The 63,369-nt window shown below is 42.2% G+C and overlaps 2 protein-coding genes and 1 long non-coding RNA gene across 7 annotated transcripts; 2 read left to right on the top strand and 1 right to left on the bottom strand.

Moving 5' to 3' along the window:
- The first annotated feature begins 6,400 nt into the window (after positions 1-6,400).
- LOC113921756 lies at positions 6,401-21,369 on the top strand. Its single transcript, XR_003519786.2, has 5 exons — positions 6,401-6,455; positions 7,471-7,618; positions 13,812-14,028; positions 19,836-19,979; positions 21,123-21,369. It is a non-coding gene; the product is annotated as an uncharacterized LOC113921756 (long non-coding RNA).
- MANSC4 (MANSC domain containing 4) lies at positions 8,456-15,563 on the bottom strand. Its single transcript, XM_027592941.2, has 3 exons — positions 15,303-15,563; positions 12,459-12,593; positions 8,456-9,829 (listed from the first exon to the last, which is right to left on the bottom strand). The coding sequence occupies exons 1-3, from the start codon at positions 15,529-15,531 to the stop codon at positions 9,156-9,158; spliced, it is 1,038 nt and encodes a 345-aa protein (XP_027448742.2). The 5' UTR covers positions 15,532-15,563; the 3' UTR covers positions 8,456-9,155.
- Positions 21,370-21,953: 584 nt separating the features above from the next.
- Positions 21,954-42,391, top strand: KLHL42 (kelch like family member 42). Of its 5 annotated transcripts, none has more exons than XR_003519783.2 (4): positions 21,954-22,977; positions 32,443-32,636; positions 37,053-37,606; positions 40,778-42,391. XR_003519783.2 is itself a non-coding variant. In XM_027592940.2 (3 exons), the coding sequence occupies exons 1-3, from the start codon at positions 22,106-22,108 to the stop codon at positions 37,502-37,504; spliced, it is 1,518 nt and encodes a 505-aa protein (XP_027448741.1). In that variant the 5' UTR covers positions 21,954-22,105; the 3' UTR covers positions 37,505-42,391. The 5 variants fall into 5 exon arrangements, 1 of the variants encoding a protein (XP_027448741.1); XR_003519785.2 differs by having other exon boundaries at positions 37,053-37,860; positions 41,002-42,391; XR_003519782.2 differs by having other exon boundaries at positions 37,053-37,860.
- Positions 42,392-63,369: the final 20,978 nt, after the last annotated feature.

Raw genomic sequence — 63,369 nt, 5'->3', positions numbered from 1 at the left:
GCCGTTTGTATGTCTTCTTTGGAGTAATGTCTGTTCATGTCTTCTGCCTATTTCTTGACAGATTTTTTGTTTTTTGGGTGTTGAGTTTAGTAAGTTCTTTATAGATTTTGAATACTAGCCCTTTATCTGATAAGACATTTGCAAATATCTTCTCCCATTCTGTCAGTTGTCTTGGCTTTGTCTACTGTTTCCTCTGCTGTGCAAAAGCTTTTTATCTTGATGAAGTCTCAATAGTACATTTTTGCTTTTGTTTCCCTTTCCTTTAGAGACGTGTCTAGCAGAAGTTGTTGCAGCTGAGGTGAAAGAGGTTGCTGCCTGTATTTTCCTCTAGGATTTTGATGGATTCCTATCTCACATTTAGGTCTTTCATCCTGTTTTGAGTCTATTTTTGTGAATGGTGTAAGGAAATGGTCCAGTTTCATTCTTCTGCATGTGGCTGTCCAGTTTTCCCAGCACCATTTGTTGAAGAGACGGTCTTTTTTCCATTGGATATTCTTTCCTGCTTTGTCAAAGATTAGTTGACCATAGAGTTGAGGGTCCATTTCTGGGTTCTCTATTCTGTTCTGTTGTTCTATGTGTCTATTTTTGTGCCAGTACCATACTGTCTTGATGATTACAGCTTTATAATAGAGCTTGAAGTCCGGAATTGTGATGCCTCCAGCTTTGGTTTTCTTTTTTCAGAATTATTTGGGTATTCAGCGTCTTTTCTGGTTCCATACAAATTTTAGGATTGTTTGTTCCAGCTTTGTGAAAAATGTTGATGGTATTTTGATAGGGATTGCACTGAATGTGTAGATTGCTCTGGGTAGCGTAGGCATTTTAACAGTATTTATTCTTCCAGTCCATGAGCATGGAATGTTTTTCCATTTCTTTGTGTCTTCCTCAGTTTTTTTCGTAAGTGCTCTGTCATTTTCAGAGTACAGATCCTTTACCTCTTTGGTTAGGCTTCTTCCTAGCTTTCTTCTGGGTTTTGGTGCAATTGTAAATGGGATCGATTCCTTGATTTCTCTTTCTTCAGCTTCATTGTTAGTGTATAGAAATGTAACTGACTTCTGTGCATTTATTTCATATCCTGCAACTTTGCTGAATTCCTGTATCAGTTCTGGCAATTTTGGGGTAGAGTCTTTTGGGTTTTCCACATAGAGTATCATGTCGTCTGTGAAGAGTGAAAGTTTGACTTCTTCCTTGACGATTCCAATGCCTTTTATTTCTTTTTGTTGTCTAATTGCTGAGACTAGGACTTCTAGTACTATGTTGAGCAATAGTGGTAAGAGTGGACATCCCTGCCATGTTCTGACCTTAGGGGAAAAGTTCTGTTTTTCCTCGTTGAGAATATTAGCTGTGGGTTTTTCATTTATGGCTTTTATGATGTTGAGGTACATTCCCTCTATCTCTACAGTGCAGAGAGTTTTTATCAAGAAAGGATGCTGTACTTTGTCCAATGCTTTTTCTGCATCTATGGAGAGGATCATATGGTTCTTGTCCTTTCTTTTATTTATGTAGTGTATCACATTGATTGACTGATGGATTTGTGGATGATTGAACCACCCTTGTGGTGAATAATCCTTTTAATGTACTGTTGGGTCCTCTTGGCTAGTATTTTGGTGAGAATTTTTGCATCCATGTTTATCAGGGATATTGGTCTGTAGTTCTCCTTTTTGGTGGGGTCTTTGTCTGATTTGGGGTTCGAGGTAATGCTGGCCTCATAGAACGAGTTTGGAAGTTTTCCTTCCATTTCTATTTTTTAAAACAGTTTCAGAAAAATAGGTATGAATTCTTCTTTAAGTGTTTGGTAGAATTCCCCTGGAAGCCATCTGGCCCTGGACTCTTGTTTGTTGGGAGATTTTTGATTACTGATTCAATTTCTTTACTGGTTATGGGTCTATTCAGGTTTTCTGTTTCTTCCTGTTTCAGCTTTGGTAGTTTATATGTTTCTAGGAATGCAGCCATTTTTTCCAGATTGCCTGGTTTGTTGGCATATAGTTGTTCATAATATTCTCTTATATTTCTTCAGTGTTGGTTGTGATCGCTCCTTTTTCATTCATGATTCTATTGGGTGCTTTCTCTTTTCTTTTTGATAAGTCTGGCTAGAGGGTTTATCGATCTTTTTAATTCAAAGTACCAGCTCCTAGTTTTGTTGATCTGTTTTTTTTTTATTTGTTTCATTGATTTCTGCTCTAATCTATATTATTTCTCTTCTCTCGCTGGATTTAGGCTTTATTTGCTGTTCTTTTTCCAGCTCCTTTAGTGTAGGGTTAGGTTGTGTACTTGGGACTTTTCTTGTTTCTTGAGAAAGGCTTGTGTTGCTATATGCTTCCATCTTAGGACCACCTTTGCTGCATCCCAAAGGTTCTGAACTGTCCTGTTTTCATTTGTTTCCATGTATTTTTTGAATTCTTCTTTAATTTCCTGATTGACCCTTTCATTCTTTAGTAGGATGCTCTTTAACCAACATGTATTTGTGTTCCTTCCAAATTTTCTCTTGTGATTGAGTTCCAAGTTTTAACACCTTGTGGTCTGAAAACATGCATGGTATGATCTCAGTCTTTCTGTACCAGTTGAGACCTGATTTTTGACACAGTATGTGATCTGTTCTGGAGAATGTTCCATGTGCACTCAAGAAGAATGTGTATTCTGTTGCTTTAAGATGAAATGCTCTGAATATATCTATTAAGTCCATCTGGTCTGGTGTGTTCAAAGACCTTGTTTCCTTGTTGATCTGCTTAGATGATCTGCCCATTGCAGTGAGGGGGGTGTTGAAGTCCCCTATTATTGTACTATTATCAATGTGTTTCTTTAATTTTGTTATTAATTGGTTTGTATACTTGGCCGCTCCCAAGTTAGGGGCATAAATATTTACAATTGTTAGATCTTCTTGTTGGGTAGACCCTTTTATTATGATATAGTGTCCTTTTTCATCTCTTATTACAGTCTTTGGTTTAAAATCTAGTTTGATATAAGGATGGCTACTCCAGCTTTCTTTTGATGTCCGTTATCATGATAAATGGGCTCCACCCCCTCACTCTCAATTTGGAGGTGTCTGGGTCTGAAATGAGTCTCTTGTAGACAGCATATCAATGGGTCTTTTTTTTTTTTTTATCCACTCTGATATCCTGTCTTTTGATGGGAACATTTAGTCCATTCACATTCAAAGTAATTAGTGAAAGATATGAAGTTAGTTACCATTGTATTATCTGTAAAGTCACTATTTCTGTAGATTGTCACTGTTCCTTTCTACTGTTTGTTACTTTTGGGCTCTCTCTTCCCTCGAAGGATTCCTTTTAATATTTCTTGCAGGGCTGGTGTAGTGATCACAAATTCCTTTAGATTTGTTTAACCTGGACACTCTTTATCTCGCCTATTCTGAATGACAGCCTTGCTGGATAAAGTATTCTTGGTTGCATATTTTTCTCATTTGTTACCCTGAATATATCATGCCAGTCCTTCCTGGCCTGCCAGGTGTCTGTGGACAGTTCTGCTGCCAGCTTATGTTTCTACCCTTGTAGGTTAGAGATCTCTTGTCCTGAGCTGCTTTCAGGTTTTTTCTTTGTCTCTGAAATTTGCAGGCTTCACTATTGTATGTCAAGGTGTTGACCTCTTTTTATTGATTTCGAGGGGGCATCTCTGTCCCTCCTGGACTTGAATGCCTGTTTCCTTCCCCAGATTAGAGAAGTTCTCGGCTGTGATGTGTTCAAATCTACATTCTGCACCCTCCTTCCCCTTAACCTTCTGGGACCCCCCCTATTATCTGGATATTATTTCACTTTATGGAATCACTGATTTCTGGAAGTCTTCCTTCGTGATCCAGTAGTTGTCTTTCTCTCTTCAGCTTCCTTATTTTCCATTATTTTGTCTTCTATGTCACTGACTCTCTCTTCTGCTTCGTTTATCATCTCTGTTAGAGCCTCCATTTTTTATTGCATCTCAGTAATAGCATTTTTAATTTTGGCCTGATTGTATTTTAGTTCTTTTGTTTCTACAGTAAGGGATTCTCTATTATCTTCCATGCTTTTTTCAAACCCAGCTTGTATCTTTATAATCATTTTAAGTTCTAGTTCAGACCTGTTACTTATATCCATATTGATTAAATCCCTGGCAGTGAGTGCTACCTCCTGTTAAGTTTCTCCGACTCATCATTATGTCCAGAAAAGAATAGAAGAGAGAGAAAAGACAACAATACTTCCAAAAAGTGGCTGCTTTTCTATTTGTAGCATTGCAGCATTTCTTTTATCACATCTCCAGTTGATATTGCAAGTGTTCAGAATGATTTGATAATTATCTAGCTGAATTCCAGGGACAAAACAAACATAGGGTCCTCTCCTCCTCTGCCATGTTAACTCCAGAAGCCACATCCCATTTAAAATATTTTTTCATATTAATGCATCATAGCAATGATTATTCAACAGTTTTCTTATTTGTACAATATGGCAGTAGAACTAATTAGAAGATCTGTGTGATTCCTTCTGGTTTGAAAGTTTTTATTTCTGCTGTCACTTTAATATTCATATATATATATTATTATTTTGTTTATTTCTTTCCCTACAAATTAACACCTATTGGTTGCCTCTGAATACAGATCTTCCTCAACTTATGATGTGATTATGTCCCAATAAGTCCATTTTAAGATGAAAATATTGTAAGTTGAAAATACATTTAATACACCTAACCTACCAAACATAGCTTAGCCCAGCCTACTTTAAACATACTTAGAACACTTCACATTAGCCTGCAGTTGGGCAGAATCATCTAACAAAAAGCCTATTTTATAATGAAGTGTTGAATATCTCATATAATTTACTGACTACTGTACTGAAAGTGAAAGAATGGTTTTATGGGTACAAAGTGGTTGTCAGTATACCGGTTGTTTACCTTTAGATCTCATGGCTGGATAGGAGCTTTGATTGCCGCTGCCCAGCATCATGAAAATGTATCATCACATATCACTAGTCTGGGAAAAGATAAAAATTCAAAATTTGAAGTGTGGTTTCCTTAGAATGTGTTATTGCTTTCACATCATTGTAAAGTCGAAAAATCATAAGTTGAGTCCTAAGTCGGGACCAGCTGTAATGACTTTGGTTATTTGGGAAGAATCCCCTGAATATAGTTCAGTGCTTTTTTACATAACTGCTGTCTACCCAATGCATTTTTCACAGATGCCAATTCTGATTAGAAACAGGTTCTTGGAAGTATTTTCTAACCTGAAAAGTTTGCTCCATTCCTCTCTTTTGGTTTCACTTTATGTTAATTCAACTCTGTTTAGCATCCTCCTTTCTGCTTTCTGGGGCTCATTTCTCCAAGCCCACACTTGCACAAAAGTGGAAATGGAGATTAACTGGTATTCATCTCTTTAGATTCCCCAGTTAGAGTTTCTGCAGCTCAGAAAAGAGATGAGGTATAAGGACCTTGAAATTAATTAGAGCAAATGACGAAAGAAGAACTGTTCTATGAAAGATTCCATTCAATTTAGCTGTCAATTCAGTATTTTTTTTTAAGATTTTATTTATTTGAGAAAGAAAGAATGAGAGACAGAGAGCACGAGAAGGAAGAAGGTCAGAGGGAGAAGCAGACTCCCCGCTGAGCAGGGAGCCGGACTGACGTGGGACTCAATCCCAGGACTCCAGGATCATGACCTGAGCCGAAGGCAGTCGCTTAACTGACTGAGCCACCCAGGTGCCCCTCAATTCAGTATTTTAAAGTATATGTTATTTCTTACCACTTCCAAAGTTGTGATTAAGTTAAATTAAAATAGAGGAATTATTGAGTTTGTTACTTGTCTCTTATTTTGCCTAACAGAGAACATAAAGCCAGAAAGAATTTGAAAACAGTTACCCAAAGGATTTACATTAAATGAAGGTATGATTTGGTATTAGCAAGGCCAAGAATCTGTATGTTATTAAGTACAATAATATGACCTTGATTGAAAAAAGATACATTGTAATCCACTGCATAGAAATAGTAAATGGAAAGCAAAGTTAAGTAACTTTTAGATCAGGTTTAAAGCATACTTTACGTGTGTTGAAATGTATTTTTTAGAAATTCATTGAGTTTAGGGAAATTCAGATGCAGAAACAGGATTGAAGACGGGAACGTTTTGAAAATAGAGGTTGAGGAGAAATGATCATTTAGGAACATGTAAATAGGTGGTAGATTAGTGTCTTCTGTCCTGTAGTAATATTACAGTGCAGATGAAAGCAGAGGAAGTAATGATATATAATAAAGAATCTGACCTGGCCCAAAGAGAGGTCTGGCCTTTGCCTGCAGCTTCTAGGAGGTAATCTATGTCATACCTCATAGGAATATCTTTGTTTAGGGTGAGAGCCAGTCACAATGGATTTTAGGGTGGGGCTGGCCACACCTGGCAGTCTTAGCCATGCCAGAAAAACCATATGATTTAGAGCAAGGGGCACTGAGTCAGCTGGGATCAGTCCACCTGGCAGCTGAGATCAACCACCCAGGTAATCACTCAGTCATACCCGTGTAATAGAGCCTCTATAAAATCTTTGAATGCTGAAGTTCGGGCGGGTTTCCCTGGTTGGCAATACTCGAGGCATATTATCATACACTGGTACAGGAAAAGTAACACATCTTGCCTCCAGGGGGAGAAGACACCAGAAGCTATGACTTTGGAACCCTCTGTGACTTCATCCTATGTGCTTCGCTTGGCTGATTTTAATCCATATTCTTTCCCTGTGATAAACCATAACCATGAGTATAACAGCTTTCCTTGAGTTCTGCGAATTATTCTAGTGAATTATCAGACCTGAGGGTGGTTTTCAGACAGACCTCCCCGCTCTAGATTTATACTCAGGGTCTTGTCTTGTAGAGCACTGTACCCTCTAGTCTTTGCAGTTTGGCTGTCTCCAGGCAACTGACCTGAAGACAGGCTGTAGCCCTGACACCTAGTGGCAAAATCTTAAGAGCTGTGAGATTAATACAGATCTGTCTCAAATGGAAAGCAGTTGCGATCATTGTAATTTTAGCAATAAACAGCCCTGGTTTTCATTAATCAGATCTTTATCCGTTAAACTATTAATTGAGCCAATATATACAATGAACATGATCATATTTATCCTTATAACGAGTCTAAGGGATATTTGCTGCTCTGATACAAATTCACTGCTGACGTCAAACTCTTAAAATTACAAAACTCAGAAGTTGCTTAAACACGTAGGCAACTAAGAAATAGGACAAGTCTGTTTCCTTAATTGTGGCATGCTTTATAGTTCTTTCTTTCTTTGCATATAGCCTTCCCAGCATTGGTAAGTATTTCATAATACTGGACAGTTACACTTTTTAAAAGAGGTCTGGCCAGTTACAATGTTGGGAAGATTTCAGTGTCATGGTTACTTTGCAATTGAGTGTAACAATTTTGGCCTTGGTTGTTGACTGGGCCTTGAGAATCTCTGATTGTTTCTTAAGAAAGTTTTAAATTCTATTCAGAAGTTCTCTTTTGGTCCTTATGGCTTCCAGGAAGAACATGGTTTCTAGGCTCAGCAGTTTTTGCTTCCTGGCTTACTCTGGTCTGGTTGTGTCTACAGTCAAATAAACGTCCTCAGTTTATCTGATGGTCACAGGTAGTGGCTGAAGAAGAGGAGTATGAGTTTGTTTTCTTACAAAGGTAAATATGTTTTCTCAAATTATGGTCATTTCTATAAAACTATCAATATTGGGAAATGAGCAAATTCTGAGAAACCCCAAGGAAGAAAAGCCTTTTTCTAGCAGCCCTGGTTTTTTGGGAAACCTTTAAGTAACTTGTATATATTTTAAAGAAAAATAATCTTTTAAAAGACTGTACAAATAATTTTTAAAGACTCCTTCCTGAATTATTTACTTAAATATAATTTTAGGGTAATTTAAATCTTTATATCCTCCCTACATAGTATGAGCATTTTCCCCCTAATGAATTAGGAAGGAAACTGATAAAATTTATGATACTTAATATTATGACTAGCAAATAAGGGTAAATTGATGAAATTTTTAAATTCAGACTTTTATTTGTGGCTAATATTCTACTGATATTTTGTGTATTTCTTTCTTATATTAAAAAAAGAAATTTCCCCCACACAGTATCAACACTAGGGAAAGAAACAGAAACAGCTCTTAAGCCACCGGACAATTTGTTTTAACATATGAGAGAACAGTCCTATTTTATTAATCCTATAACAGGATTTCCTCTTATCTGTTCTTCATGCTTATTTGCTGTCTTTTAATATCTGTCCTCACATTTAAAAAGTTTCAAGGATTAGATTAAGGGCCTAAAGTTTAAAATCACTGGAGACTTGACTGAATTAAAGTGTCTGCACTTCAGGGTGGGGGTGGACAGAGCTCAAATACCTACAACTAATATTTGCACTTAGGAAAACAATGCACACGCGTGAGGGATGTAAACTAAAACTCCCAAGCTTTATTCAACAGAGATAACACAAAATTCAAAGATTGCAGTACCAGAGTTATTTAAAGCCATGTCAGCTTTAAAAAAATGAAGATGGTTTCGGATTAAAAGGAATTAATCAATTGAACATTAAAACTGTATAAAAAAAAGGCAGCGTTTGCACATGGGTTAGTAACTGTAATAATATTGCTCTTCTGTCCAAACCACCAGAAGATTTTATTAACATACATGACAATAATTTGACCTTGACAGGAGATAAATATGATGTAATGGTGTTTTCCTCTCTGTATCTTTTTTCCATGCTTTTTGGGAAAATGAAAGCTTTTAATCTAACTGATTTCAAGCATGAACTTTTGAACCAGATTACCTATTAAGTCCTGCCTTCACTACTTATTAGCTGTGTGATTTTAGGGAAGATATTTAGCCTCTCCTCATTTTCCTCATCTGTACAATAAAAGTATACCTAATTCATAAAATTATATCCATGAGTGAATACATGTACAGCACTTAGAAGCATATCTCTCATGCAGTGCTAAATAACTGCAGGGGTCAGAATTTTGGAAATTTGGCAAAGGGTACACTGTTCAAAAAACAGAAATAATCCAAAAAAGCACTTAAGTTTATCAAGCATTTGGCCTTTTTTAAAGATTGGTAGGAGTGAGCATCCTGTGCAATTATTTTTTTTTAACCAAAGAGTCCTTGTCTTACAGAAAACTAAAAATGATACTCTTGAAAGCTTACCATCTCCCTGTAACTTTTACTATTAAGAGTTCTCCTTTAGAGTGTTAAATTTTTTAATATGCCTGGATCCTGACTTTCTCTGTCCTGGCTTATACTGGCCCTGCTGCTTTCTACAGCATCCAGACACCAGGATGATTATACAACAGCAAAGAAAGATGACAGAGGTACAGAGGGCCACTGGAGCCAGCCACATCTTTGAAGTCACAGATGCCCATTCAGGTGTCATGTCTTCATTCTCACATGTGTGGTTTCTGCTGTTGGACCCCTTGGTTTTGTTTAGTAATTGCTTGCTACTGTTGACTTGGGATGGAATAGGCCTATGAAAAAGTTTTGTGTCTATGGGAACAAAGAAAGGAGAAATAGTCTTGTTATCTGGGTTATTGATGAAATCAGTGCTGTGTGACACCATATTTAACTCTGTGGTAATGGAGTCATTCAGGGAAACGAGTCTTGCCCAGGAATCTGTGGTTAATTCCTTGGAATACCTGGTATTGTTTGTGTTGACAAACAAATCTTGATGTGGGGTTGATGATGGTGCCTCTGTTGATGGTAGCATTTGGTTTATCACAGTAGTTTGTTGTTTATCTAAATGTGTAGTTTTTAAAATCCTTAGTCTGTCCCATGTGTTAGATGAAGAACGGGTATTTAGATATGTGGGAGGTGATTGTTCAAAAATCAGCAAATCTGGATCTATACCTGAAAGATAAATAAGGCATCATTCATTTTATTTTTTATTTCAAGGAGAGAACTTAAAAGAACAGATTGGAGAAGTCTTGGGTTTGCCAGTGAGTTAGTGAAATAAGCTTAAGTTCAAATTCTATTGCATACTTCTAAAAAGGCTTAGAAACATACTGACCACATTTGAACTTACCTTAACTTTCTAGAACACTTTCTGTTATAAACAACTTTGGCTACAACATAGAGGATTCTTTGTGTCCGCTGGGCTTTTGGGTAACAATAGCCAATGTTAGTGCAAGAATTGCAAAAGATAGTAACCATTTGAGATATATAGCATCTTAAAGTTCTAAAAAATGAATAATACAGAAGTGTAACTGTATTCAAAATCATGAGCAAAGCCCTCCGTCTCCTCCCTTCCCAGTCCCTGGGGGTCCTGACTTTGTCTTCACTATTTTCTCTCTTGTAAAGGAACTCCTTTCCCTCTGACTTCAGACACGTGCAGATATTGCTCCATCTGTAAAGGGGAAGAAAAAACCTCTCAACAGCTTTTCAATTGTCTCTCCTGTCAGTTTCTGTCTCTCTCCCTCTCTCCTTCTAGACACACCAACATCCATTTCCTTTCTTTGTTGTTTGCCTTCTGCCATCTTGTTCCATCCTTGCTATATTCTGTCAGAATTATGTTTCTGAGGTAATCAGTAGTTTCCATATTTCCTGATCAGCCTCATTGCTTTGACTTCTCTTTTATCCTCAGTCCTGCTGGCCATCCTTTCCTTAAAATTCCCCCTCTGTAACTCCCTGGAACACAGACTCTCTTGGCACTTTACCTCAGACTGCCTGCTTCTCATTTTTTTCTTTCTTTAGCTCGTTCTCTCCTTGATCCAGACTGGTTGTGTGCTTTCCACAATCTTTAGTCCTTTGTCTTCTGCTGAATTTTCCCTTCATCTCACCCATTCACCACACACACATGAGTATCCTCATCAACTGTCACCACCTACATCGGTGACACTGAAATCCACATGACCAGTTATTTCCTCTTTCTTGGTCTCCGGTCTCATTTCTCCTGTGCTCTCCTGAGGGTCCTGACATCTCATGTCATCACTGAACATTCACAAAGCCAAAATCCTTTTGTCTGGCTCTCTGTCTCTTTCAGTGACCTCACCAATTTCCCTCATCCATGCTGGAATCTGTATGTGTGCAGAGGAATCGTTGACTCCTCTCTCTTCTTTTCCTTCATCCAAGAAGTAACTAGGTCCTATCCAGTTCCCTCCCAAAGTGCTGGTAGTCATCCCTCCTCTTCATTTGCAGTTATGGTCACCTTCTCCAGATCTAATGCCTCCCTGACTAGATATTCTAATTTGCATCCCACATATAATTTTCCTAGACTAAAGACAACCACACTCATCACTTTAATGATGGCATTTTCTCATTAAATGCCTTTGTTGGTTCTCTATTGCTGACAAAGTCAAACCAAAATACTGCTCTGTCCAAAGCCCTTTTGTAACCTGGCCTACCCTATCTTACCCAGATTTTCATTGCAACCCCAAAAGTGCCCCTTTTGTAGCCAGACCTGTTTTCTTACTTTCCAGCGGTGTGACACAGAACTCCTTATCTTGCCTCTGCCAGGCCTCTTCCACAAAGCTGCCTCTGAATTTTGCTTTCTTTAGTCTCCTCTTCTTTTGAGTGCTTGTACTTGAGGCAGTATCACACACTTTGGTATTCAATTACACATTCTACACTAATTGTGAGATTTGTCACAGCAACTAGATTGTAAGAAATTCGAGGGCAGAGATATGGCTGCCATCTTCTGCAGTGCTGCTCCCAGCCTGAATTAGATGTTCAGGAAGTACAAATCGATAACGAAATTTATCACCTTTGTATTTGGATGGCAAAAATCTATTCTTTCGGTGCGCCTGGGTGGCTCAGTTGGTTAAGCGACTGCCTTCGGCTGGGGTCATGGTCCCAGGGTCCTGGGATCGAGCCCTGCATCGGGCTCCCTGCTCGGCGGGAAGCCTGCTTCTCCCTTTCCCACTCACTCTTCTTGTTTTCGCTCTCTCACTGTCTCACTCTGTGTCAAATATATAAATAAAATCTTTAAAAAAAATCTATTCTTTCATGTTTACCAGTTTGCAGCCTGAGTTTATATACATGGGCAAGGGACACTTGAGTGTATTTATCTAAAATAATGGATATCTTGGTTATCTTGGGACCATTGGTATGCTAATGTATGTTTGTAAGTGCATTTCCTTGTCCTTGACATCCATCTTTGTAGAATCCTTGTATGCAGTGTCCATGGACCTCAAAACTTCCATTGAGCATTTTCTTTATTCCTGGTAGCACCCTTAGCCCCCGCAGTAGAAATGCCTTTTTTGGCTCTTGCTGGGGGCTCCTGGAATAAACGTAATGCTTAAGCTCTTCTTCAATCACATACGATTTGTTATCATCTGGAATGAACTCATCATTGCCGAGCATGCCAAACTAAAGCGAATTTACTTTTAGTTTTCTGCCCTGGATGCCCAAACCTTTTCCAGATAGAGATCGCTGGAAAATAATGATTCAGGTTGTTGCCAGCCAGTTTCTAGCGTTATACATCTCTACTAGAGCATTACCAACATTCTTCAACATAAGTACAAAATACTTAAATCATTACCTTCTGTTATGTTGTATAAAATGGCACTGGTTCCGGGCTCTAATATGCAGCTCTCCAGCGTGGGGCAGTGAATATGGAGGCAGTTGACATTGTCATGAATAGGATCATGGTAGAAGACAGCCACGTTACAGGAAACTAAAAGGAAAAGTGCATCTGCAGATGGTTTTGGTTTCTCCCAGCTTGATGAGCTCTGAGTAACTTATATTTCTTTCCCCCAGAACATTGGATTAACAGCAGTATATTGCAGGGCTATGTTCAGACATCTTACAGAACATTGTGAACTACAGTAACTGGTTTCCCTGAATATGGAAAATGCCCTTTTAAAAGAAACTATCCACTGGTTTTCTCTAATCTTTCACACATTCCATTCCACACAGGATTACCTGGAATCATTTTCCAATCCCAGTATTTTATGTTCATGAAAAGTTCAATTGGTTACAGAAGCCCCTCGGGCTTATCAGATTTATAGTTGCAGTGCCCTCTCAGAATGCTAAGGCACTGGAGTTCACCAGAGAAAGAAATACGAAAATAAAGTGACAGATGTTGTAACAAAAGAGGGAGTCATGGGAAGGCAAAAACTGCAATTACTGGGAGAGGCCCAGATGGTGGAAAGGCAGCAGGCCAGGTGAACACTACCCTGATCCTGATTATAGGGGAACACTAGTCCCATGTTGCAAATCACACATCCAATGAAAAGCCTGTTCAGTGTCCTTTAAAGAGGAAGAGAGTCTACTGACAAGGATGTGAGCATTTGGAATTCTAATGGGTAGGGGTACATCACTGATGCCATCCCCCTTCTACCAAATAAGTTTGCTCCATAAAATGGACTATGTTATTTCTGGAAAACCTGAAGTGTGATTTGCTGAGTGCCAGTCTTCAGTCTGTCCTCCCTAAAGTGCAAAACAGGCTTTCCTTCTGCTGCAGTGTAGCAGGGACCATGTGCTGGGAAATATCCATTGACCAAAGGTATCAACTTCTTTAATAAAATAAGATTACAGAGGAATAGCATACAATTACCAGACCTCAGAGTATGCCTAAAGCTGTTGTGGAATTGTGGTTGGCAAAACCTTTGCTGCTTCTGTGTAAGGTTAACTGTGGGGAGCTGCATTCCCCCCCGCCCCGTTACTTCTGGGGCATCCAGGAGAATAAAGAAGAGGGCAGAATTCAATTAATAATACATTGCTAATACATTTTAGATTACAAATGCTTTCCCTAAAGACTGGGCTGTCAAGTTCAAGGGAAAGGACTAAAAAATATTCAAATTTAGACATCTAAATTTTTGATAAGAAAATAGTTGCTGTAAAGAGAGCAATTTTAAAAGATGTTTTATATTCCTCTTTGTGTATACTTTAGAGTTCCTGTTCCGAACAGGTTAGCTATTGCAGGACTGTGGCTTTTTAAAGTTCTGGCTTCCAGCTAAAAACAAAGACGTGTGTTCGTGCCCTTTCTTTTGGAGGAAGAAAACCACAACTTGGAAGCTACAGAGGCTCTAAAATCATGGAATTCTACTGGATGCTTATAGTATCCCTGGAAGTCGAGAGAAAAAAGTTTCCCTGTGATGGACAGTCAGGTAAATTGATGCCATGGGAAAATGCTGAAAGGTATCCCCCCCTCACCCACCTTCCTCAAGGCTTATGGGAATTAGAAGCATCTCTAAGGTGAAAATCTGGATTGGCAACCTTTTCAAAAAGATTTCCCTTTAGGGGCACCTGGGTGGCTCAGTCAGTTAAGCCTCTGCCTTCGGCTCAGGTCATGATCCCAGGGTCCTGGGATCGAGCCCCACATTGGGCTCCCTGCTCAACGGGGAGTCTGCTTCTCCTTTCCCTTTGCCACTCCCCCTGCTTGTGTGCTCTCTTGTGCTCTCTCTTTCAAATAAATAAATTCTTAAAAAAAAATTTCCCTTTAATAAATTAATTGTTCTCTTGTGTGCCTGATTAATTTTTGAGGGCTTAGCCTGGGGCAGCTTCTCACACTGTGGTCGGTTTACACCCTCCGGTAGCCTCAATCTGCATCCCAGAAATCTTCCATGCAGACTTGGATAGGAGGCACTGGCAATTAATAAGTTGGTATCAAACCATGGAAAGAAAGTGTGGAAGAACCAAGAGAATTATTTTAAAGTGTTGTGTTGCTTTTTCTGTTTCTTTCCAAGTAGCTTTAAAATCTTGGAAAAATGAAAAACAAATGAAAGAAGCCTTTAGACAATTGTAACTGGAAATTCTGCAATAATGAAATGTTTTCCTCATTATAAGCCTTGATCATATTACATGGATGATGCTCTGGTTCTGGATTTCGGACAAAAAAATTTGGAATATTTAATATATATATTTCTTTTCTTTATTTTTTGCTATTTGACATATATCTACCTATGTCTTTCAAAACATCAGTCACAATCGAAATTCCTGCTCAGTGCAACCGCATTTGCTCAACACAAGCAAGCACATTTCAAAAATTTGAAATACCAATATCACCAAAAGAACTTTGAAAAGGAAATTATTATAAATATTTTTGAAATCAAATATGCCATATTTGGGGACTATGGAAATATTGTTAGTTAACCATCGAGGAAATAGTAGCACTTTAGTGAAGAGACGAAGATTCTCTGTTACTTGTAGGTTCCACGGCATTCTGGATCATTACCAGATTTGTAAACTGTGCCAGCACTGATCCAAACGCAAAGTCAGTCTCAATCTCTCTCCCGCTCTCCCCCAGCCCCATGTCTCTCCCTCATCTTCCCTAGTCCTGTTCATCTGTTTGTTCACTGGAACCTCTGCCTAGGGCTCCTTACTTAGGTCTTCATTTTATAAGTTTCTCCTGATTTTGCGCAGGCATATCATTAATACTTACCATCCTTCCTAAGGCAGCAGCTCCTGCTGCATTTCTGGCCGGTGCTTTCAGAATAATACTTCAGGAACTGAGCTCCCAGCTTCTGAGACTCCTCCAGGTCAATCAGAAGCCCTGGGAAGCGACGGATCCAACAGTCTCTGTAAAAAATGGTGGGTGAGCAGAGAGAGTCTGAGGTCCGCCCCATGCTTAGGAACAGTATCAAGGCTGTTGCCACCACCACCACATGCATTTCCCTGGTAGAAAGACCGGGCAAGAAGTTCGAGTTCCAGACAGACGCCGAAGCTGACCATCAGGGTTTAGGACAGTTTCTGGAACTTCGAGACTGTTGCTAAGGGACTCTCCTGGAGGGTCACCTTCTAGAAAAATGAAGCCATTCTTTGACTGCATAGTGATTTTTCTTTTGTTTCTTCCCAGCTGAGCCCTAGGTGAACATTTGACTTTCTGATGTTAATGTTGAACATTTTCCAGGCCATTTTGATACACTGTCCCTTATCCTCTTGAAGATACGGATTCTCTCCTCTTTTCTTCTTTTTCTGAAAGTGAATAGTCACAGACACCTCTTACTAAGTAAATATAAAGACAAGTGGAAACCCTAGCCAAGAGTCTTTCTGAGGAAAACAATTAGTCACTTGACGTCAGATAAAGGAAGGATCCATTTCACCAGAAACAAGACATGGTTTTGTAAGGGGCTGATGTATGGTTTCAAAGGAACCTGTGACTGCAGATTTTTTTAAATTGTCTTTTTTTTTTTTTTCCTGTGAATTTAAGTTCTGGTATTTACATTCACCAGAGAACCAGTCTGTGCACAAGTTTAAATTTTTTGTATTTACTAAACTGAACAAAATAACCACAAAAAACCTTGAACGTAAATGAAAACTGAAAATGAAAAAAAAGTTAAATTTTAATTTTGCAGTGATTTTGAAAACATTGAATGTGGATATATGGATCCTGGTCACTTCTTGGAGCCAGGCATTTTTCTTCCCCCCGACCCCCCGCCCCAAAAGGCCAGCCACAGCAAATGAAAAGCATTACAGTGAAAATTGTGAAGAAGTTCAAAATGGGTGCTATCTAATCTGTTTTCTGAGATTCATGTTTGCAAGTTATAAAGGATACTTCTTTGTGAAGCGTATACAAAAAGGCATAGTATCTCTGATTGAAGCAGAAATAGTTGCTAAGAAACGTGTATTAGAGAAATGATGAAATGGTTTTAAATTTCTAAATATTAATAAAATCACTTCAATTGCAATGCCAAAACATTTGAAAAGATACTAAAGGAAGCAAAAATGGCCTCTCACTTTTGTGAAGATTGTCATTTCTTTATCCCATGATGATGTCCAAGATGACAAATTAGTTCAAAGCATGAAACTGTTGCTTTTTTGTACCCATTTTTAGAGCAAGCATAAGTGAAAATCAGGTTTTGGCATAGAGTACAGCTGAACTGCTCTTTTCAAAAAAAAATTTTTTTTAAATGAAGTTTTTTCTAACCTGTGATCTGGGTTTCTTTCATACCTTTTGCACAATGACTCATTCACTTGACACAAAAATGTTAACATTTTTTGAATTCAAAATTCTTTGAATTTTCATTTTCCCACCTGTTTCATAATAATAGCCTATCACATATGCTTTGATTTTTAGACATAATTTAATCATCAATAAGAAGAAAATATTCAAAAGGCTGAATAACTTTAAAAACAAAATATTTTACTTTCTCCTAAGCAAAAATTATAACATGGATTAACTCCTAACCTTGCATAAGCCACATAAAATACACTAAAAATGATAAATATGTTATTCTATTGAACTTCTCATAGAAAGCAAGTTTCAGTTGCTTACATGCAAATAATCAGACTATTCGATCTTCCAAAGGGAAAGGGAAGAGAGGTTTCCTAATGGCAAAGCAAGCAACAGGTGAGGAACAAAAGATTACTCCCTGTTTCTCAATGAGGTTCCATAGAGATTGCAATTAGTTCATGCCCTGCGGACATAAACCGGAAAGTCGGCTTTCTAACCTTCTAACCTCCGTGTTTTTCAATCACAGTAAATGCGTTTCTTTCCTGTGATATATAATTCCTTGAAGTTCTCATGTATCCTGCAGGGATAATGGAACAACCCACAATTGCTTAATCCTTTTGCTGTCAAATGGTGTTCAAGTAAAGATCAAAGTTGCGCTTTAAAGAATCTCCAAGTTCCGATGTAAAAGCATGCTTTAAAATTTTTAAAACAATTTTTTTTTGGTGATTGCATAAACATTCAGTCTGGAAACCAGGAACTTCCTGGAGCCAAGTATTTTGAAAAGGAGAGATACAAACTGGACTGCAGGGGCAGAGGGAGGAATCCACAATGGGCTGAGATTTGTGGCCCAGAAATATCCAGTCTCAAAACTTGTCCAAGTGAGATGAAATTGCAGAAACCAGAAAGCAATTCCAACTCTGAATAAAAAATTGCTATATAGCCTTTGTATAGATTTTATCAAATATTCAGAACCGTTACACTATTGCAATGCAGTGATATATTGTACGTATTTCCAACTGGGTGCTCTTGAGAGGGGTTCACAAATTGGATTCTTACCTTAAAAATCTGTCTTCTCTTCCAAGAGCCTGAATCAGTTGCTCTAGTGTGGGAACCAGAATTCTCCTAATTGTCCCAGGTGATTTACTAAGATGTTTGGAAAACACTGATGTAACGCTGACTGAAAAAAAATAGAAGTTTTGCTTACATGAAGATGCTCAATCTGAATTAAATATAAGCCATTTTAATTTTTTTAAAGATGTATTTATTTGAGAGGGAGAATGCACACATGGGGTGGGCGGGAGAAAGAGGGAGAGGAAAAACAGACTCCCCGCTGAGCGGGGAGCCTGACCTGGGGGGGGGGGTGTAAAGTGGAAGGAGGCTGGATCTCCTGTCCCAACCCAGAGATCATGACCTGAGCTGAAGCCAAAAGTTGGATGTTCAACCCACTGAGAACCACCCAGGCGCCCCTGAGCCATTTTTAAAGAACTGTGCTACTTTATAAACTCATTTAAATTGTCCCATATGCTTTCATGAAAGGAAAATATTTCAGTTTTGCTTGTTGGAAAGGACATAATTTTTAAAATGTTTTGCTTTTTATTAAATTGATGTATATTTCACTTTAAAAATCCAAACTGTACAGAAAAGTACAAAAAGAAATAAAAACTACAGTCCTATAGTCTTTTTTTTTTAAAGATTTTATTTATTTATTTGACAGAAACACAGCGAGAGACGGAACAGAAGTAGGGGGAGTGGGAGAGGGAGAAGCAGGCTTCCTGCCGAGCCCGATATGGGGTTTGATCCCAGGACTCTGGGATCATGACCTGAGCCGGAGGCAGATGCTTAACGACTGAGCCACCCAGAGGCCCCTACAGTCCTATAGTCTTAACACTTTCGTTAACATCCTTCTAGACATCTCTGTAAAAAATAGATACATATATACCATTTTACATACATGGATTCATACTGTTCCAGAAACTGTTTTTTAAAGATTTATTTATTTATTTTAGAGACAGAGAACACAAGTGGGAGGGGCAGAGGGAGAGGGAGCGAGAATCTCAAGCTGACTCCACACTGAGCACGGAACCCACTTGGGGTTCGATCCCATGACCCTGAGATCACGACCTGACCTGAAACCAAGAGTCTGATGCTTAACCGACAGTGCCACCCAGATGCCCCTCCAGAAACTGTTTTTTAAAAATCCAGTGTAAAATTATATTTTTCAGGGTTTCTAAAGAAAGATCTACATGTATATCCAAAGTTGTAATGGCTCTACAGTATTTCATTCTACACATGTACCAAAATTTACTCTGCACTTCAGCTTCCTCAGCTGTAAAACAGAATAAAAAAATATTGTAATCCATGAAAAGCACTGCCAATGGTGCCTGGCATATAATAAACATTCAGTAAATGTTAGCTACTATTACTATTAGACATTATGTGTTCCATTTTTTTATTATTAAAAGCAACACTGTGATAAACATCTTGTACTTAAATATTTTTTTTCATTCTCCGTCATAAGATGTATTTTCCATAAATTCTTAAAGAAACAGCCTATGTCTGACTCCTACTGTAGTCTTTTGTAGAAAGATCATAATATAAAGTGTCTGAAGTGAGTCATAGTACCACAAAGGCCAGTCTTTATTATTCATTGTTCAGTCAATAACAGATCTATAAAATTATACCACCAGTTATATATAAGCAATATTTTCATGAGGCTTAGAAATAATACTTTAGATCTTTTGTAAATGAGTTTATATTGCTTTAACTTTGCATTCCCAGCTGAACAGAAAGCTTACTATGTGAGTTACAAAAGTGATTTGATCTTTTAAGATACTTCCGATCCTAAATGACATTATTATCATATCAGGGCCAAAAAAGCTTACAGGTTCAGTGCCCACTATTGTCAGACTCACACCCCAGATTCCCTGCCTAAGCTAATCTTACTCTGATAATATTATGTGCGTGAATTGCCTTTCTGATGTGCATCGTTCTTTGAGTGTGATTTTTCGGGTCTGTTTTTAGAAGGCAAGAAAATACCAGCCTGAGGCATATCTATGATGTTTGGAAACAAAAGCATCCATTGGTGAAAGAGTCTAAAAGGACAGAGAAGAGACTAAAAGCCTGTTCTTGGCTGACCCACTGAATCTGGCATTGTTGCGAATGGAGGTACAAATAAATCCCAAGTCCAAGCCTCTTTGATGGAGGGTGTGCCCTCCAACAAAATTCCCCCGCTTAAGGCCTAATACGGGAGGTGGTACTACTTTCCTAAAGAGGTTGCTAAATTCTTGGTCACTCCCCACCTAAGAACTTTAGAATGTCTTGACTGTACCCTTATTGAAAACAGAAGTGTGAGAAACTGGTTGAGAATGGAGTTTTATCAGTAATGATTTAAAGGCCAAGTGAAACAAGGCAAAAAGGTAAAAGTTGTTCACAGAGCTAAAAAAAAAAAAAGATGAATGAAGCAGGTCATAGATCCATCCTTGTCTCCTTCCCTTTTCTCAGGGAGGTCAGAATCTACTAGGATTTTTTCCTGTGTCTTTAAAATTTTAGTTCCTTATTCATGGTGTTTTATAAAGAAAATAATGGAGGACAACACCTCACAATAAGGCAGCTAAGTTACCTAGTGAAAAGCACAAATTAACCAAAAAGGTGCTGAACGGATTTCATGCTTTACCAAGACGACTTTCTTCTCTGGTTTTTAACCCTTCCCCCTTCCTAAAGTAAAACGTTAATCAGCATTGTAGGAGGTATCTTGTTTCAAAAAGTGGAAATGTACTTATGAAGAAGGTGTCATTTAACAACTTGCCGTTCAAGAAGACAGCTGAAGCGTGTAATAATGAAAATAAAGCCCAAACACATCTTCTCCCCAAGTTGAGGACTATGATAGAAGAATCTTGGTCTGGGAAAATTTTCAAGGTTTTTTTGTAGGATAAGTGCCTGCTCCCTCCCAATCCTTATCCCCCCATCTACCCAAAGCTAAACTAACAGTATCCCCCTCACCCCCTTCTAAGATTAATTCATATCGCATGAGCAACACGAGGTCCTCATTATTTGGGGTGCGCTTTCTATGCATTTCTTTGCAACGTTCAGTGAGAGAAGATAGGGAAGAAGTAGTCCCTCCTTAAGTCGTCCTCAGCCGGCCGGGGGCATGGGCAGGGGAACACAGAGTGGCAAGAAAAGCCACCTCTGTAGGCCAGTATGACCAAAAGCGGCCAGACCTTCTGCCCAAAGGATCACGTTCGGTCATGGCTGGCCCAACGAAACTGAAGTAACTTAAATTGAGTTGCACTCCTGTCTTTCTTTTAATAGCATAAAGAGGATTAACAGGCCCCAGCAGCAAATACAAGCTCCTCTGCTTCCCGACCCTTTTCATCTGCTGTACTGTGCACCCCAGTGAGCCCTGCAGAACCTGCTGCCATCTGCCTGGACCCTCTTTCTGCAAGATGGCTCCTACACCATGACCATGGCGAAGAATCAGCTCTGGGTGTCACCCGTGTGTGCAGAGACGGCCTATGTGCCTCAGCCCCCCTGGGACACTATGCCGGATTGGGCTAGATGGGCGATCCCAGATGTGGATTTTGACTCCCAGGACCCCAGACTCCCTTCATCCCGGTCCCCCCACGCCTGTTTCTTCTTCTCTCTCTCTTCCCGCTTGTAAAGCAGCGTGGAAGAAAGAGCAGACTGGCTTCACCTCGTCTCCGGTCCCCCCCGCCCCCCTCGGCGCATCGCCGCGGACCCCGCAGGCCGCAGAGCCACTGCGCCCGGCGTGCGGGGGAGGCTTGCGCGGACGCGGCCACAGCCCGGGCGCCGGGGCCCGCAGCCCGCCCTCCCTGAAAGCCGGATCCCGCTCGCAGGTCTGGCGGGCAGCAGGGGTCCTGCGGGCGGAAGTGAGAGGCGAGGCGTGGGAGGAGGCTGCAGGCTGGGGGCTGGGATCCCCTCGGCGGCTGACGCGGCCCGAGAATCCGAGCGACGGCGGCCGCCTCCCGACGCCCGGCGCGCGGCAGCCGGGCCTTTTTTGGCGCTGAGGGAGAGCAGACGGGCAGGGCCGCCGCTTTTGGGGGAGCGAGGCTGAGCCGCCGCCCCCGGGACCAGGAGGAGGGGCTGCCTCGGGGGCGCCGCCGCGACCCAGATAGGCTGGGCGAACGCGGGAGCGGGCGGCGGCCCGTCGCCTCCCTCCTTCTCGGCGGCGCCATCCCTCGGCGCGCCCAACCCGGAACCCGGCGAGCGCGTGGGGGCGGGGAGGCGAGCGCGCAGAGCTGGCGGGCACCCCCGCGGCCCCCGGCCCCCCAGCCATGTCGGCCGAGGAGATGGTGCAGATCCGCCTGGAGGACCGCTGCTACCCGGTGAGCAAGAGGAAGCTTATCGAACAGAGCGACTACTTCCGCGCCCTCTACCGCTCCGGCATGCGCGAGGCCCTGAGCCAGGAGGCCGGCGGCCCCGAGGTGCAGCAGCTGCGCGGCCTCAGCGCCCCGGGCCTGCGCCTGGTGCTGGACTTCATCAACGCCGGCGGGGCCCGCGAAGGCTGGCTCCTGGGCCCGCGGGCGGAGAAGGGCGGTGGGGTGGAGGAGGAAGAGGAGATGGACGAGGTGAGCCTGCTGGCGGAGCTGGTGGAAGCGGCCTCCTTCCTTCAGGTCACGTCTCTGCTGCAGCTGCTGCTGTCCCAGGTGCGGCTCACCAACTGCCTGGAGCTGTACCGCCTGGCGCAGGTGTACGGGCTGCCCGACCTGCAGGAGGCCTGCCTGCGCTTCATGGTGGTCCACTTCCACGAGGTGCTGTGCAAGCCCCAGTTCCACCTCCTGGGGGCTCCTCCTCAAGCCCCCGGGGATGTCAGCCTGAAGCAGAGGCTGAGAGAGGCCCGGATGACCGGGACTCCCGTCCTCGTAGCCCTGGGGGATTTCTTGGGGGGGCCCCTGGCCCCTCACCCCTACCAAGGGGAGCCCCCGTCCATGCTCAGGTATGAGGAGATGACTGAACGTTGGTTTCCGCTGGCCAACAACCTTCCTCCCGACCTGGTGAACGTCAGGGGTTACGGGTCTGCCATCCTGGACAACTACCTCTTCATAGTGGGCGGGTATAGGATCACTAGCCAGGAGATCTCGGCTGCGCACTCCTACAACCCCAGCACCAACGAGTGGCTCCAGGTGGCCTCCATGAACCAGAAGAGGTAAGCACCCAGCCGTGCTGCTTCTTTCCCGTTCCCATTCATTCACTTGCTCATTAGTTCATTCCCCTGATGCTTACTGGGCAGTCGCAGGAGGTTGTGCTGAGGTGGGAATGACATCTTCAGGAGTGTCGCTGGCCTTGACTCTGGCAAAGGTCCCAAGGAACTGAGAACTTGCGAGGAAGAAGTGGTCCCTGTGAGGTCAGCTAGCTGAGTAGTCTCCTTGCAGGTATTGTGCTTTGAGGCAAACTGCCTTTTATTTTATTTTATTTATTATTTTATTTTATTTTGCCTCTCTCCCAGTGGGGGAAAAAAAAGATGTCTGTGGTTTCCTAAAAGGATACGTTAAAAGAAAACTTTTTTTAAAGTTTGCTTTCATTTTTACCTTTTTTATTTTTTAGGCTCTAATCCTCATTACAGTGACACACTGGGCGGTGACCTGTAATGTTGTCTTGGGAAGATTTTGTTGTTGTTATTGACTTTGAAGCTTTCCACACTGGGGCCCCAATCTGTGCTCAGGAGATAACCATTAGAGTTGTACATCGGATTGCCTTTCTTATTTTGTGTCCTCTCTTTTGCATCTCCCTTCCTTCCCAGTTTCGTCATTGATCCAAAATTTGAGCCTGGCAGTGGTCACCTACAGAATTAGAACATTTCAGTCCACCCAGACTTCTCCCTTCCCATCCTCAGATCCCTCCCAACATGCCCTTGGGTGACTTGAAGACAGGAAAAGGGGGAAGGAGAGTAGGGAATGGAGCTAGGAAAGGAAAAGGAAGGGGAAGAGCAGAGCAGATACAGGGAGAGATGGTAGGAAAGAAAGGTGGTAGGACTCAAGACGGCCCGGAGCCATTCACACCCAAGTCGGGAGAAGAATCAGTGTGACCCACAGAAGGACAAGACTGCTCTTTCTCCTGGTCCACTTGTATCCATCTCAACCCCCACATGGGCCCTACTCTGAAGTGTGGAGCAAGTAGTTGGGGGACTCACCACCAGGCAAAGAAGGTCGTAACAGGAATAGGAAGACCGTTACACATACTTACTTGACTTACGGGTACCCGAGGCCAGGGGGGAACAGTGGCCTTATTTCTACGATAACATAAAATTCCTTCAGGAAAGTGTTCTTTTTTTTTTCTGATGATGAAAATGATACATAATTATTCTAGAAAAGTGGAAAAATGGAAAAGAATCAAGAAACAGACTATCACTCCTACTCCCTCCCTCACAGAGGCAATGCCGTGTGCAGGTTGGCATGTTTTCTTCCAAGCCCTTTTTAGTGTATTATTTATACCACTGAGATGATACTGTGTTTAAGATTTGGCATCAGAAGTGTTATTTTTAAAGCAAGTTCTAAGAGCTTTAATTGAAGTAACAAAGACCATTCAGTGGTTATGGATGGCACTCAGATTGGGGGTGGACGGCCCAACAGGTTGTCACCTCTACACACATGTCTCCAGCTGTATCAACTGGTGCTCAATAGGCTCTCCCCGCCCCCCATCCAGCTTGAACTCTAACACCTCACAGAATTCTTTTTTTTTTTTTCCTTTTTAGAGAAGGAGGGAGGGGCAGAGGGAGAGATCAAGAGAGAATCTTAAGCAGGCTCCATGTCCAGCACAGAGCCTGTTGCGGGGCTCCATCTCATGACGCGACACATCATGACCTGAGCCAAAATCAAGAGTCAGATGCTTAACCAACTGAGCCACCCAGGTGTCCCCTTTCCTTTCTTTACAAAGCCTTGGTAGTCTTTTTTTCTTTTTTCTTTTTCTATATAGGAATATCCTTTCTGTCCTCGGGGGAAAAAAAAGGTATCCAAGTAATGCATGAATACATGCTTAGAAAAATTGCGAATGACATGAAAAACCACAGAGTAAAAGATATGTGTGTCTATTGATATATATTTATATATTATACATTTGTAAATATATGTTGTAAATGTGCACTTATATAAACATAAGTATGTTGATAATTGTTAGCTGGGAAAAATGTACGTATGCATGTACATGTAGGGGTGTGTATGCATCTTATATGTATTTTTACCTTAGAGTTGATTAGACTGTGCTGATTATTATGACCATTAATGTTTCCACTTGGAGAGTTTTTTCTATATCAACAAATGTAGAACCGTCTCACTCTTATTAAGAGCTGTATAGTATTCCAGCCTATGGCTGTACCATAATGTAATCAGCCCCTCCCTTATTCATAAACATTTAAGTTGCTCCTATTTGCCATTATTAACAATGCTATATTGGGATTCCTGGGTGGCTCAGTCGGTTAAGCATCTGCTGTTGGCTCAGGTCATGATCCCTGGGTCCTGGGATCGAGTCCTGTGTCAGGCTCCCTGCTCTGCAGGGAGTCTGCTTCTCCCTTTCCCTCTGCCCCTCCCCCCACTCATGCTCTCTCACTCGCTCACTCTCTCTCAAATAAATAAGATCTTAAAATAAAATGCCATATTGAACGTCTTGGCATATATGTGCCTATCTTAGCAGGCATATATCAGTAGTCCTATATGGCAAATTCCTGGAATCCCTGTATAGGTGGGCCCAAGTGTATATACATTTTAAATTTTGGTAGCTCCTGCCAAATTGCCCATTAAAACATTGTTCAGATTTCCTCTCCTATCAACAGTGTCTGAGCTTGCCAGTTTCTGTACTCTTGCCAAGACAAGATATTATCATCATTTTTTATTTTTACCAATCCAATGGGCAAACACTGATGTGACTCTGCTTGGAAGAGAAATTTTTCCTCTCAGATGTCTTTTGGCCTTTTTGTATATATTTTATAAGTGGCCTTTGCTGATGAAAAAGAAAATTGGTTTATCTTTTTCATATTCTTTTTTAGAAATTCTATTTACATATGTAGAATTAATCTCTTGTCTCTTAGGCAGTGTTGCACTGTTTCCCCCCTGCCTTTATTTTACTGGAAGGCCTCAAAAATGAAATCCCTAAAGTGACCAGGCTGGTGAAGTCAATGAGTAGAGGGGTGGGTTGGAGTGATGATGAACCAGAGAGCTACCACCCCCACCACAAGAGGGCCCCTCCTCTCTCAGCCACAGCTCGTTGCTGCCCCCTAGAAGTGAGGAAGGGCATTGCCAGACAGCCAGATGCCCTGATTTATAAAGGCTGGCAACTTACTGCATTGAAAAAACCAACATCAACAATAACAAAGACCTTGCAGACCGAACAAATCGTGGGACAACACCGGCATTGTGAACCTCCAGTTTTGGACGTCAGGGTTATCATGTATTCTTACATGAAGAAATTTAAATGTTTTTGGAGTCAAATTTGTCATGTATATCCTGTTAGCTTTTAATTTTAATCTTGCACAGGAAAGGCTTCTACAAGTTAAGAATATACAAATATTCATTTGTCTTATAATCTATATTACTTTTATGGTTTTGCCTTTTTACATTTATATCTGAATGTGTTTTGGGATTTATTTTTATGTAAGGTATAATGTAAGGTTATAACATGTTTTCTAAATGTCCTGGTGGCCTCAATCCTCACTGTGATTTGTACAACCAGTTATCAGATGCTAATTTTCCTGTTTCCATATTGACAGATTGGCCATTCCTTTAGCAATAGCACACTTTTAAATTATTGTGGCTTGGTAAGCTATTTTGTTGTCTCGTGGAACGGAGACCCATTTTTTTTTTCTGTTTTATTTTGATTCTCTTAGCTGTTCTTTGTACATTTTCCCCTTCAGATAAACTTTAGAATCAGCTTGGGGCCCCTGGGTGGCTCAGTTGTTAAGCGTCTGCCTTTGGCTCAGGTCATGATCCCAGGGTCCTGGGATCGAGCCCTGCATCGGGCTCCCTGCTCCGCGGGAAGCCTGATTCTCCCTCTCTCACTCCCCCTGCTTGTGTTCCCTCTCTTGCTGTGTCTCTTTCTGTCAAATAAATAAAATCTTAAAAAAAAAAAAAAACCCAAAAAACTTTAGAATCAGCTTGTCAAGTTCTGTTGGAATTTTAATTGGGATTACATTGTATTTATCAATTAAACTGGAGGAGGATTTATAGTGTCATAATACTTTGCAGCTAGAAAAATGGTTTGTTTTCCCATTTATTTAGGTCTTTTGGTCCTTCAGGAAAAGTTTATTTTATTATCTTTGTTATAGTCTGTATATTTTTTATTGCAGTTATTCTCAGGTATTTTCTAGTTATTTTCTTTTTCTTTTTTTTTTTAAATAACTTTTGTTTATTTATTTATTTTTAAGTAGGTTCTAGGCCCAGGGTGGGGCTTGAACTCACAACCCTGAGATTAAGAGTTGCATGCTCCACTGACTGAGCCAGCCAGGCACCCCAGAGTTACTTTTTTTTTTTTCTACACAGATATTTTTACCCACCAAATTTTAAAATTGGATGCCATATTGGAATTTGTAACCTTCTTTATCTCTCTCGTACTTTGACTCAGATTTGACGTCAACTCAACTGGGAGTCCCTTCCTGAACTCTCAATTGGACTAAATATTCAAATTCTGTGCTTCTCTAGCACACTCTCCACCTTGAATTGAAATTTTCTGCTTATGTTTGTTTCTCTCTCTTCCAATCAGGTCCAACTCAGTGCTTCTGTATACTCCTATTGCTAACATGGTGTCCAGTAAATAATAGATGCTTAAAATGCATCACTGTTTTGAATTATGGAATATATCATACATTATTGTAATAAAAGTGAATATATGATTTTATTTTTAAAAATGTAACATTGTGAATATTTTTATCTTGTAACAGTCATTATAGTTATTTAGAATAGCTGAAAAATAATAGGTAACATTTAATTGAACATTTACTCTGTACTAGGTACTGTTCTTACTGCTTTGCATGTATTATCTCACTTATTCTTCACAAAGACTATATCAGGCAGGTTCTCATTTTACAGAATCAGAAACTGAGGCATAGAAAGTTAACCAAATTGCTAAGGCGTGTAATAAGTAGAGTAACCAAAATGTAAATATCCATCGAATAGATATAACCATTTAGAGTATTTACAATTTGGCTTATAAACTGGCAGTGACCATCTTCATGTGCACTTTTAAAATTTTCTTAAAAATTATTTTCTTTAGGGAAGTGGAGTGCAAATACTTTGTGGTGCTGTGCTGCTTTTTAAAATTTCATTATGTGTGTTTCAACTTCACCACAGCCTTTATGTCTAGCATCTTTCTAGTCACTATTGGGTGAACAACAAAGACAACATGGTTCCGGTCCTCAAGGAGTTTATAATTGAGTTTAGATGATGAAACAAGTAAAAATGAAACCTAGAATGGGATTGTTCCCGGATAATGTGTCTAACACAGTTTCTGGAAACACCAGAGGAGACTTAGAACCTTGAGGAAAAGCAGATTTGGGCCTCTGGTTACACAGCATTTCACATCTACCTTGATTCACTGCCTTTGTGATGTACCTGTACTGTTTTACTTTGACAAAGCGGTCAAATGCAGAGCAGCCCACATTCCCCAGTGACTGAATCGGGTGCTGATCTCAGAATCTTAAATAGTAAGGGACAGGCTGGAACACTAGGATTGAGAGATGCTGTAAAGCCCTTTGCACCCTGGAGAAAAATGGTGCTATATGACCAATAATGCTCTCCCCCACCCTCCAAAAGAAAGAAGGGAAGAAAGAGATATTAGTGTTCTGCCCGCACACTTGAAAATAGCAGTATGAGCACATAGCAGTCTTTGAGAGGGTGCTTTGAAGTCCAGGGATGCAACACTGCCCAGTGGTCTGCATGTGGATTTGATCTCGGGAGTTGTCAGGACATAACTCGTCGCATGTAGAAGCCTGTGTGCCCACAAAATTGCTTGCCTTCCCTCCTCACTTTAATTGGTGATATCTTGCAGGAACTGGCCACTATTGCAGCAATCCGTTCATTAATTTTTCCATTTCTGACGTCTCTCGTCTCTCTGATTGCCCGGCACTTTTGCTCTGCAATTGTTCTGTGTGTGAATACAGCGAAGCCGGGAGAGAGTTAAACAAGTCTCCTGGCAGAGATGGAATGAGAGATTTTTGTCCTTTCTGGTTAAGGTTGCAGTGGAGCCAGAGAATAGTGTGAAGGAAAGAAAAGTATGTGTCTATTCATTACCGGCCCCCCCCCGCTCCCCCCCCCACACTACCACCGCACTGTCTCTGATTTTGGCCAGTAGTTGCTTTGTGTGCTCTAGTCTCTCAGACACCTAGTAGGTAGCAACCTACTGGTCCCCAAGGGAGGTTAATCCATAGGGAAGGGGCAGAAGGTAGGCAGCAGAAGGGGAAGGAGGGGACACAAAGACCCCCGTGCTCCACAGACCTTACCAGCCTTTTCTGAGTGGTTGAGAAAAGATGTAAGAAAAGATCTTGCCATTTCTCTCTGATGTTTACTCTAATGGCAACAAACTTTTCTATGTAGCAAGCTGTAACAATGGTTTCTATTTCTTGAGCTCTTACTCTGGGCTGCAGGTTGTAGACGCTGTTCTAGATGTCACTTCCTATTTCATGCACACAACATCTCTTTGGGATAAGTATTATTGGCTCCATCACCCCAAAGGGGAAACAGAGGCTCAGTTTCATAAGCTTGCACAGTTATAGGGTCAGCACTTGAAGCCACTCAGACCTCTGTGTCACCTGCCACCCTACAATTGTATACAGCTACGCTTAATCTGTGTACCAGTGCTCAGCATGTTTCATGTCACTTGGTTTTTAAGGATTTACTGAGCTCTTTATTTCCTCGGAGTGAAGTAGTAATTAAATCAGCATCTTTTTTCCCCCCTCACTTTTATTTCTATTTACTGTAAGTCAAGGATATAGCTACAACACATCATTATTTGGTTTAAAAATTCTTTTTACCCTCCTGAGGGTATTATGTCAGGGATCAATATCAAGAAAACACTAGAGATGATAATTTTTTTAAAAAAATCAATAGCTTGGATTGATACGTTCACCATTCAGGAGGTGAAGAGTGAAAGAGTTCAGAGAGTAGGAAATGAGGTGCTACATGGTGAGAATTGATGGATGAGAGAGCACTTCGTATGTAATTCTAGAACACATTCTAGCCAGTGACTGTTGCAGTTAACAAATGAGACAGACTCAGAGTTAAGAAACTTAGGCTTATGACATACAGAAAAGCATTCCCTCTCGTGACCCCTTTCTGCAAGTGTTCCCCTTTTCAACTCTTACTCTGTGTGATATGTGCTTTTCCCCACTTCACAGAGCGGGAAACTTAGCCTCAGATGAACTGAGATTCAGTGACTTGTCCAAGGTCACATAACAGTTGGGTAGTGGGGCTGAGATTTCCCTGTATAAGCCTGGGCTCATAATCCTTAGTAGTATGCCTCTTCACTAAGTGGTCTGTTTTGGGGTGGCAATTTCATCTTCAACTCAATATTGAAAAAAGCTTCTTCTCTTCAAGTGAATTTGAGCATGCTGGGCTCTGGAGAGATGGAATTGTTTACTTTTAACTGCCTATTCATTCAGCCCTTACATGTTTACTTCGGACAAATGATTATGCTGGATGAATATTAAAAACTGTTTTGATCTTACAAAATTTACTATCTGTACCTTTGGGGAGCAAAAACAAATAGCGGGCTGGTAAAATTTAGTGCTTATTTGTAAGTTTTATTTCCTTTGGTTCCCCCAAATTTGCACACACAGAGAGGGCACCATGGTCAGATTTTAAGGACCATTGGCAGCAGGAAAAGTAAGCAACATGAAGCAGAGACCCCCCCAGTAACTGCCACCCCAGCGAAGTCTGTTGGCATGAAATATGAATGTCTGGCTAGGTTTAATGGACAATATGAGGTTCTTGTTGAAGAGTGCTCTGTTCACTCTCTGATTGGAAAAACAAAACAAAACTGAGACTCATTTAAATGTACACATTACGGGCACCCTTGAAAACATCTTACTGTTTTCGTAGCTGGCTATTCCCAGCATGTCCTACGTCCCTGTGCATCAGTGTTGATTAGACACACCTGTCAGGAGATCACACATGGACGACTCATTCCCTGTTTCTTCCTTATCTACCCTCTTAAGTGCATATGTGGCCTCTACCCCCATTCTTTCTTAGGGTATTGTTACTTTTGAAGACATTGTTGTGTTGGCAGTGGACGTGGTCTCTAAAATTTACCTGGTCTACTTTCTTTATTTCAAATACTAGAAAACTCAGAAATTATCTTGATAGTATCTTAGCTCAGTGTAGTACTTACTCATAAACTGTTGGCTGTAGTTGTCTTGACCATCCTGTGATGGTTATCCCCATACCAGCGATGGCAAAGTGGGGGTGTTTGGGCTAGGGTCAGAGAGCTGCTTCAGGTCTTTCTGTTGCATCGTGCTCTGCTCACAGTCCTGTAAACTTGGGACTGCTGCACCGATCAGGGAGACTGGCCTAAACATGTATCCTGTCTAGTCTTCAAGGAGTCCATTAATCTCTGTGCACTACATTGAAACAAATTAATTTTTTCTTTTCAATTCAAAAGTTATGAGACTTTAGCATCTGAAGCTGATGAGCAGTGTTTAATTGTATTACTGAATATGGGGCTTAAAACCAGTGTATTCTCTTTTTAAAATTATTTTCTTTATTTTTTTGAAAGAGACAGAGATAGCAAAAGAGAGCATGAGCGGGAGGGAGGGGGAGAAGCAGACTCCCCGCTAAGCAGGGAGTCTAACATGGGGCTCCATCCCAGAACCCTGGGATCATGACCTGAGCTGAAGGCAGACGCTCAACAGACTGAGCCACCCAGGCCCCCTAAAGTTATTTTCCATTATGATAAATGAGCATTTGTTGATTTAAGTATTTGTCGAGTTAACATGTGTAGACACCCTAAGAGTGCTGGATCAAAATATGTTTAGTTCAGTGCTTATGTAGCCGTATGTTACATGTTGTGAAACAATATAAAGATGCCCTCCTATGGAGTAGGGGAGGGCGGGGGGCAAGTGATCTGCCTGGTATGCTTGTGGTAAAGGGGTCTTTGAACTACCCTTTGGCAACCACCCTTAGCATATGCCTGTCTGTGTAGGAGGTGCTAGTGTGTACCTAACACAGAGCCTACCCACTAGGTAGGAAGAATGGGAAGCATTCTGAGTAGAGAGACAAGGGAGGGAGGTGGTTATGCATTCTTCCCTTTGCACTTGCTCCCACTGCTGAAAGAAATATTAAGCCTACTATATACAAAATATCTTTGGTTCTTGGCATAAGGCTAAGCAAGACTACTCTTGGTTATATTGAATTGCTTATCTCCAATTGCTAAAATTTGGAAAATGCATCATTCTTGTGAATTCTAGGGTAGGAGTAAAATTTGAGATATCATTTGGTCATTCCTCTGTCCCCAGGCAGAATGGCACCCAACTTGGAGAGCTAATTTTCTTTAGATATCCAGCACATTCCTCAATCTGCTTTAGCAGTTCATGCCATTGCCTTCTTGTCAAGTCAGAAATGTCAAGTCAATGTCAAGTCAAGAAAAAGTCAAGTTAAAAAAACTGACTCTCTGGGCCTTTGTATCTCCCTTTCAGGTCTAACTTCAAACTTGTGGCTGTTAACTCAAAACTCTATGCCATTGGTGGGCAGGCCGTTTCTAATGTTGAGTGTTACAATCCCGAGCAGGATGCCTGGAATTTTGTGGCACCCTTACCAAATCCTTTGGCTGAGTTCTCCGCGTGTGAGTGTAAGGGAAAAATTTACGTCATTGGAGGATATACCACCAGAGGTAAGTGAAGGGGCCAAGTAAGTGATCCTTTTCTATGTGAGCTTCAGCAGCCTGGGGAAGGGCAGGAGGGTGCCAAGGAAACACTCTGGTGTACATATTGTAATTTCATACATTATATACTGGATATTTACATATCTGGAAGGAAGAGAGTTGTGTATTACAGGGGTGGTTTGGACAGGAGGGACCTTTGATGCCTTTGTGTGAGCATGAAAATCGAACGGAGTAGAGGATGCTATGAAGAGAATATGTATTTTCTTTCTGCTCTGGAAATGCAGCCTTGTGACCAGCTGTCTTGTGACTTGATTGGGTAACTGCCATCCTTCTCCCAAACACATTTAACACTATGGAATGTAGGGCCAGGACATCCTCGTGGATCTTTGTTTTCACTTTCTTCCTTCTTGAGCACAAACATATCAGACAGTTTCCAGAAACTCAGCTCGAGGCTGTTGTACACATATCCTAAGAGGTTTATAAGAGACATGAATGTAAGAGAATTCTTTCCTGACCAGAGGTGGGAGGCGGTTGTGTTATGTATTAAACTACTTTTTTTGGTGGGTATTTGGTATTAATAATTTGGAGATAAGTTTCTCCAGTAGGTTTTATACTGCTGTTCTTGGTAGGAAGCATCTCACATGATAGTGATAATAAACAGCTTGGTTGTGTTGAGAGAGGCAGGGGTGGGCCACCAGGAAGAGGTGTGTCTTTCCTTTTATCTCTCTCCCCCACTTGTGTCCAAGTTACCTCTTAAACAAAGAAATTTATTCTTTTAATTTTTAAAAAAGATTTTATTTTTTTATTTGACAGAGAGAGACCCAGCGAGAGAGGGAACACAAGCAGGGGGAGTGGCAGAGGGAGAAGCCCGCTTCCCGCTGAGCAGGGAGCCCGATGCGGGGCTCGATCCCAGGATCCTGGGACCATGACCTGAGCCGAAGGCAGACGCTGAACTGACTGAGCCACCCAGATCCCCCTTGGCCAAAGAAATTTATTTCTTAATTTGGTTTATCTGACTGTAAAATGCCCAGAACTTATAGAAAAGGTATAACAGGATGCCTAGGACTTTTAGTCACATTGAGGTAGTAGAGTTACCATTATATCTGACATAGTGAAATAACCTCTCTCTCCTTTATGGTACAACATGGGAGGACAGAGCTACTGTCCCGCTGACAATAAGTATGGAGAAAGGATGCTGATATGTAACTTTGTAAAGGACAGAAATCCACATGCTAATAGAGTGTAGGTGCCAAAAAATCTTTTCCCCAAAGGTGTCTTGTTCGGGGGATTTATGTTAGAGGAAGAAGTTAAATGTCAAGTGTTTTATGAGCATCCAATTTACTGTGTGTGCAAAAGATTCTGAGTAACACTTCTTAGAGTATCTCTAAGCAATTGCTGTGGTGGAGAGGATGGTGAGTGGTGGTGTAGCTTCCTGTGGCCGACTTAACAAGCAACTACAGCTTGGTGGCCTAAGACAATATAAGTGTGTTCTCTCAGATTTCTAGAAGCCAGAAGTCTGAAATCAAGGTGTGGGAGGTCACATCCCATCTGAAGGCGCTGGGGGACAATCCTTCCCTGCCTCTTCCAGCTTTGGTGGCTCGAGGTGCTCCTTGGCTGGTGGCTGCATCACTGCAGGCTCTGCCTCCATCTTCACACATCTTCTCCTCTGTCTTTTCCGCTTCTGTCTCTTATAAAGACACATTCCTCATTGGATTTTAGAGCCCACCTGGGTAATCTAGGGTGATCTCATGTTGAGATCCTTAACTTCATGTCATCTTCAAAGCCCCTTTTTCCAAGTAAGGTCACAGTCAAAGGTTTTGGAGTTAGGGGGTAGATATATCTTTTGGGGGGCCACTGTTGAACTCAGTACAGGTGCTGTGTTTATGCATTTAAGGAGAGGCAGTGACCAAGAGGAGTGCATGGGAAGCAGTGAGCTTTTTTTTTTTTAAATACCCTCAGGTTTTCATCCCTGTGGAGCTATTCCCAGTGCCCCTCTCTAGTGACTCTCCACTGAAGATAAGATAATTGCCAGCTTTTTTTGGTGACAAATAATTGAAAAAGAGAGAGAGAGAGATCTAGCAGCCATTTCTTTTACCTGCAACTTTGGTGTTTGGGTACAGTGGTCAACTTCATGTGCTTAATGAAACCATAGCCCCCAGAGAATTCCTGTGTGTGCATATGTACCTCTGTGTGTGTCTGTGTGCCTCTTCTCCTAGGAAAGTAAATACAGTTATTTACTTTTGAACATTTCTAAGAATTCTGATTCCTCCCTCGATTTTGTAACACAGAATGCACCCTGTGGGCTGACATAATGCACACATATCCCTTGGCTTCTCTTGTGACCAGGAGCTGGGAAGCACTGACAGGCAGCACTGTAACCCAAGGAGTACTCTGCTGGTAGATTTCCTAGTTTTTCCATGACCCTGGCTGAGCAAATGTTCTTTAGATTTGACCTGGAAAACCCTTGCTTGTGTGTTTTCTAGTTTCTCAAGCCACTACTAATGTACCTTCTTCACTTGGGCCACCCATGGTGATTCCTGCCCTGGATTCCCCAAGCCAAATACCTGTGATGGGATGGTTGGGTGATGTGGATGGATGGATGTTTGTGTAAGGGTTGAAAATGGGTTTTCTGAGATGAGAGGGCGGGACAGTTCCTTGTACTCTGAAACACCCCTCTTCTTCTGCGTGGGATCTTCCCAGCACTTTCTAATAGTTACCTGGATTTAAAATAAGGAATCATAATTGTCATAAAACAAAATGCAGGGCTCAAATTGGGTTCTTGGCCTGCTGACTTCTTAAGTTAGGTAGACTTTTAAAAATTTAGGAAGTAATGCTTCACGATTTTTATGGTAGCTGTTTGATTATATTAATTCCATAGTAGGCACGAGGAAATTAAAAGAAATTCAATAGAAAGCAATAGTAACCACTCAAGGGAAGAAGGGTGATTTGTTAAAGTTCAGAATCACCTCTCAACGTAAAAGCAAAAAGGTTATTCCACCAACTCAAACCACCTCATCATGGTCTGAGCCCTTATTGGGTGAGGAGAGAAAACATTTACAGAAGACCTGGGAAGACCTTCAGACCTGGAACTGAGAAATACAGGGAAGTCTCACTAGAATAAGTCCTTTATTCGTGCGGTGGGAAGCCGGGTTACTAAGGAGCACTTTTTGATCAGCTGGAACCAAACTCCCTTGGACTGTCTCCGGAATGAGTTTTATTACAATAGCTACAATAAAAAGAAATACAGGGAGGTATTAGTGTGGGTGGAAAAGAGAGGGACAGTTTCCTAAAGCTGTAGCAATTCTGAAATTTCTACAGGCACGGGGACATGTGCACACACAGGGTTCAGTCTCCTTTCTGTTCTTTCTGTGCCCTCTTGACTTGGTACCAGAGGTGGTGGTGGAGCTCCTTCAGCCTTGCTAACTTCGGGTGGGTCCTTTTGTGTCAGGAGGAAGCGTTGTACCCTTTAGTTCCATGTCTGTTCCCAAGCTGACTTTGTCTCTTATGCTGATGGATTTTGTTGTTTGTTTAAACAACAGCAACAAACAGAAAGTTCATTCTTTCTGATAACTCAGAGCATTTTTTTCTTCTGCTGAGGCTAAAATATGCCACTTATTCTTTCCTAGAGGAGAAGAGGATAAAAAAGAACAATTAAAAAAGGAAAAATGAAACTAGATATTTTAAATTTCCCAAGTGTTTTTTCAAAATGAGGGTAGGCAATATTTTTCCTTAAAGCAGCTATGAATTCAAGATAATGTTAAAGGAGGCTTTGATCGACTTTCTGATTTTATTCACACAAGAACTAGCCATCTCTTGGGAAGCAGGCACGGGGAGAGGGGGTGAGGGAAGGGCCTTTGTGAGTATGTCTCTGCTGTTAGAGTTGGGACATGGAATTGCCAAGTGATTCCACGGCTTGAAGGCCACAGGTGAGACTTTCTGGGGTTTCTCCTGACTTGGAATTGTGTGTTCTTTCCTTTAGACTAGCCCCTGAAGATCTTGCGTGGCTCATTTGTCTTACTTAGTAGAGTTGGTTGTCAAGAGTAGATCCCCTTGGGGCTCTGCCTGTCATCTGTATTAAGAAGTCAGTAATTCTGAGCTATTGAGGAGATTTCCAAGGCTCTGATTCCTTTTACCCTTGGACTGGTGGTTCTAAAATGCTCCAATCACAGAGGACCGTGGCCTGGCCCTCTTGATTCCGAGGGCCTCCCAGGGAGGGGACACACCTGATGCAGATAAGGGGGATGATTCTAAACAGATCTCCTCCCAGCCATTTGGAAAACTGTTGTCCCAACCTCTGCTTCTCTGGAATAGTTTTGCCTCTGTGTGACCAGAAGATTCAGGTGGGGGCAGATGTTTATCACAGCGTAGACGGGCAGTGGTATTCCTTGTGGCCGTGTCCTCATTTGGCTTCTTTCTTCCTTTCAGACCGCAACATGAACATTTTGCAGTACTGCCCCTCGGCCGACATCTGGACACTCTTGGAAACCTGTGATGTCCACATTCGTAAGCAGCAGATGGTATCTGTTGAGGAGACCATCTACATCGTGGGCGGCTGTCTGCACGAACTGGGGCCCAACCGGAGGAGCAGCCAGAGTGAGGACATGCTCACCGTGCAGTCCTACAACACGGTCACGCGGCAGTGGCTCTACCTCAAAGAGAACACGTCCAAATCAGGTCTTAACTTGACTTGCGCGCTTCATAACGACGGCATCTACATCATGAGCAGAGACGTGACCCTGTCCACCAGCCTGGAACATCGAGTTTTCCTCAAGTACAACATCTTCTCAGACAGTTGGGAAGCATTCAGGCGTTTCCCAGCCTTTGGACACAACTTGCTGGTCTCCTCTCTTTATCTGCCCAATAAAGCAGAGACATGACTGAACTGACTTAGGATTTAAAAGAAACCTGGTTCAAGGCAGAAAAAGAAAAAAAAAATGTAGTGTCCCATTTCCAGGGAGGCCGATTTCTAAAAGGAAAACGTGGGTTGAAGTAGGTCACATGTACAATAGCTGTAAATAAGCTTACTTGAACTAATTACTTGAAAACTTGTGGAGAAAAGAGACCAACTTTATTATTTTTTTAATTATTGATTTTTAAATGATGGGAGCAAATCCATGATAATATTTTCTTCCAAATATGGTACCCTTGGGCCAGTGACTGAAACTAATCATCAAAAAGAAGATTCACTGTGTCTGCTTTAGTAAAGGGCCAAAGTCAATAGTTGACGTGAACGGTAAAGATCATTTTAAAATCCGTTTTATTTAGGTCACTTGAAATATCATTAATACCTTAAGGGAGAGATTTTTATTGTTGTTATTCATTTACTTGACAAACATTTATATTAACACTGTCATTCACCCCTTTTCTCCCCTATTCATACCCACATATACTTCCAGTGGTTTAAAAATAGGGTTCTATGTTTAATTATTTTATTTGCACACTGCTTTCCAGGAAACTTACAATGATGGAGCCCTACAGTGAGTCCTTGCAAGAATCCAGTCCTCCCAAAACCTTTTTTAAAAACATTCTCAGCTATTTTTCCAAACTTTTTTGCAATTATGTGTACTGAATAGACAGATGTAACCTCTTATTTCATTTAGGTGGCAGACTGCAAATTTATGTGGTCAGATAAGTTGCATTGCTGGGCATTCCGTATTGTTTAAAAGAGGATATATTGTTTAGAAGGATGGAGATATATATATATATATTTTTTAAATCGAGTCTTAGATTTAAATGAGAAGGGAAGGAAAGACCAAATAAGAACAAAAATTGCCTTTAAGGTTACTTTTAATGAATGTATTTGACTTAGTTCTGTTTATAAGGTAAAAATAGATAACTTTATCACCTTTAGATCAGCCATCTTTCTAATTTAATCTTAGCCTTTTAATTCATGCTTTGCTTTTATGCGGGAAGGTGAGGATAGCTGTGGGACTTTGGTGCTGGAGAGGGAAGGAGCTCGTTAGAAGAGGAATGGCCTCTGGTGGTATCTTTGAAATTTGGTAAGGTGCTCTACTTGTCTTGGTCATTGAATCAGATGGAACCCAGTTCCAGCAGTAGTCAATAAGTCAGTTGACATGAATAAAAAGCTTCTGCCAATCCTAGCTCCATCCCTTTAAAAACGTATACTTACAGAAATGTTATTCTTTCTGAACTTCTCTGATCTTTTGTAATGGAATCAGTGAAACTGGGAGCTGGAGTCCATCCTTCTGCTCTAACACTCCAGCTACAGTGAGCCTCACTTTAAGAACGTCCGCAGAACAACAACAAAAAAAAGTGATCATGGCAAATCTGTGTGTCCCGCAGACAGTATCCAGTACCTCCTGTAGGCATTTGCTGCGTAGACGTGGTGCAGAGGGTTGATCACTTCAGTGGAGTTCCCCAGGTTCTCACAAGGTCACTACAGGGTTTCTTGACAATCATGGCCTGCGAGTAGTGAAATTCAGGGTCTGGTTGTAAAAATTCTATTTGCACAACTTTTCAGGAATACTTCTATTAAGTAAATTGAGGCAAGCCTTTATTGTGCACCTGGCGACAGCTCTTGGATCTTGTCACCAAATAATCATATCAGTACTCTACTTACACTACTTAAGGGTTTCTAAGCCATAACCATTCATTCTCAAATACTTAGCCTTTTTTTTTTTTAAAAACTCTGAACTGAAATCTTCTTGGGGATGGTACTTTAATAATAGATTTATATTAATTTATATTCATTATGGAATTGAATTTCCAGTGACCTATAATTTCACTGCATATATTTAAAAATCTAATTTATTTTAGATAGTGTTAACTTTTATTGCTACAGATCTTAACTTTTTTTTAAAGCTTAACCTTGTATATTCAGAAGATTCTAGCCAGTTGAATTAGTTCTGGACAATTAGACCTTAGCTTGTAAATAACCACATCATATAAAATGTAATATTGTTGCTGCCTACCAGTTCTCTTCCTGATTACATTCTTTGGGTCTGTTTTCCTCATGCCAACAATTAGATTCTTGGACCAAGTGAAGGCATACTCTGATCCACAAAGCTCTTTTTATAAACCGGGTTTGATGTGTGTGTATGTGCTTATTATCTGTGTGTGTGTGAGTGTGTGTGCGTGTGCATGCACGCGCGTCCTGGCATATTATATCTCTAAGATACACAGACTTCTAACAAAGTTTTTGTTACTCTGGACTGCCAGCAGTACTTGGGCAAGGCGGAATGTGCAATAGGAACAGATCTGTGGATTTGGGTCATCATCCTTCCTGCTGTGCACATCAGCTATGTTGGCATTTTGAGGATAATTTTAATTTAGCTGTGTTCTCATGTTGGTGCCAATGTTGTAGTGAAGACTCTACCTATAATGAGGGAATGTTGTTTTGAAAATCCCCTGTCATCCCCCAGGACTTTGCTTTTTTTTTTTTTTTTCCCCCAATTAAGTGTGTATTTTAATTCCAGTATAGTTAACATACAATGTTATATTAGTTTCAGGTGTATAATATAGTACTCTTTGATACTATCCCTCTGTTTTCTTCCTTTCTCTAAATGCTTCATCCTTCTTTTCTGACATGCTTCTGAGGAGTGCCAATCTCTCACTATGGTGAGGGGAGTTAACGGGAGGACCCCTGCTCGTGGGAGGACCCCTGCTAGGGGGAGCCACCTTGCCAGAAGCAACCTATTTTACGAAGAATGGTCTGAGTGGCAGAGTGAGTCCTGAGTGTGGATTGGTAGAGGGAGGTTGGTTCTCCCTGTCATTCTTCCTGGCTTTCTTAACACCCTTGGTTTCAGAGGCCTCTCCCCTTAGCATCCTTGAAAGTTTTTCTGATGAAAGTGTAGGAGTTGATTATTTCGACAGTGTGAGTTAAGTCATAACAATGAAGTACTGAGAAGGTTATGGATTCTATTAAGAAACAAATAGATTAAGCATGAATGCCAAAGAGAATTGATCTTGGCCATGTTTTTTTGAACCAAAATCCCAAGTAATTGCAAATGCCTTAGATGTCAATGATGTCAATTAAAGTTGTACTGAGATGGACAAAGCCCTTTCTCTCCGAAGGGAATTAGAAGGAAATGCTTGTTTTCTTTCAGTAACGATTTACTTAATGAGCATTGTAAATACCATGTTTTCAGATTTCCAGGTAAAGTCATGACCATACCTGTTTGGCCACACAGGTAAATCGAGTGGAAAGGCCCTTGGCCTTCTTGATCAACCAACATCTAATGAGCAGTGGCTTAATGCAGAGCACTCGTGAGGCAGCATAGTGACAGGAAGGGAATATGGGTGAGTTGTCGGGATGCCTTTTTCCTAGACCAGGCCTGGGGAATATGTAACATGTGTGCCACCATTCTCTGATGGTGGCATCATGAATGAGTAGTACTCCTTTCCTCTGTGCTAGGAATTGGCCCCACAGTCCATGTCATCAGTGCTGCCGGGCATCCATTGCCCATCCATCAGAATGAGATGAATGAAGTCTCTTTCTCATCCTGCCTTAGACAGAAGAGTGAATGAATTAGGTGAGTAGATACCACCCAGAATGGCTTTGAAAGCACTGAGCTGATTCAGCTCCATTCCCTGGTTCCCAGAAATACTTACCGAAAGTCTGTTGTGTGCAGGGCAATATTAAGAACTAGGGAGATAGACGTAAATGAACCATGTCCCTGATCTGGAAGAGCTTACAGCTTTGTAAAAATGTTTGCCGTAATCATTATAACCCATGTCCTCAAAGATGCTACCTTTGGCATACTGGGGCTTTCTGGCCTGGCCGTCTCTTCAGTCCTGACCCAATCTGTCCACTGCTTCATGATCTACTAACAATTCTAATGAACCAGCTTTTCTCTAAATTTGAACATCACAGCCTATGTTTCTGTTTTAATGGTATGCTTTTTTTCTCACTACTTTTCATAGTCTTCTCTGTACTTCATCTTTCAAAAAAAATGATATGTGATCTGCTTTAAAGATAATTACTAGGCACACAGCCTATTTGGCTAAGGGCTCAGCAGCTTGATCCCGTGAGAAGGAGGAGCAAAGTCAGGGAAGTGAGTATTGGGGGAGAGGCGAGCTGTTCACGTGTGTGTTTGTACCTATGCCTTTAAAACACTTCCATAAAAAGCATTACTAAATGGTCATTAAGACACTAGTCCTGACTGAAAGTCAGTTGATGTTGCCTGTGTGATCACTATCAAAGGGTGGTTTCCTGTTCTTATGTTTCATTCATGTAAGAATATTTGCTGTTTTTCATTTTCTTGTGTTGATTTAGGAACACGATATAAAATACCCACCAGTTGACATAATGCTAACTTCTGCACCTGACATAACTATTTTTATCCATCCCTCTAGGACACATTAAATGTAAAATATGGTCAATTTTGAGGAGCAAAAGGCCACTGAGATGACTTTGGTAGTGTTGGCTGGTACTTTCTCAAATGGATGTCGTAGTTTATTACTAGTAAAGAAAAGGAAAATGTAATTTGCATTATTGTGTCATTTTTCTAAGAAAAATCTTAGGGGGTTCTTTAGATGTCTCTACAGTGTTTTCATATCTAGTGGTCATTTTAGGAAATTTGATAGTCTGTAGAATGAACAATTATGTTTTGTTATGACCGACACTTTGTTAAAAAGGTTGTATTGTGTCTTCAAGTGTGGCTTAAAATGTAAACATTATGGTATGATTCATTCAAATACAATGATGCCTATGATGCACTCACTCAAATAGCATTTGTTCTGTGTTTATAACTAGAACCATAGAAGAAAATCTCTTCAAATAAAATAGTTCAAAATCTTAACAATCCATACTGTTGTCCGTTAGGTACCATGTACCAGCTGTGTGGTCAGGGCTGTGCCAGAGCAGAGAGGACATGGGTCCCTCAGGTGGGGGGCTCCTGACTCACTGGGAGGGCTGGACTAGCATCTGGGAACCAACTAGAGAGGCGGTAGTCCTGTGGGAAGATGGGCCAAATGGGGTAGCAGAGGGTGCCAGAGCCTTTAGGGTTTGGAGGAGAGGGATCTGGGACAAAGATCTCTGAATCCTTAGAATTCTGCAGTCTCAATCCCGCCATTCAGTAATTACAGCCCACCATGATCTCTTCCACCCTGTTTTCTAATGTTTCCCACTGTTTCCTTTAAGCACCCCTCACTCCAGGAAAACTGGAACACACAACTCCTTGCCTTTTTTTTTTTAAGATTTATTTATTTGTTTGAGAGAGTGGGGGAGGGGGAAGAGAGGGACAGAGGAGAGAGAATCCCAAGCAGACTCCCTGCGTAGTGCAGAGCCCGATGTGGGGCTTGGTCTCATGACCCTGAGATCACAACCTGAGCCAAACCCAAGAGTAGGAGGCTTCACCAACTGTGCCATCCAGATGCCCCACAACTTCTTTTGAGTAGGGGGAGTAGCTGGGGTTCAGGGCAGCATCACAAAATGGGGTTCAGTTACTAGATGACATCCCATGGATGTCCATTCCCTTCCATCCTTTGATTGCCCCATGTGCAGGAACCCACCTGCCCACACATGCCCTCCTTATATGTACAATTTTAAGAATGATCCAACTTAAAACAGCCCTGCTACCTCATAAGAAACCCGACATACCCACCTTTACACCAAGGGAAGCAGTCAAAAATCAGATCCAGCCACTGCATCCAAAGGTGACATCACAGCTCACTGCATCCCAAGTCCAGGGTTGTCAGGGGATGTCCATCCGGAACCCCCATGGGTGACCACTCAGTTCTGACAATCTGTCATGAATAATTCAGATTATTTCCTACACACCCAAGACACACGAAAACAACCACACTCAGCATGAACTGAGCTCCTACTCTGTAAGGAACTCTTAAGCATTTGTAAAATTGAACTGATTTCATCCTCACAACAATCCCATGTGGTAAATACAAATATTATCCCATGTTGCAATCGGGGAACCTGAGGCACTGCAGGTCACACATTCCTATTTGGGAAAAGGGAGAAGGAAAAACTGCAGTCACTGGTCCAAACTGTATACTTCTTCCTGCAGTTAAGGGCTAGCAAGAGCTCCCTGCTCCAAAGGTGGAGTGGGTGCCTGGTCAGCTAATCTGGGAACCCTTGCTTCTGCCTTGCAGCAGGATGTTCCGGGGGCCTGCCCATGCGGTAGCCCTCTTCCTATTGGAATGGTTATTGGAAGGGGTGATGTGTGGAGGGAACCTGAGAATTTCTGTAGAGGCTGGGGGATCCTCTCTTCACAGGCCACTAACATTTCCTTGGCAACAAAACCTCTTTAAGAACCCGGTTAGAGCTTGGCTGATCTGGATCTCTGGCAACTCCATGCGCTAAAGGCCCAGATCTAGTGGGGCCTGGTTTTTTAACCTTGAAGCCCATCTTTGTGGTATGTCTTCCTGCCCATACTCTTTACCCTTAGCTTAATGGCTCCAATCTCTTCCTCAGCTTTGGGAAAACCTACAACAATAGGGGTCTGCCCTTGCCAGGGTGCATCCCAAGGAATGCTGCTTTCATAGAAATGCTTGCCTCTCTGTGGCAGGAAGTGTTTGGGAGGGGTTCTGGGCATGAATTCCCACTCTGTTTCTTTGCCTGTTCCGAAGGCCCAGTCCCGCTCTATTTTCCTGTTCGTTCATGCACCTTTGATGGAAACAGAGGCTCTGGCTCTTGCAGTTCTGCAAGGCACACACTATCTGACCCTTTGCCATTGCCTGGCTGCAGGCAGAAGGGTGAAAAGCCTGGGCAACAGAGGAAGACTGGCTGAGTCAGCTTCCCAGTTCTGCCACTTTCTAGCTGTATAGCCTTGGTCAGGTAACTGCGTCTCCCTGGGCCTTGGGGCTTTTTTTGTTTTTGTTCTTGTTTTTTAACTGTAAAGTAGGGATGACCACTGTCTCTACTCTGTGGAATTATTGTGCAAATTGAATGAGGAAATCCATGTGAAGTGCTCAGTGAAGATGAGCTGTTACGACTACCAGAGCTGTTGGCTGTTTTCTATATACCTTCAAATGGGCTAGCATGGCCAGCAGCTTATGCCCTTCTTAAAATACCTACTGAAGCTATTGAGAAGTAGCTAACAAATTCCAAGATCCTGATGTGTTTCTGTCATTTCTCCCAAAGAACTGGCTTGAAGGGTTTGAGTTCCAAGATAGAGCAGTATCATCAGCTACCTTGCTTCTCGCGTAAGGATAATGATGGGGAATCCTACCTATTCTGCCTCTCATTTTTACTTAGTTGGTCCTGTATTTCAGTGTTAGATAGTTGGAACATCCCATCCCAAGTACCAGACTCTTTATCAGGACTTTGTTGGGACCAGCTCAGGTCATGTGTCCATCCCTAGGGTAACCACCGTTGCTGGGGGCTTGAAGGGAAAGCTCCAGGCTCAACCACATGCTAATGGATGAATACCAGATAAGAGGGGTTCCTCCTGCCAGAAGAAAGGGGTGTCGACTGTTGTATCCTGAAAAGACCATCTGAACAATCTGTTGCTTGAGCAGAGCTAAACTCTTTATGCTTACTGCAGTGAGGGAGGGACATCACCTTGAGTCTTAGCCATGTCTCAGAAGGAGGACTTCAGGTTTTCAGGCCTGGGCTGGATGATCTTAAGGCAGATTTTGAGACTGGGCAGTTTATGATATGAGAGCTTTGGGCGCAGCACTTTGTGGGCATATTGCAGTGAGATCTTGCAGCTGGCCTTGATGAGTAAGCTGTTAGTCTTGGTGAAGTAAGCGAAGTACTGGCTCCACAGTGTTATGAAAGATAATTCCTTATGACAATTACATAATAGTTCTTGTGTGTTTCTTATTCCTGTTCTAGATTGTAGTTTCCTTGATGATACAGTGTCGTATTCATTTTTTATCATCCTAAGTCAGGGAATACAACAAAGCCTTGTACAGAGCAGATGCTTAACATATTTGTTGAATTTGGAAGATCTTGAAGCCTAGTTGGGTTTTCTAAAAAGAAATCTAGGTTTTGGTGTATCCAGCCATAGCATTTCCTTAAAGGAATTAATTTAGTGGTTTTTTTTTTTTTTTTTTTTTTTGATCAGCAACTTTTAGTAGAAGTACCTTGCAGTGTACTTTTCTCTTCTACTAATGTACATAACCCATTAAACAGATGGGAGGAGTTTCAGCTTCTGATTGGGGCTGGAAGGGAAATTTGCCCACACACAGTAGTGGTGCTGGTACTTAGGAGCCCAGGAGCACTGCAGGAAAAGGGGGATTGAGCCCCATCACTTTGTTATCGTCTTGTGAATGGAATAAATATCAGGGCTTGAGCGATAGTATTGTCACTTAGAGAAGTGACTTCTTTTTGTAATATCTGAGTTGAATGCTACAAATACACAGTTTCCGGAATTTGAATACTAGATGGAAAGAGAAGTAGAAAACTAGACAGATATTGTTGCTGGAAAGTGTGTTGACTCACTCAAAGAGGGCCAGTTTCCCAACTGCAGTCTGATTCTGCCCCCCGCCCCCACTCCCCCCACCCCGGGGCCTGGGAAGGGCTTGCTGAAGGGTGAGGAAGTCCATGGAATGGAGAGTGTACTGCTCACATCATGTCCAGCCCTGGCAGATGTCAAGGTGGCACTGGGTGGAGGACAAGGGATCTAAGAAGAGATACTATGATACAAGCAGTGTGTGGCTACAGGTGATTTTTCTCATGGTCTGGTGTGTTTGTGTATGTTTGCCTGCTTGCCTTATTTTATCAAAGTTTCTGCCGCTGAAGCAATGTATTTTTGAAAGTCTGGGGAGGGGAAGTATTGTATTAGTTTCCTAGGCTTCTATAAAAACATCACAAAGTGGGTAGCTTAAAGGAGCTGAAACTTACTGTCTTGACAGTTTGAGGCTGGAAGTCCAAAATCAAGGTTTCAGTAGGGCCATGCTTCTTCTGAAATCTGTAAAGGATTCCTTCCTTGCCTCTTCCCAGCTTGTGGTGGTTTGCTGGCAACCTGGGGCTCCTTGGTGTGTAGCTTTATTAATCCAGTCTCTGCTGTCATCCTCACGTGGTATTCTTGTATTTCATGGCCACCTTAGGAAGTCACCCTGGACTAGGAGCCCCACCCCGCTTGAGTGTGATCATACCATAACTAGTTACAGCTGCAACAACTCTACTTGCCAAAGAAGCTCCATTCCTTGGTACCGGGGGGTAGGACTTCAATATCTTTTTCTGGGGGGAACACAATTGAACCAATAACAAATACTATGTCTTCCTCTAAAACTTTTTAATTGTCGCCTGTTTTCTACATAATGCTATTAGTGGAGAGGAGGCCCAGTTCGTGAAAGGAGGTCTGCTTTGATTTGCCTACTTCCCCCCAGCTCCCCACCTCCTCATCAGGGGGCGTCTTTTAGTAACCATAAATCTAAAATAACAGAATAGATTAGTCCCCTACTGTTAATCGTGCTTTGATTTGTTTGATGAATGAATTTTGATTTCTATTTTTAGTGACAAAACAAGGTATCTTTCTTAGCTAAGTGCATGACTTAGCAGGTTTACATGATGTTTGTGAATTTATTGCCATCAGTGTCCAGTTTCCCACATAGAATAACTTCTGCTAACCACTTGAATACCTGGAAGGTACCCATCAATCAGACTTCTTTTAAAGCACCAGATATGGACTCTTGCTAATTGAAGGAGAAGATGAAGAAGAGGAAGAAGAGGAAGGAGAAGGAGAAGACGAAGGATGAGAAGGAGAAGAAGAAGTAGTAGTAGTAGTGTTAGTAGTAGTAATAGTAGTGGTAGTAGTAGTAGTGGTATTAGTAGTAGTAATAGTAGTAATAGTGGTAGTAGTAGTAGTGGTGTTAATAGTAGTGGTAGTAGTAGTAGTGTTAATAGCAGTAGCAATAGTAGTAATAGTAGTGATGGTAGTGGTAGTGTTAATAGTAGTAGTAATAGTAGTGGTGGTAGTAGTAGTAGTGTTAGTAGTAGTAGTAATAGTTGTAGTAGTAGTAGTGTTAGTAGTAGTAATAGTAGTGGTAGTAGTAGTAGTGTTAATAGTAGTAGTGGTAGTTGTAGTAGTGTTAATAGTAGTAGTAATAGTGGTGGTAGTAGTAGTAGTAATAGTGGTAGTAGTAGTAGTAATAGTGGTAGTAGTAGTGGTAGTAGTAGTAATAGTGGTAGTAGTAGTGTTAATAGTAGTGGTAGTAGTAGTAATAGTGGTAGTAGTAGTAGTGTTAATAGTAGTAGAAATAGTAGTAATAGTGGTGGTAGTAGTAGTAATAGTGGTAGTAGTAGTAGTGTTAGTAGTAGTAATAGTAGTGATGGTAGTAGTAGTGTTAGTAGTAATAGTAATAGTAGTGGTAGTAGTAGTGTTAATAGTAGTAGCAATAGTAACAGTAGTGGTGGTAGTAGTAGTGTTAGTAGTAGTAATAGTAATAGTAGTGATGGTAGTGGTAGTAGTGTTAATATAGTAGTAATAATAGTAATAGTGGTGGTAGTAGTAGTAGTGGTAGTAGTAGTAGTTAGTAGTAGTAATAGTAATAGTAATGGTGGTAGTAGTAGTGTTAGTAGTGGTAGTAGTAATAGTAGTGGTAGTAGTAGTAGGGGAGGAGGAGGAAGAAGAGGAAGAGGAAAAAGGAGGAGGAGAAAAGAAGAAGAGGAGGAGGAGGAGGAGGAAGAAGTAGTAGAGGAGGAGGAGGAAGAAGAAAAAGAAGAGGAGGAGGAGAGGAAGGGGAGGAAGAGGAAGAGGAAGAAGATGAAGAGGAAAAAAGAAAAAGGAGAAGGAGGAGGAGGAGGAGAAGAAGAAAGAAAAATTACTAAAAAGATATGGGTCAGCTCAATATTTAAAAGGAAATCAAAGAAGCTGTGGAACTGTGGCAGCTCTGGCAACTGGGAACTCAAGCACAATGTCCTCAGGACTCCGCCCGGGAGGTAGAGGAACTCTAATTGACTTCAGGACCCACATCACCAGCTCGACATGGAAATTCAAGAAGTGAGCATCCTGACTGTCCAGCTGGAGCCCCGTGCCCACAGCAGGACAGGGCAGGGCACCTTGATGGAAAGTTCTACGAAGACTGTGGCCGGGGTGAGAAGGTGATTCTCCAGAATAAAACCAACTATTAGGTAATGGAGTCAGGGCAGCCCTGTTCCTGTCTTAGGAACCATCTGACACATTTGTCGTATGTTTCCGAGTACCAGACATGGTAAATCTCTAGTTCTCTGGAGGCACTCGCGGGAAAAGAGAGGTCACCAGAGGCCTGTTTCATAACTACTTTAAGAAAATTTAAGAAACGGATCCAATACCAGGGCTTTAGCATGTTAGATATCCTAACAATGGCTGCTGATTTATTCAGTTTTCTTTTCTGAATAGCCAATCGGGATAAAGAACAGATAAGGGGTATTCATCAACCCTGTTTATTATCATCATCACTGGAATATTCTGTAGCCCAAACTCTGACAGTCTTCTGGGACTTTCACTGGGAACACACTCTCTTTAACCCAAAGCGCCCAATTGTGAGGGAACATTTGAACTTTTTCCATCTGGTCGGTGCCCACAGCAATGCCATCTACTTCTACTACCTTCGTCTGGGCCGCATAATGACTTTCATAGGCCCTTGGCACTTTTGCCTTCACGTGCCTCCTTTTCTGTAAAGGATATTAAAGATTATATTTTTTGATTACGTGGGTGTAAAGACAAATATAATTCAGGATAGAGTCATTATTATATATGTCTTCTGATATCAAAAGAAATTACAAGTAAAACATTTTTATCGGCCTCTAAAAGCGCTGTGGCACTGAGCCCAGGGTGCCTCTCGGGAAGGTCAGCCCAGTGCTCACTCAGTCTGAGACAGGCCCGCCTCATCTCTCCGCCTCAGCCCTGCTCTGCGAAGGATCCGGAAGCCACAGCCGGCCCCTTTCCGAGAAGTCTGTGCTCAGGCAAGCCCGCATGCAAACAGCCGGCGAGCTGGCCTCAGCCCCACCGCCCTCGGTCTCCTCATTTGTGGGGTGCAGGTAATGATACGAGGTCCTCACTGATTTTTTTTTATCAAGATCACCTGAGAACATGTACACACCTCCCACAGGCTCCCCCATGTGGCAGACACTCCGCAGAGGACGGCTGCACCTACCTCTTGCGACCACTCTCCCTAGGTTGTGAGTGCCGCAGCCCCCCGGAAGGGGCCCCTGGAGGAAATCTGGCTGAAGACTTGATGACGTGACCCCTTCCATGACCTGACACATCTGCAGAAGGGGTCTGATGAGGAAGGCCAGGTGGATCATATGTAGTGAAAGCCATTCCTCCAGAACAGCTCCGACACAGAGATGGAGGAGGACCTCGAACTCCACGGTCTATTTTGAAGAGATGCCGGAACGCAGCGAGTGGAAGCAGTGAACGAGACTGCGTGCGCTGGGCCTGCCGGCGCCACTGTTGGGTTCCAGGTCCAGGTAAGGACCTCAGGCTGTCGTGTCACAGAGCAGCCCCGCGCCCCTGGTACAAACGTCTGCTGCAGAGAGGGGGTGCCGTTCCCGGGCTAGCTCCGGGCTGGTGGGTAGATGTCCAGCCCCTCCGCGGCGGCAGACTCATGCACCGTGATCCTGCGCTGCTAAAATCTGAGGAACGAGCCTCGGCCTCTGGTGTTTTCACGGAGGCGAGTAGGTATTTCCCGGTCGTGCTGACGTGTTTTTGTTCTGCAGCCTCTTCTGCTCTGTCGTGGGTCTCGAGCTTCCCTGGTCGTCAGAGGCAGCTTTGTCAAGAGGGGCTTTCCTGTCACATAGTCCTGGCTTTGTTGCGTGGCTTCAAATGTTTCCTGTCACCGGGCCCGCCCCGAGGTCTCTGTCAAGCACGGCGATGCCGGTTTCTCTGGCAGTCACTCTGCTGTGTCCTCCTGAGGTTTGTAGGGTGAGTCAGGCTCTGCTGTCCAAGGAGCTGGGGCGAACCTTACCGAGAGGCGGCTGGGATGAAGCAGCCCCCGCTGGGGTCGCGCGCAGGGTAAACCGTGGCACCGTAGCCCCCAGTTCTGTTTAGGGCCGGACCCATCCAGCACAAAGAAAAACCCACGACAAGAAAAACTCAGTGTTGACAGAGAAGACCGGAGAAAATCCCCCTAGGCTCAGGTTTGTCTGCATGCGACAGAAGCCCTAAAATAACAGTACCGCAAGTAAGGTGGAGGTTCTTTTTTCTCTGACGAAACAGAAGCCTGGAGGGGCGCCTGGGTGGCTCAGTCAGTTAAGCGTCTGCCTTCGGCTCAGGTCATGATCCCGGGGTCCTGGGATTGAGCCCCGCGTCGGGCTCCCTGCTCGGCGGGAAGCCTGCTTCTCCCTCTCCACTCCCTCTGCTTGTGTTCCCTCCCTCGCTGTGTCTCTCTGTCAAATAAGTAAATAAAATCTTTAAAAAAAGGAAGAAAGAAAAGAAAGAAACAGAAGCCTGGAGGTGGGCAGCCCAGAGCCGCTCCAGCCAGTGGTGGGCTGGGGCTGGCTTGTTCCAGCTTTTGAGAACCGATTGCTGGCTTCCCTGCCCAACTCTAAGTTCAGTGACGTCACAGCGGCAACGTGAAACTGGCCAGGGTGGAGTATTTATATCACAGAAATTGGCAAATGCTACAAATCAGGGTTTTGCCTTCCGGAGAGCCCCTGGTTTAACATTTAACAGCACACCACTGGGTACGGTTCTGTAGAGGGTTAGGGACCCAGGTTCTTCCCATCCTGCTGCTCCACCATCTTTCATGTGGCTCCCATTCTGATGGTTCAAGTTCCTGCGGAAGTTCCAGACATTAAATTACACATTCCAGCCGGCAAGAAGGAATCAACAATGGAGGGGATGTATCGCTATTGGGCAGCAGTGGTATTTTAAAGAGGTTTCTGGGAAGCTGCTATACAACACTTTTTTGGTCAGCACTTAGACAGATGGCTGTACCTAGCTATAAGGGAGGCTGGGAAATGTAGTCTTTATTTGCGGATCCACCCATCAAGCTTAAAGACAGAGCTATAAGATACTTCCAGGGCTCTCCAACCTGTATAATCTCCTCCGCTTGAGTGTGGGTGGATCTTGCAAATATGATACCACTCCTGTGATTATGTTATGTTCCAAATTAATCAGCTTTAAGATAGGGAGATTATCCAGGTAGGCCTGACCTCTAAATCGGGTCTAGAGGTCAGAGATGGAGGAAGTTAGAGATGAGCAGCATGGGAAAGATTCAACCTGTCATTGCTGGCTTGAAGATTGGGGGAGGGGGGGTGGTCTGAAGCAAGGAATGCAGGCAGATCTAGGAGCTAAAATCAAGGTGTCAGCCAGGTTGGGCAGGCTTTGTGAGTTAGTTAATAGGGGCTGTTTTAAGCTGCTAAATTTGTGGTAAATTGTTATACAACAAATGAAAACAATATAGGATCTATTACTATGGAAGAAAAGAAAAATAGGTTTTAGAATATGGAACTTGCAGTCTTTGACTCAAAGCACTAAAACCCCCAAATGTGTTGAATGTGTTGGAAGCAGAGGTCGGTGAGACCTAACTCCCTGCAGGCATCTGTGGCCAGGATTAGATTCTTGCAAAACTTTAATGTGGAGAAGTCCCAAAAGTTCATTTTTGCTTTTGTTTCACTAGCTTTTGGAGATGTATCTTGAAAGAAGTTGCCGTGGGCGATGTCCAAGAGGTTACTGCCTGTGTTCTCCTCTAGGATTTTGATGGATTCCTGTCTCACACTGAGGTCTTTCATCCACTTCGAGTTTATCTTTGTGAATAAGTCAAGCCCAGAAAGTCAGTTATCATATGGTTTCACTTATTTGTGGAACATGAGGAAGAGCATGGAGGACATTAGGAGAAGGAAGGGAAAAATGAAGGGGGGGAATTGGAGGGAGAGATGAACCATGAGAGACTATGGACTCTGAGAAACAAACAGGGTTCTAGAGGGGAGGGGGTGGGGGGATGGCTTAGCCTGGTGATGGGTATTAAAGAGGGCACGTACTGCATGGAGCACTGGATGTTATACAAAAACAATGGTTCGTGGATCACCACATCAAAAACTAATGATGTATGGTATGGTGACTAACATAACATAATAAAATTAAAAACAACAACAACACTTTAATGTGGAGAACTCTAGTGTCTCTCACGATTGGGATCCTTGGCCAGACAATATACCCTGAGCCCCTACTTCCTTTCCTGCTCTGGAAATCTTTGTCCCATCAGCTGGAGGTCTGTAGTCAAGTAGCTTTTCAAGCTGTCTTTCTGCTAGTCCAAGTTGTTTTAATGTGGAGGGAGCCACCCAAGGAGAAGCTCCCCACCCTCATCCAGTTGTGCAAGAGAGGAGGATGGAGTGTGTCCAGGGGAGGGGAGAGAGGTTTGGCCCTTTGCTCCCCTACTAAGAGCTCTGCCCTCAGTGTGTCTTTGCTCTGTGTCCCTCTTCCTGTTGGAGTGGAGAGAAGCAAGGGTGTGGTCAAAAGAGGACTCTGTATTTCCATTTCTTAAAGCTTAGTTAGGACTTGGGGTTTCATTAGTCACGGGGCCCCCAGTCCTCTTTGTGCGCCAAAAATCTCCTTTAACTGGACCATTACTTTTTATGCTTTCCCCTCACCCTCAGAATTCCACAATGGCTCTGAGGACCTCCAGCTCTTTGAAAATTTTTGGAGAAAATTGTAGAGGTGATGCTGAGATGCTTCAAGTCACCTTATTAGTCATAAGGAGCATCAAAAGAATAGCTGTCACACACTGAGCTCTAATTGTGTGCCAAGCATGGTGCTACACACTCTGTATCATCACAATATACTCCAAACAATGCATATTATTAAATAACTTTTCCAGTTATACCCACTACTAATCGACAGAGTTGGGACTTGAACCCCTGTCTGGTTCCAAAGCCCATCATCTCAACTACCATGTGATTCCCAGAGGAACTGCTCAGTCTGAGGCAATGGAGGGGTCTGGGATGCATTTTCCTGATAAAAACAAAGGATTGATCCTCAGGCAACAGAAAGAGAGGTGTGAGCAGTTGGAGAGTAAGTTGGAATAGGGATGATTTTTTTTTTAAAGATTTTATTTATTTATTTGACAGAGAGATACACAGTGAGAGAGGGGAACACAAGCAGGGGGAGTGGGAGAGGGAGAAGCAGGCTTCCCGCCGAGCAGGGAGCCTGATTCGGGGCTTGATGCGGGGCCCGATCCCAAGACCCTGGGATCATGACCTGAGCTGAAGGCAGACGCTTAACTGACTGAGCCACCCAGGCGCCCCTGGAGTAGGGATGATTTTTAAAGCAGTTGGATTAATCTGAGATTTCTTGTGTAGGTGGTAGCCTTTCCAGAAGAATCACAAACATGACGCCAAAATCCTTGATGAATAAGAATAGTAATGAAAATCTTTAATATAGATATTCTTGGAGGTGGAGTGAGAAAGGAAGGAGCATACCATACAAGGCACCGTGAAACGTTGACCGTTGTCTTTACCGTCGCCTCTGCCAGGGTGCCACCTGGCAGTCCTGTGTCCTGATCTCAACTGTCTCCTTCTAATCTCCCCAATTCCTCAGTCTCCCTTCTCTTTCCCACCTTCTTATCTCTTCTTCAAGAGGTAGCTCCATACCCTTACTAACATGACTTAACTGGCCTCTCCCTCAGATGTTTCCAATAACTCCACACACGGCCCTCCTCAGAACCAAAGGGACCCAATGGCCAGGCCCAAGAACTCCCTTGAAAGGTTGGGAAAGCAAGAAGCTGTGAAAGGTTTACTGCAATGTATTTGTGCCGTTCACATTAGGAACTATAGCCATTTTCAGTGCACAGAGGTAGGTATGTGGATACCTGGGCACCCGACATTGGGCATATATCTCAGGATCTTGGCCTCAAACATGGGGTGTCCTAGTAAGTGCCAGGTGCTCTGCTGGGTGTCAGACCTTCAGTAGTGTCCCAAACAGACGTGGCATCAGCCCTTGGGGGTACACTCTTGGGGGTGGGGGTGGGGATACAAATTGTGAACGATGCTATAAGGTGAGAGAAAACCATGTTATTAAAGTGGATAATAGGAGGGGAATCAACCGTTTTTAGGAAGGGACACTGAAGCTGAGGGATGAGAAGGATCCAGCCAGGAAAAGAGATCCTGTTACCTAACGGATGGAACAGCATGTTGAAGGCCTGGAGGAAGGTAGGGCCGTGGTGAATTAGGGGAGCGGAAAGGACAGAGCAGGCTTTGGCTTGATAAGCAGGTGTAGGGGACAGGCAGCACATGCAAGGCTTTAGGTCACACTGAGATAGAGTAAGCTTTTTAAAATTGGTGTTTAGATATGATTTTTAAAAATCTGCATATTCCTGGGGCTGCTGTAACAAAGTACCACAAACTATATGGCTTAAAACAACAGAAACTTATTTTGTCTTGGTTCTGTAGGCTAAAAGTCTCAAATGAAGATCTCAGCAGAGCCATGCTCTCTCTGCAACTCTGGATAGAATCCTTCTTTGCCCCTTCGAACTTCTGGTTGTGGCCTGAAATCCTTGGCATTCCTTAGCTTGTGGCTATGACGTTCCAACTACATTCATCCTCGTATGGCATTCTCTCTCATGACAACAGGCATGTTGGACTAAGGGCCCATACTGCTCTAGTATGACCTTATTTTATCTGATTACGTCTGCAATGACCCCATTCCCATAGGAGACCGTAGTCTGAGGTACTGGTGGTTTGGTCTTCCACATATCTTTTTGGGGGACATAATTCAACCCAGAACAACTGGTGAGGATATATATATTCGACCATGTAATGCAGAAATTGGCTCTTTTTCCCTAGATACTTAATTATTCCAAAGCTGTCGGTGTCTTAAGTTCTAGCATATTTTGTCCTAACTCAAATATGGTAAATTCCTAAGCAACATGTGGAATTTGTTGCAACTGCAGTTGACCCTTGAACAACACGGGTTTGACCTGTGTGGGTCCACTTATACACAGGTTTTTCTTTTTACAGTACAGCACTGTAAATGTATTTTCTTCCTTATTTTCTTAAGAACCTTTTCTTTTCTCTAGCTTACTGTACTATAAGAATATCATATGTAATATGTATAACACACAAAACATATATTATTTGACTGCTTATGTTATTGGTAAGGCTTCCAGGCCACAGTAGGCTGTTAGTAGTTGAGTTTTGGGGGGCTCGAAAGTTGTACATACATTTTTGACCATGTGAGGTTGGAGGAGGGTCAGTGCCGTCAACCCCTGCATTATTGAAGGGTCAACTCTATATTATCATCATGACTGCCATTGGAATACAAACTAAATAGAAGCCTATCTCCTAAGAGCAGCTTGCAACCTAGTTCAGGGCAGACAGGGACATTAATGCAATTAGAGAAAAGAGAGTGTCCATATTTTTGCATTATGTTCTGATCCAGAAATGGGTGCAGTAGAGCCTAGAAAAGTATGTTAATTGTGCAATGTGGACTGCATTTGCCAAGATGTTTTTGACTATCAGAGAAAACTCAAAATTAACTGGCATAAACAATAAAGGGGATTCTGAGATAGAAGATAAATGAAAGCTCTGAGCATGTGATGTGTAATCGATTGAAGTGTAGAGAAGTGGAGGCAGGAAGATCACTGAGCAAGCTTTGAGGTAATACCCACAAGAGGTTCTGAAGTCCTGAAACAGGAACGTAGTGGAGAAAATGGATGTTTTTGGAGACATTATGAGGGAAGATCTCCAGCATTTGTTGAGGGGTGACAGGGGAATCAATGATTACTTCAAGATGTTGACTCTGAAAGATGAAAAGTGCTGCAGTGTTACTAATAAAGAATGAGGGCTGGGGAAGAAAGTTGGTTTATGGGACAGAGAGAGAAGGAATAGTGGGTTTCAGCCACTTTGACTTTAAAACAACAGCAGACTCAACAGGGAGCTGGATAAATGTAGCTAGAGAGAAAAGTGTCAGGTCAAGAAGTGAACCTTAGGGACACCCATGGTGGAGAGGTCGAAAGAAACAAGGACAGTGCAGTGTCAAAGTCAAGAAAGGGATTTCCAAGGGGAGTGGTGTCAAAGAAGATGAATTCATGATCTCTGTGGATTTAAGTTTCAGGCCTAGAGATTAGACATAAGGAAGATAATAAAACATGGAAGAAGGTAAAAAATGCTCTATATACAAAAGAAATGAAATCAAACATGACTGGTATGGTAGAAGCTGTTGGTTACCTCCATCATAAATATTCCTCAATTCTCCCTTGATGTATTAGTTATCTGTTGCTGTGTAACAAATTGCCAAAAACTTTGTGACTTAAATCAACACACAGTGATCATCCCACAGTTTCTGTGGAAAAGTTTGGGTATGACTTAGCTGGGTCCTTTCTTTAGGGTCTCACAGAGCTGGAGTCGAGGTGTTATCTGTCTTCATTCATTTGTGGAGACTTGACTGGGGAAGAATCCACTTCTAAGGTCAGTCAGGTTGTTAGCAGAATTTATTTCCTATGATTGTAGAACTGAGAATCCTGGCTTGCTGCTGGCTCAGCTCCTAGAGACCGTCCTCAGCGCTTTGCCATGTGAGCCTCCTAACATGGCCACTTATTTCTTCAAAGCCAGTTTGGAGGAGAGAGTCTCTAGAATGAGTCTTAGCAAGATAGAGTCGTATATGATGTAACGTAATCACAGAGCTAACAATCCATCACTTTTCCATATTCTATTGGCTGGAAGCAAGTCACAGGTCCTGCCCACACTAAAGGAGAAGGAATTACACAAAAGTGAAAAAATCAGAAGGTGGGGATCTTTGGGGGTTATCTCATTACCATACCTAATGACCTCAATTTTGTTGGGGATCTTCATGTATCTAGTTCTAGGTCATGGTTGATCTAAGCTAACTGTGGTACTGTTTCTTGCTTTCTCAATCTCTCTTGCTGTGAGAAGGGGTCATATGAACCCCGTATGGCAATGACAACTAAGCGCAAGTCTCTTTGGAGGTTCTGGGAACTCTTTTGGGCTCACTGCATAAATGGCAAGGGATACAGTTGGCATCACTCTTTCTCCTTTTAAAGTCTCAAATGTGTATGTGATAACTGGAACCGCAGCAGCACAGGACCGAGGAGAGCAAGAGGCCAAGAGAATCACAGAGATCAGAGCCTTAGGACTGGTGAGCTGCTCAACTCACACTAGTAATACATATAGCTGGACTTCTTGGTATGTCGGAATAATTCATTTTCACTTGTTTAAGCCACTGTAGCATGTTCTGTGGTACTTGCAGCCCAAAGCATTCCTAACTGATACAGTTGGCCATGATTTTTCTGCCCTCAGCTCTGAGTAACTATGTTAGTAGTTACTACAATTTTAAGGATGTCCACTGAGACTGGGATCTATGTTCTCTGAGCATCTTGGCATATGAAAACGACCAGTTCGGCTCTGGTCATAGCTGGTTGAACCAGGAATGCACTCTTGACCCAAACTGGACCAATCTGATTTTCTTTGCATTTAAACTGAGAGACACGGGCGCCTGGGTGGCTCAGTTGGTTAAGCGACTGCCTTCGGCTCAGGTCATGATCCTGGAGTCCCGGGATCGAGTCCCGCATCGGGCTCCCTGCTCAGCAGGGAGTCTGCTTCTCCCTCTGACCCTCTCTCCTCTCGTGTTCTCTATCTCTCATTCTCTCTCTCTCAAATAAATAAATAAAATCTTAAAAAAAAAAATAAACTGAGAGACACAAGAATAGGTTATTGAGAGTTGAGTCACATTAATTCCAGAGCTTTGAAGTAAAGGTTTGTGAACTTCGGCAACTGAGTTCCTGGAGGAAATTTCCAGTCCTTACTGAGGTCTGGCTGCTCAGTTTTTCACTGGATTCTGTGAGAGGCATCTGTATCCTCATAGGCAATTCTCTGCTTGAGCAAGATAAATTCTCTACTTATAAGGAGTGTCAGCTGGGAAACGTGGTATACTGAGTCCTTCGCAGTTTGGTGTTTGCCTCTTTCTTGAGCCACATTTCCTTCACTCATTCTCAGTTCCAGAACTCTCTTCTCAGCAAATCCTTCCTTGAATCCAACAGGGAAGACAATTGGTGTCTCTCCACTACACCTGCACATCACCTACTTAGAAGGTAGAGACTGTGTCTTTTCCATTGTTGCATTTCCAGAATATAGCATGGTCTTGCACTTAGTAGGTACTCAGTAAATGTTTTCTGAATGAATACAGACAGAGTTGGGAGTTTCTAACTAATGTAACAGTACAAACATAACCACAAGAGAGTTGAAGTACATGGGATTCTTTGCTCCTGGAGGGCATGTCTTACTCAGTTTAGCAAAGTATTTGGTACATAGTAGGCATTTAGTAAAAGTTTGATGAACCGAACTGCACTGTGCATTGTTTTTTTAGAGATCGCTGAGTGTCCCTATGGGGCTGGAGCATAATTGCTGTGCAGCTGTGTGTCAGTGAGTGTGTAGAAGGTGGTGGTGGATGAGGGGCATAGTGGAGATGAGATGAGAAAGACAGACTAGGGCCATACTGTGGAAGGCTTTGCACACAAGGCTAGGGTTCTTGGCATTTATTTTATATGCAACAAAGAAATGTAAAAGAATTTTATGCACACATGTAATTGGAGTAGGGGTACACAGACTAATTTATAAGCTTCTAAATAGCTCCGAAAATACACGACAAGTGACTGAAGTAGGGTGGCAGCAGTAGAACTATAAAGGAGCACTGGCTCTCAAGAGCTTATTGTGAAATTTTCAGGAGTTTTACGAGCCAGATGTTAAAATTTTGTTAGTTTTAAATTGGCCATGGTGGGAATATTTGCATCACAGAAATTGGCAAACACTACAAATTAGGGCTTTAAAAAATCTCATTTTTTTTGGAAGTCATTTTACTAGCACACCACTGAGAAAGATTTTAGAGAGACATTTGAGTAGAATGGACAGGCTTTGATAATTGGTTAAGGTGCATGCGGGATTGAAAAGTTGTTAAAGATCACTCTGAATTTCTTATCTGAAGTTGTAACGCTGAGTGACTGGGAGGATAAGGATGTTGTTAGCCAATAGTGGGAACACCCACAGGAGACCAGGTTTTAGGGGAAAGATGATGAATGTGATTTGCTTCATGTATCTGGGGTATAACACAACATAGATGTGGCTCATCCAAAAAAGAAATTGAAGGCTGTATTTGATGCTCAGATCTGTCAGACCTGGAGTGTAGACTTGGAATCAGCTGCATAGAAATGGTGGGTGAAGCTTTAGGAATGGATACATCTTGCAAAGATGAGGATTAGAATGAGAGAACACTGGGAACACCTACATTTAACAAGGGGGCAGGCAGAAGAGGGCATTGAAGGAGACTGGAAGTCAAGGGCCACCTGTCCACAGAACAGAGGCACATCCTCCTTTTCAAGTCTTTATTCTAGTTTTTCTGCTGGACATTTGCTTGGTCTTTTGCTCTCCTTTGGATCCTAGGTTCTGGAGAAATAGCCTATACCTGTGGCCCCAACTCTATTAGACTCAACACTTCTTTTGCATTGTATTTTGTAATATTTCCTTTACTACTTTGAGATGTAGTAGAATATAGCCACCCTACCCACTTCATTAAAATTCAGTGTGATGCCCTGTTGGGAAGAGAAAGAAAGAAAGGGAAATGATTTATAATTAAAGAATGTTTATCAACATGTAAAGGTTGGGGCACAACTGCCCTAAAGGGGCGAAGCAGTCAGAGAATGAACATGAAGTGAAAGGTATTATATAGAGTATTATCTATTTTTCTCCCATACACCAAGAGGTCTAACACATATTAGTGAATTCTTAAGGGAATAAGCAGCATACTTTTCCAAGAGGTGAATTAACTCCAGCCTCAAAGGCAGTGTGTGAGTAGCCCACATTTCTTTGGGTCCACTGACACCAGAGAGGAATGATAGAACCTCAAGTGACCACCCATGGCCCCCTGTGGCTACATAGGCTGGGATTTGTCTGGCTAACCCGTCGAAAGCGGTTTGCAGCCTGTCAACGTCAGCATTCTGAAGTGAAGCACTCAGAGAATTCTACCTACCAACAGTCCTTGCCCTGTGACAGCTGCAAATGCAGACTGATGAAGGTGTGTTGTACCCATGACTCAGACACCTGTGATGCCTTGCAGCTGGGGACACGGATTTCCACAACCGTAAACAACTCTTGGCAAAATTTTGAGTGGAAGAAAAGGACCGTCTTCTCTTGATTTATACAGTAGATGTATTCCTAGAAAGTTCACTGTACTACTGAATTACTATGCAACAAATAGTGATGCCTACCTGTAAAGTAAACTTAGATTCTAGGTAAGAAAATTATACACAGAATTTTTCACCTGTGGATGTCTTTGGACCACACAAAATTTCAAAGGATGCTGGACAATTCATTGAATGAGACTGTTGTACACTAAGTGTAGGAAAGTGAACAGCTAAAACACCCCGCCAGTGTCCAAAATGCCCTCTGTGGGGCAATATTGTCTCCATCGAGAATCCCTGGTCCTGCTCAGCAGTTTTGGTGATAAAAAGGCGGAGATCAGGCCACACTAACCTTAGTGTGTAGACACCTCCCATTTCTGGGGAACTTGGAGCAGATGGATCTGCGAATTGACCTGCCAAGAGGAATAGGCAAAGGCTGGTTAGTTGGAAGGCAGGCTGCTCCTTCAAAAGTAAAGAGCCTTTGGTAGAGACTGTGAGGACTTGAGTTTAAAAACATTCTCAAAAAGAAAATAATAACAATGCAAGCTTATTGTAAAACCCACCTCTTCTCCCTCACAGAGAGTCAAGAAGGCAGCAAAGGCATTTACTGCAGATGCCTCTCACCCTCTTCCTTTCTTCTCCTGCCTTTAACAAGACTTAAGAACATCAAAAAACCTATATTAGCTCTAATTCCTGTCATTAACTTTGTAAGATGAATATCAAACAGGTTCCAGAGAGATGTTATCTCGACCTGAGACCCCCCCCCAGGCTTCTGCCCACAGTGTAAAGAAAGGGCTGGGAATAGTTGCACACTCCCCTTACGCTTCACCCCTTCTCACTCACCGTCTTATGACCAGTGGATTCTCTTCTGTCTGCCGCGGTTCAGGACTGTCAGCCCTGACTCAACAGCCGCTCTGGAGAGAGGGCAGTGGGAGCAAGGGTGGCAGCACCTGGACCCTCTTGCAAATCACCTCCTTCTCCGAGTCTTAATTTCACAAACCCATACTTCCACGGCTGCTAAAAACACACATTGCTTCTTGGCATCTAACGAATGCATTTTAGTACTCTTTGGTTTTAATTAAGTACCTCAAATAGTAAAGCAGTTAGTTTGCTGCCGTTGCTGATGAGCCAGAGACCACATGCTCAAGGAGCACTGCAGTTCCCACCCTTACACTTCACGTTTCCAAATTAAAGCGTTCGAGTCCAAACAGGAGATGTTTGCAGGAACATATGCCATTCATGACATGGGACCACTTATGAATAGTTCCTGCTTCATTTAGTTATGGATTAATCTGAAAAGGGGAGACAAATGAATAACTTTGAACAGGTATCTTTGGAAAGAGGTAAATTGCTGATGTATACTATTTTGTCCATAGGATCAGATGTTTGAGGAAAATACTTCTTGTTTTCTGTTATTCATGTTATGCTTTCCTTTGCTTTGGGATAAGGAGATTTACTTTACCCCCAAGACCACAAAAAAAAAAAAAAAAAGGTCCTACCTCTACTACTTACTACTCACTGTAGAAAAGCGTGATTCCTCTTAATGTACCAGCAATATTGCATCAGTGGCCCATTTGACTGTTAAATTGGCACTCCATTGTCCCTTGTCAACTTCTTCTGTCCTTGCAAGCAGTTACTCCTAATACCTAACTCCTTAATCCTCTGATTGTCTTCCTCATCAGATGTATTGCCAAGGGTAGCCCTTCTCAGACATTAATGTGCATCTAATTCACCTGGGCATCTTGTTAACATGCAGATTCTGATTCAGTAGGTTGAGATGGAACTTGGATTCTGCTTTTCTAATAAGATCCTAGTTGATACAGATGCTGCAGGTCAGAGACCCAGGCTCTCCAGTAGAAAGATGTAGTGCAGGAATGACAGATGGAGCTAAAAGGGAAGATTACCTTTTAGAGAGCCACAAGCCACCTGGGAAAGCAAGATACCAGAAAGAGGTGAGAAGAGGTGTGTTTATGTGATGAAATATTTATGTATATGAATGTATAAGATATGCATGAATATATAAACGATCTCTGTTTAAAAATGGCATCATTCAATAGATGTTTTGCAAAAACGTTTAAAAAGGAGGTATGAAGCTATTTAGGGATGTTTTATAGCTAGTCTTTAATACTTGATGTGTCATAGCTTAAAATGAGTTAAGATCTATAAAACGCTTAGCGTAGTGCCCGGCATATTTTAAGCCCAATGTCGGCATTACTTATGTTTATTACTATTGTTATAGTTTTATGCTGGTTCTAGAATTCAAAGGTCTAGGAAATAGAACGGAAAGGAGTTTCTTGGAGAAAGAAATTGTTCATGATTGATAAAGGGCAGTCATGGGGACAGTCACCTGTGTCTTCTTAAAGCAGTCTTCTGCCTCACAGTGATCATCTAAGACTGAGGAGGGACTGGGAAGTAAGATCTTTCTGGAGTTGGCAGGATGTGGATTAGCCTCAGTGTGAGAGGCTGTAGTGCCTTCTAACCTCAGTCACATTTACAGTCTGAGACTCTCCTGACAACTGAAACTCCATGTATAAAAAAAAGGGGGGGGGTTGGTTAGAGTTTCCCTCTTAAAAATTGAAAAAGTAAAATCAAGATTAGATTCGACAATAATCAGCAATAATTGAATTTTAGTGAGAAAGGCACCAAATTATAACAATTTGCAAAAAGTTTCTCTTTGTCCAAAATTAGATTAGTTCTTATGCTTACTTAGGCAAGAGGTTGCTTGTATCAGATAGCATAATTAAGTGGGATTTGGTGTTATAAATGA

This window comes from Zalophus californianus, chromosome 9 (genome assembly GCF_009762305.2).
Source record: "Zalophus californianus isolate mZalCal1 chromosome 9, mZalCal1.pri.v2, whole genome shotgun sequence".
NCBI lineage: Eukaryota > Metazoa > Chordata > Mammalia > Carnivora > Otariidae > Zalophus > Zalophus californianus.
This window is presented reverse-complemented; position numbering and strand designations above follow the sequence as displayed.

What these genes read in the sequence shown, in the direction of transcription:
- MANSC4 (XM_027592941.2), bottom strand. Translation starts at nt 15,531, where the DNA reads ATGCATGTGGTGGTGGTGGCAACAGCCTTGATACTGTTCCTAAGCATG. An exon ending in CTGCTGCCTTAGGAAGGATG is followed by an intron (nt 12,594 to 15,302) that starts GTAAGTATTAAT and finishes TTTTCCTTTTAG; the next exon opens with TTTCCTGTAACGTGGCTGTC. An exon ending in TTTATACAACATAACAGAAG is followed by an intron (nt 9,830 to 12,458) that starts GTAATGATTTAA and finishes TTTATCTTTCAG; the next exon opens with GTATAGATCCAGATTTGCTG.
- KLHL42 (XM_027592940.2), top strand. Translation starts at nt 22,106, where the DNA reads ATGTCGGCCGAGGAGATGGTGCAGATCCGCCTGGAGGACCGCTGCTAC. An exon ending in GCCTCCATGAACCAGAAGAG is followed by an intron (nt 22,978 to 32,442) that starts GTAAGCACCCAG and finishes TCTCCCTTTCAG; the next exon opens with GTCTAACTTCAAACTTGTGG. An exon ending in TGGAGGATATACCACCAGAG is followed by an intron (nt 32,637 to 37,052) that starts GTAAGTGAAGGG and finishes TCTTCCTTTCAG; the next exon opens with ACCGCAACATGAACATTTTG.